Source organism: Hetaerina americana, unplaced genomic scaffold (genome assembly GCF_022747635.1).
Source record: "Hetaerina americana unplaced genomic scaffold, ioHetAmer1.1.p SCAF_5, whole genome shotgun sequence".
Classification (NCBI taxonomy): domain Eukaryota; kingdom Metazoa; phylum Arthropoda; class Insecta; order Odonata; family Calopterygidae; genus Hetaerina; species Hetaerina americana.
The window spans coordinates 68,982,859-69,054,947 of record NW_027287095.1 but is presented as its reverse complement, the minus strand read 5'-3'; the positions used below and the strand labels follow the sequence as shown (position 1 = coordinate 69,054,947).

The 72,089-nt window shown below is 37.9% G+C and overlaps 1 protein-coding gene and 1 long non-coding RNA gene across 2 annotated transcripts; both read right to left on the bottom strand.

Moving 5' to 3' along the window:
* Positions 1 to 35,821: 35,821 nt before the first annotated feature.
* Positions 35,822 to 45,386, bottom strand: Amacr (Alpha-methylacyl-CoA racemase). Its single transcript, XM_071592138.1, has 7 exons — positions 45,043 to 45,386; positions 44,759 to 44,897; positions 44,494 to 44,637; positions 39,242 to 39,506; positions 38,287 to 38,469; positions 37,818 to 37,956; positions 35,822 to 36,248 (listed from the first exon to the last, which is right to left on the bottom strand). The coding sequence occupies exons 1-7, from the start codon at positions 45,148 to 45,150 to the stop codon at positions 36,036 to 36,038; spliced, it is 1,191 nt and encodes a 396-aa protein (XP_071448239.1). The 5' UTR covers positions 45,151 to 45,386; the 3' UTR covers positions 35,822 to 36,035.
* A 16,132-nt stretch (positions 45,387 to 61,518) lies between these two features.
* Positions 61,519 to 70,005, bottom strand: LOC139694219 (uncharacterized). Its single transcript, XR_011702100.1, has 3 exons — positions 69,889 to 70,005; positions 69,583 to 69,771; positions 61,519 to 61,720 (listed from the first exon to the last, which is right to left on the bottom strand). It is a non-coding gene; the product is annotated as an uncharacterized lncRNA (long non-coding RNA).
* Positions 70,006 to 72,089: the final 2,084 nt, after the last annotated feature.

The following is a 72,089-nucleotide window of genomic DNA, read 5'->3' as shown; positions in this document are numbered from 1 at the left end:
GACCATGGCTGTCGGTCGCCTTCCACAAAAACTACTCCTACTAATGAGACTTCAGGATTTGAATCAACTTCCAGGCTATTTAAGGAATTAGTGTTGCTGTACCTAAATGTGTGCCTGACCGTATAATAGTCCAGCCGGCGGTTTCGATTCCTGCCCAGGTGGGTTTTCCTCCACCTAGGGCTTGGGTGTATTTAATTGTATCTCTTGCAATACATAATTGTTGAATGTTCGTTGTAACGGCCAAAAAAGTGCTGTTTTCGGATTAATGCTACATTTATAAATAGCATATTTCTGTCAATCCTCGTTTACAAATGCGAGTATATCCTATTTTGAAACTGAGCACCTATTATGAAACTGAAATCAATCGTTTGTTATGATAAAACCCTTTCTCCTGCGGAACCATTTTGCCGGTCGTCCATTTTTCCAAAAACGAAGTCTCCTACCTCACTACCATCCCTCTCATCGCGTTCCAAACCCCTACCGCTATCAATTATTCATAGTACAAAATATGTAAACAATTTTTTCTTTCAAGGAACACCCACAATTTTCCTCTGATTTCTCATGCACTCTGTTGAATTCCTCCTACCTATTGCTTTTTGGCTTTTATACCTAAATAATCACATTTTATGTAATTCAGTTTTTACTTCTGCAAATAATCTTCTGTTAGTCACCTCTTCTTTGTTTACGATGCTTCTTTCTACAGATTTTTTTCAATATTATTGCCACCCAAACCTAGCTCTCTTCCTCTTCGCTGCATATTACTTTATAATTAATTTTTTAGTAATCCCCGCTTTCCGTCCATCTCACATTGCACAACCCTCAAATATCTAAAAGTATATTTCCTCTCTCCATCTCCCGTTTTATATTTGCTAATTTACCTATCCTCGGCATTCCAAATTTCTTTATAACTAACTACGCCCCCTTCAATGACTTCTGTGCTGCTTCCATCAATTTTAATTTGCAAGCTTTTCCTTTAAAGACCGCCGCGCCAGCCTTGCCTTTCCCTTTGCCGAGTACGGGTTGCAACTCATTTGGCCAAGTCCCGTAGATGTCAAGATTCTTTAAGGAATTTTTCCATCATATTTTCTTAGAATGAATGATTTCCTGTTTCCCTTCTCAAGAGAGAGTGTTTAATGGGACACCATCACTGAAATGGTCCTCCACTGTTATCAGGTGCCTTTGCAGCTGCCTCACTGAAGTATGGACACTGTCAGGACAACCTTTAGTTTGGCTCCTACCCTTTGACCTATCTGGTGGCATGGGCCCACAATGCCTGGGTCTGATATATCTACCACAGGTCTGGTGTATCTACCAGAAGTAATTATTATTGCTCTTGCCTGGACAGCTCTCGGGGTTATTAGAACACCCAAGCCTTTCAACAACATCGTTCATAGTCCGTGGGAAGGGTTTCAGTATACAAAATTTATTCCAGATTTAGTCACAATTAAAAGAAGTGAGTTCAACGATGGTAGTGGCTGAATCTTTCCCTTTGCTAGCACGTTAGATACACTGTCAGTAAAGGTTGTCCAATTCTGCTGGGATCAGGGAAATCATTTTATACTCCAAAAGCCATTCCACCTTCATTGCATTGTACGTATACCATGACTAATGAGTTTAATATAATGATCATCAGTTATGTAGCAATAAACCAGTGCACTGTTGGCCACCATGGGATTTTCCGCGGGTCATCGATACATTTTTCACCTAATTCACGGGGTAGTACTCATCAGGAACGTTATAATTTAAATAATATTGAAAGCCTAAAGCTTCAAGTCATATTTTATTTGAAAAAAAGGACCTATATAATAGCGTAAAGATGGCATATTTTTTATTTTTTCTAGATATTTTACTTCGCGTAGCTGAATACGGGAAATCTTTGAAAATACTTATCAGAAATTTTCGGAAGTAGACTAACCTTTCTAAGTAAGGTAAGAAGTATCAGGATTGATGAAGTGAAAGAAATCCATAACAAGGATATTGCACTTTCCTACAAAATATTCTGTGGAAACGTGGTATATCCTCACCTCATTGCCCTTTTACAGGAGGACCTTTTTTTTCTGCTTATGCCCAGGATAACGTATATTATAATCAGTCATGTTCGAGCGAAGGTATTCACTCCTTGTGGCAAATATTGTGCTCAAAGGGCTCTTCTTGTCAGTCCGTTGTCCACAGTGCATCTAAGTTTTCGAGGGCACCTAAAACTTCTGGCCCTGAAGAACCGCCGTTGATTTGTGGATCCTAAAATGGTGAATGAGCTCGTGTTACCATTCCGATATTCTTCCTCCAGCCCCACATTTCCCTCCTGTTAATTCCCAAATAAACTGAATATGGAACATTAACAGGCGCAGAATTTGTTGGATAAAGTTCGCTCCGAAAAGCTATAAAATCTAATCGCTTGCTTGGAAAAACCGTACATTTTGGGAGAAAATCTTCCAGCCACACTGGTGTTTTCAGGAATATTGTTTGAATGGATCTTGGCCTCAAAAGAGAAAGTATTTACTTAGTGTGAATGCATCGTACAAAATTAATCTCTCGGTCTTTATTAACTCTAGATTTTCGAAATACTGAGAAACGCCTGATAATTACGTCTCTCCTGAATCCTCATCTCATCTGAGCATGAATTTTGAATTAGGCATAGAAAAACGGGCAAATGAGTTTTTGTGGATGATTAAACGTTTTCAAACGAAGTGGAAAATTATTTCTCAATTTTTATTCTCCCTTCCCGAGAGAGTTAAACAAAAGGTGTGCTTCGGCAATGTTCATGCTTGCAAAACGGTTTATTGCAGGAAAACAAGGCGTGTACTTTTCAGACTAAAGATCTTCGCAAGGAAAATCCAGGGAAAGGAACTGACCACCTACCCGAAATGTGTGAATTTCAAACGCCTTTTAGGCTTTGGGGCTTTGTATCCCATGAATTCTACAGGTAGTCTCACCCATCAAACCAAACGGTGCGTTGATTTTTTAATGTATTTATTCACACACTTACGCCAATTACGAGCATTTCGTCCATTGGGCTACTTCAACTAGTCATTTTACAGTCACTAAAAGCAACATACAAAGCTTAGGTCAAACTCATGAACGGTTCGGGGCCAGGAGGAGGCACCTTCATCAGCGGAAGAAGAATGAATTGAAAGTGCTTAGTTCTATTATGGATATTGAGTGGATGGGAGAGTGAAGTTTAGAAGAGATCGGAACGGTGGGGTAGGGAGGAATAAGCTACACGTGTAATGAAATGGGCTCGAGGAAGATTTGATTTGAATATAAGTGAAGGGTATTAAGGATTAGGCCAATGTTTGGGGAAGCAGAGAAAATTTTGTTTATTGAAAATTCTTGAATCATAGTGGTTAGAATGACTTAAACAATCAGATAAAATAATTAAATTACTGATCGAAGAACGAGAAGCAAATGAAATTTTGGGTAAGAGGGCACGTTTTTGGATTGAAAACTTCAAGAAAGATGTTCTGTGGTTATATATGGGGATGAAAAGGGGGGTTGGAAGTTTCCTACAAGTAAAACGAGGGACATGGGTTACACCGTAGTAGGTTTACAGCATTTTCGAAGTGCAGTTTCCGTGGGATGAAATTGAAAGTGGGCCTGGGCTTTTTTGACTGGTTAAAACGGCAAGGGATCGGATTAGAGGGCATGTTTTAAAACGTGGCCGAAGACAGGGATAAGACCCCGTGGCTTCGGGGGAGGGAGTTGTGTTTGGCAGTGACTCAGAATATTGTGAAGGTTGGTGGGTAGCCTGTAAGAGATAGTGGGACATTTTGAAACATACATGTATCTATGAGATATTCCTTATTCTAACTTCAACTTAAATAGATTAGAAAGAGGAGTGCTCAATATGAAAATATCTCGACACCGCAAAAGATGTATAAAATGACATAATTAGTGGAACAAGCTATAGAACAGGCGAAGAAATCAATAGAATAGCATAACACCATCGGGCTGTGTACACATTTTTTCACGTTATCAAATTACATCCCTCTTTCTTCACTGATATCATGATAGTCCGCTCATTGTAAGATACTCTTAATTTATATCTCCGCCTGCATGGTACCCTAAAATATCTCCGAAGAGTGGTGTGAGAGGGAGTGTCCTGACACCAGCCACGAGCAGTATGAGATGTGCTGACATCACGTACTCTGCATGCACCACTGGTAGTTACGGAAAAATTGTCATATTGGAACTACAGTAACCAATCTGGAAGTTGGTTTGATAGATGAGAGTTCACATAATACTTACCATCTGCATGTGAAACCTGCACGTTTCTGGCGTAGGGGCCAGTTCCTTTCCCTGTGATGCCTGAGGTTCCCCGATAAGATTTGGTGCCCGAAAAATCACTCGGCTCGGGTAAAACTGGAGGTGGTCGGAGGCATCATCCTGGATCGAACTCGGGCCCTCCGGTCAGTAGTCTAACGCTGTACCTCCATGCCCTCCACACCCTTTTGTTATATCAGGCAAACGTATCTAATTCTTGGAGAATTGATCATCTCCGTATTCTTTGAGTCATATGAGAAAAAAAGTACAGTGCTTCTCTCCTGATAGCACAAGGTGGGATAGGGTTCCAGCACGCGGCGGAGTGTGTAGCAGAGGGAGAGGAGGGTGCGATGACGATGTGGGCGTGCAGGACGCAGGACCCTCGCCCCACCCCTCGACCCTCCTTTGCCCTAACCCCTCCCACCCTGCCTCGAACGCGCAATTAAATTCGAAAAAGGGAAGAAGAATAAGAGGGATTTGGGCGGGAGAGGGTGGGAGGGCAAGGGAAAGGTCAAGACGGCAGGGAGAGTGGAGTGCCAGACGGTTTTCTTAATGGATGAGGTCGAGATTCTTGAGGCGAGGAATTCGTGAGAGGGGTCTTGCCCAGGGAGGGAAGGGTGAGGTCCTCGGGGTATGGCCGGGATCGGGGTGGGGGAGGAGATTTGCGGGGGAGGGTGGGGAGGAAAGGGAGACCGGGTGTATGGGGCTCCGGCAGACGTAGCGGGGGAAGGAGGATGGAAGTGGAAGACGAAAGTAATAGCGCCTCAACTCTTGGTTGTTATTGAAGTGTTGAGAGGGTTTTCGTGTGATGACCTGTGACACTCCCGAGGAATGCCGATGACTCCGGATGAACGCTTCCGTAAGTGTATGGGTTTCCCTCCCTCGGGAGCCCCTTGCCACTTCCTCTCCTTCCATCCTCCGGCCGTTCCCTCCCTCCCTCCCCACGCCCCTCCCCGCATCCGTGTCGGAGGGGGAGGGCAGATGAGACGGCTTCGCTTTCGTTTCCCACACCCCCTGTGCGTGTGTATAGGAGGGAGTGAAAAATCCTTGACGGGTGTAAGATCCCGAACGTTCTCTGCGATTCTCTCGAGTAGTTAGCCGAGTGACTAATAGGAATCAGAATGGAGAAAATGTCCGGCGCGCCAGAATATCTTCGTGAAGTCCAGTGGAGAGGTTGAGGAATGTTTTGCGAGAGTGCCCAAGGGCGCCATCTCCGTGGATCTCCGTGACGCAAGCGCGTTATCACTCTCGTCATTTTTGTGGTGCACAATGAATTTATGTCTATATTGTTCTAGTTTCACGCAAAGGGATGTTGAAAGTTGAGTTCTTTCGCCACCATGAAACATTAGACCTGAGTCACAATATACTATACACCGTCGCAATAACTGCTGCAGAGGATAGTGGCTTCATGGATAGACGTCAGCGTGTCAAAAAATACATGGTCACGCACCAAGCCAAATAAAATCAAAATAACGTAGAAGTAGTTGTTACTGTTAGTGAATTTTAATACGTAATGGATAGGTGAAATTAAGGTAGCATTGTAGAAGGGGAGGCATCATGCGTGAAAAGATATCTAAGTAAATATTTCTCCGGATATTCGTTTTGATACGTTCAGTTGGTGCTCAACTTGGACAGAGAGCTTTAAGGGTGTTCTGGATAGAATTTAAAATGCGGGTAGATTTTGCATAGATTCTCTGGCTTTCAATTCGAATGATAAAAAATAGAATATCGCTCGGTGAGTGTTTTCAATATTTTTAAAAACAAAATTAATTGATGTAAGATGATGAGGATACCATACGGAAGTTTTTTTATTCCACTTTATGCCCCAAAATGTTCAGTTACAAATGAAAGAAGTAAAATCACGTCATATGGACAGCATATATAACCCGACCTCAATATTCATCCACATCGAATTTGTATTTATTTTAGGATTTCACGCGAACCCGACAAAGTTTTTTTAAACAGTTTTAATTGAATGGAAAAACCCACATCATAAACTTTACTTGCTATAAATTAGGAGGCATGGAGCTTAATTACTTTTTAACTTTGATGCAAAATAAGGTCGTCGAAAAAGTGTTTGGGAGATATGAGTGATCAGTAGAACAAAATTACCACTCCCTTAAAGTCCAAGTGTGTGAAATTCATTACCTCGAGGGACGAGTCCAGTTTCTTTTGCTATACCGCCTGCGGTTTCTCAGATAGTTCTGATACCTAAAAACTTATACAACTTTGTCTACGCTAAAGCTAGTGGTGCCCAAGGCCATTACCAGAATTTGAGACCTATATTCTCTTTTCAATGTGTGAATGGCCATCCAAAAAGCTAAAACACAGTTAAATCCAATTATGGTCATGAAAATCGAATAAATATTACATAACAGAGTTTCATATATAGGGGCCACCATAATGCTTACACCGAAGGTTGGTTTTTTCCCGAGGAATATGCTTCAACAAGCAGTTTTATACACCACCTTCCGCCCGTTTAGTAATTGATTATAGATTAATTTACAAATATTGCATTTCATCAATATTTCTATTCATCACGTGCACGGTGTGAGCAAAACCTAACCTTGGAAAGGAACAAAAATAACTTGACAAAGGAACAGTTCTACGCGTATGCATTGAAAGCATTTGTGTCTTTAAATTAGGGTATTTTCACTTTATGTTCGTAAATTCTATCGCATTATTTCATATTTATCTGAAAATCACTGGAATGTTCCAAAAGTGAAAACAACATCAGCATACATTTTTTCATATTCAAATGAAATTGATTCCTGTTTTATGGTCGAGAGAAATAATCATCTACTTTTAAAATCAGAAAATATTTTATGAATCTGAAGAATGTTTTGCCATCCAAACAAAGCAGTTGGTTCACAATCACGAGGCCAGGAGTAGTTAGCTGCACAACTACTGCTCATTACATCGGGCGACAACGTGCACAATCTGTCAACTTCAATTGTCTTTCGAAGAGTTATCACTAAGAACAAGTTTTCATAGTTACATTCAATCAAGTATATTATGAGTTTTTGAAAGACAAGAAGTGATCATTAAAACTTACTATTAGAGTATAAATTTTTGAATTTCAATAATTGCGATTGCAGCGTACTGATTTAGAATTAGGAATCATTCGTTGATACATCGAAGGTCAAGCCATAAAAGGCATTTGGTCTTAATAAGTGCAAAAGTAGAGCGAAATTGCATTAACTAGCGGTCATTGAAATACCTGTAAAGTGGTTATTTTACTTTCATGCGACAGTATTAACGGTAGCAAACTCTATCCTCATTAATAAAATTAAGTCATCTTAAAAATGTAATTGCTTGCACGTATAGGCAAAGTAATGAATTTAATAGAAAAATAGTTGATCATCGAGGAGACTTGACTGCTCTATAAATTGTGCAGTCTAATATTTATAGGTACTTCGGAATTCAATTAAAGAACTTTTCAAGTCGGTTAAAATCAACTGGGTGTAAAAAAAAAAAATTTCGAAATTTCCAGATGTCGTCCTGCCTCCTTAGCACGTTTAATTTTCCCCGCATCCCTCCGTCCTCCCCGTGAGAAAAATCTTCGCTTTGCCACCATTTTCTCACGCTTTCATTTCCACTCAATGCCAAGAATTCCCTCGAAGAAAAAAGGAATGGATCCCCTCCTATGACGACCGGTGCGCGGTAAGCCGCTTTGCCTTTTGTCCGCGACGTGGGCAGGCCAACACGAATCCTCCCATCAGCCGCCCAACCCACCGCTACCAGTTCGAGTGGGGAGAAAAAAAGGAGGGGCCTTTAAACCCCTCCCCGAAAAATGTATACATGCGTCATCTCATCAGGAGGCTGACGTCTCGCTAATGCACCGTAGCGTAATGAGGCCAATCAAACTCCCTCCTCTTCCATACTTCTTCCCCCCCCCTCCGCCCTCGACCCCACTCTCTTCCCATCAACCTCCCTCCTTCCTTCCTTCCTCCCTCTCTCTCTCCCTCACTCCCTCTGTGTTTACTTTCCTCCCCCCCTTTTCACCTCTACCTCCCCATCCCCCTCGTCCACGATCTCTCTCTAAACCTCCGTCACGCTCCGCGAGACATCGAGCGTGCAAAACAGCAGACGTCACGAAAGCGAATTTGAAAGAGGATCCGAGGATTGGCAGCGGGAGGAAACTCTTCTCTTTGCCAATTATATATCATTAATCAGCAATTGACTGAGCCGCGATCTCGGTCGATAGTCATGAGGAATATGTGGCGGCTACTGGGTGGTTTTTCACATAATTCCATTTGAAACTAAAAGGATCTAAAAACATCGACTTTCAATTGGTTGTATCAATCATTCCATATTGACACTTTCCGTGGTAGTAAACCAGCCCTGGAACAATTATATACATTAAAACAGGAGTAATTAGTGTTGCATTTTCTTCAATACTAGGGTGAGTGGCAGAGGGAGATTACACACCAGACTGCCTTTGACACCAAATGATTTTCCCCTCTAGCGCAGTCGGACGACGAGGCTCTGTTCCCATACCGTTCGTGGGAAAGATGAAATTGTAAATCTATCTGTTGTACACTTAATTCCCCTAATTTTATTTACTTAATCTCTGCTACTGTAATGCGATGTGGCTAATAATGCATTTTTGCAAGAGATTTAATCTGTAATTTAACCTTTTCTCCTTGAATGACTCCCAAACTAGCCAGTCTAATAATTTTGGTACGGTACTCAGTTTGTCATAACAACGTTTTACAAACTTGGCTGCTCTACGCTGCACCCGATCCAATTCGGCAATCAAATAGACTTCATGAGGATCCTATATGTATACTAGCAGCATATTCTAAATGAGACCTGACCAGCGAAAAATTACATTTTATTAAAATATATATATTGTTGTCTTCTCTTACGTACTCTTCCGAATGTCATAATTCAATTCGAGATCCCCTCCACTTACAAAGAGCCCTTTGTCTGAGATTACCTGCACACTCCCTCAGCATTCTGTTCGACCTCTCATTTCCCTGCAACTATTGACAAGCAACTCCTATCCCACCATCACTATTGTTCTGCAACCAATACCCTTGCACAAATATAATTTCCAATAATGTTAATCAGATCAAAGAAAATAGACGAAGCATAATTTTAACATTTCACAGTTCTCGAGCTGGAAAATGCTGAGGTCATTTTACTTTAATCTTCCCCTCTCTATCGCTGTCATCCTTAATTCTGTTATGAGCAGATGTGAATTACTCCATTGTCAAATATATACTTCAAGACATTTTCAGTATATGTTGATTCTTATTTATTTAATTCATAGATTCGTGTGTGACACATTTGGAAAAAATTAATATGCCTGCTACAAGTTCGTATATTGTGGTCACTCATTTATTATTCCACTACTTCCAATTTTATATCAGGAAAATTATATTACACATTATGGAAAAGCCCTCTTTCAATCGACTTCCACACTTTTCTTCTTCGACCTCTAACTGCCCCGTATCCACTGATAGTGCCTAAACCATGTAACTCACCATTCACCGATGGCAAGGAACCGTAATGCAGCTTCCACTCGCTGTAAAGACAGCATAAGCGAAGGCAACACGCCAAAATTATACGCTTCTGCATTTTACGCCAAAACGAATCTGTCTATTTGGCTACCGTGTGTGATTGCTCGTTCAGATGGCACAAAAGCCCCGACCCTTTTTATAACTTTTCACTGCGCTGTTTTTTCAACAGGCTACCAAGCTGGAAACTGATCAGCCACCTCTTGACGAAAATACGATTTTCTGATCGGGGCAATTATCAAAATCGCCCTTTGCAGGAGCTCTCATGGCGGTGGGAGAAAAGCAAAAGTCGTAAAATTATGTTGAAATAAAGAATTTTCACAACAATACACGTAGCGAAAAATTCCATTCTTACGAAGCTATAAAGACTCGATTAGTTTTGTGTCCCTGATTGTTTTTTTCGTAAAGCCAGTACATTGTGTGGTAAACATGAGAACGAAATGAGTTGCAATAAAATATCGAGAAAAAATACACATTGCGTGCAATCTTGATGTAGTAATTTAAATTTATATGAGCCTATTTCCAAAATAATGAGTTGTTTACATTTCATCCATGGGAAGTCAAGGACACAAATATCGTCACCGTTAAGAAATAAAATGGGGAGAATATCGTCGCTTGCTGGATGACAACGATCTTTTCAGGATAAAACTTGTAAAAGGAAAATCACTGCTAAATGCGCTAGTCAGAAAGATGCGCCAAGGTACTCAATTTATTTTGTGCAATATTTGAAGCTATGCAATTAAAAATTGTACTTAGTAAAACAGTCATTCCGAAAAAATTGGGAGCTAAAAGTTCATAACTTCTCGGTGTATCCCAAATCTTTTAGTGAAATCAAATGTTGATAGCATATGCCTGGCGTGAAATGACCATGCACCACTCCCTCTTCTCTTGGTGATAAACATGCACATGTTGATGATACCGTAAAACCTTGAATCGCTGGAATCCGAATTGATGAAGATGGGTGTGGAAGACAAGAGGCAATTTTATTCAGAGAACCCAACTATATGTTTACATAGCATGAAACACTTCTTTTGGGGCTCATACCATAACCCAGTTCCTCCCGAATCATATCTGAAATACAAATTTTCAATTTTCATTGTGATTGATGTATTTTTATTGCGCTTTCATTCATATTTTGGCGCCACAGACTCCCCCATTATTGACTATCACAAATGGATCCTTGTGGATTTCAATACTCCAAGAAGCCAGATGAGCTATAAAAAATCGGCTTTGAATCACAGATGTTTTAGTTATTTGGTACCCTATAACTGTACACAAATACAACATATGAGATAATGAATAACTGATCGTAGTACTTTCCCACTTGATAATATCAAGTGGAAAAGTGCTACGATCGGTAATTCATTATGCTCGACTTCCACCACATCACCCCTGAAGCTATTCAATTTGAACATACGAGATGTCCCTTAAAACTCTCAGTGAAGCGCTTAAGCGCGTAAATTGTCAATCCATTAAATGGTTTGCCTCACCAATTTGAAAAATCATCCCAAAGATATCCAAAGTGGTGAATTAGATCAATTATTTTAAAACTACCAAGAGTCTAAATGTAAGTCAATGGCAAAAAAAAACCTTTCGGTAAGGGTTGTGTAACTTCAAAAGTTAGATTTTAAGGGAATAATTGGAGAAAACGCTGATGGTATCCGAGAAAATTTCTGGTAAATATATCTTTTAAGCGTTCATCAAAAAAAGGAAAAGGTAAAAAAAGTCATCCGGCTAAAAAAATGTAGCATGTTGAACCCCCTTTTTTTAAAGCGTATTTATTATATGCTATATAAAAACTAACGGCAACTCACCTTGTCATGAGTAGACGAGTAATACCCAATGATATCGAAGAATTCAAGGTCTGTGCCAAAAGTAGTAGGACTTATTTTTTCCCGGACGGGCGGCGGTTTACCTGGCTGGCTTTGAGGGAGGGGAGTCTCAGGAAAGACCGAAGGCCTGTGTCAGTTGGCTCCCAGCCTTTGCAGAGTACAGATTGTTCGTTTGCGAAACCTCTATAACGTGACCTGGTTATGCTCCGTCATGAACCGGTTATTGGAACAGCGTCACGCCATCAAATTTTGCGTGAAACTGAGCAAAACTAGGAAAGAGACTCATTGGCATGCTCAAGGCAGCTTATGGTGATAACGCCATGGATATAGCGGGTGTTTTTGAGCGGCACAAATTGTTTGAGGAGGGTAGAGAAGATGTTGAGGGTGCCGAACGTTCTGGGAACCCTTCGACCACAAAAAATGACGAAAATCTTGCACGAGTGAAGGCTTTGTTGGACATGAATCGCAGATTAAGTGTTCGCATGGTTTCTGATGAACTTGCCATCCCTAAAAGTGATGTCCATCGACTTGTGACCAAAAATATGGGCATGCAAAAGTTGTGTGCGAAGTTAGTGCCTTTTAATAGACTCAGTCCAACTACATTTGGGACAGGCCTTGTAGTATTCGTCACCTCTTCGCCACGCACCCTTGCGGTGGCAATTGGGCTATTGTGTGGATGCCGCAATAAAGCGCGCGGCTTTTGTATTCCTCTTTCTGCTGACTAATGATCGATATCGTAAGCTCATTTATCCCACATGTGAATACTCGAAAGAACGTATGCTCCGATGAACCCACGTACTGGAACTTGCATTTATGCGTGCTGGTGTATTAAATGAACATGCTGAGGGGGATGTGGGACGGGGGAACAGCCTGTGCCTCTTGAGAGGAGCAGGTTCACTCCTTGAGTTCAAGTGCCACTCCTTTCGAGGAGGAGATGAGATGACTTTTGGAGGTGGTGAGACAAGTTCTTCCGGAGAATCCATTAGAGGTATTTTCCCATCTCCCTCTCATCACCCATCTTCTCCTCCTCCTTCCATTCCATTGTTGCCCCGATCCTTCCCCTCCATCCCCAACTTAACAGACAAGAGAAGGACGTATTTCTCCCCTCCTCCGTTCTTGACGCACGCTCAATTGTATTTCACCAACGCCATTCTCCTTCGGCCTTTTTGTCTTGCTATTTCAGTTGTCTTCTATTGGGCGCTAATTCAGTTTGGCTCCCCTTAGAAAGATCTCGTCAGAGCCCATACACCAACACCAAATGTAGACGCAAAGTTAGTTTCACTTTCAAAAGCTCTGAAAGAAGAATATTGAACTATGATGGTAAGGTTTTATTCTTGTTGCGAAGACATCAGTAGAAGGGGTTTGCCTTGGATTTCGTAGGCGTAACAAAGTGTACTGAGTGTATGAACGCAGGCAACAACGAATTGGATTAAGGAATATAATTCTCCCTTGAACGAAGTAATTTTAAAATTGTTTTTCTCTCTTGATATTTGTAACCTTCAAGAAAACTGGAGGAAATATATATTGAATTGAAGGGTAAAAACGCCCTATGGTATTCTTTTTCGATGATATTTAGCGACTTCCTTTTGGCTGAAAGATTATATCCCGAAATCCACCCAGCCTTGATATTTTATTCATGCGTGGTTTCCGCTCCATAGCTTGTTTCATCCGTCTTCTCGTGCACAAAGCTGCACTACGATCTGGTGTCCCGTTTGGTCGTTAGCATGTGAGAACTTGTGTGTGCTGCCATAGTACTTAATATCACACGCGTACCTGAGCCATTAATGCCAGCCGAAACCAAATTATAGCGATGAAAGAGGTCAGAGTCGATTTTTAGCAAGTTTCGTTTACTGATCTACGTGTAATTCATATCAGAGGTGAAGTTTCCATGTATTCCAAGGCAACTCCGATACTCGACAAGAATCAATCACGGAAAGATTGTTTTGGGTTATGTTGCAAAGTAATAATCCGACTCCACACGCGAGGATCACCGCTGGCTAACGACTATCCTATCTATTTGGTTCTGAATAGAAATGAAAAATATATGTCTTTTTGTATGAAATGTAGACTCTAATCCGATGAAGTGGTGGCAGAAAAGAAGTTTAGTCATTTATAATGCATTATGAAACAAAACCCAACATCTATTTTTCATTTATGCAATAACCGGATTAATGGATTCCATTGTGGAGTTTTAAATTTTCAATTTGAATTTTATTATATGTTTCATACAAAAACGCGGAGCAATTTTCCCAAAGGAAACTTTCTCTTCACATCAAGATTTTTTAACAGGCATGTCCTTCCCCTTCCTACGTTTAAATAAGCTCAGTTATACGCGAACAATTATTGCTTTTATCTTTCGCAAAATAATCAATCTTAAGAAAGACTGTTTTATGTCCAATGGAAATATAAGAAAACATTCACTGGTGAGCATTTATGAGTTATTGTAGCTTGAAATAAAACCGTAGTTTCTTATTTAGATGTCTTGATCGTATGAAGTCTAATATAAATTAAATATTTTATAAAAGATAAGCTTTCAAATATAATAAAATTATATTCAGCCAAAAAACTTCGGCTATCTTCACTCATATGAAAAAAGGAGGTCTGCTGCCCTCTCCGAATAAATAGTGACAGCCACTCACCACCATTGTAGGATTTCGCTAATTTTTTAGGCCCTTTAATGCAAGGACAAACTCCTGCGTCCTCCAGATTCGGCCACTTAATTCTCACGACTGCTTATTCATCGAATACATTCAAGTATTGAAGTGATAACCTCAATGACCATATGTATGTTCATCCACAATTCGCAATCCTATGGATAGACACAATACTGCGTTTGAAATACGTGGCAAGTACTTGGGATCCATAGGAGAAATTGTTGATTTAGGAGTTGAAAAAGGTACTGAGATAATTTGCAGAATTTGCTTGACATTGTGAAGAGTTGGTATGACGTGCATATTATCAGAATTAGTTTGGGAGTTCCTTGATTCACCGAGAGAGCTGGAAAGACAGTCTTTTAGCCGATGACGCGCGGAAGGTATTGGACCTCGGAGATAAAATAAGAGTGATAGAAACCGTCACTGGTAGTATTCAAGAACTCCTCCTTCCCTCTCATTGTGCAAACCCTCAGCAAACTCGAACCTATGCAAACGTGTATTTTTTAAAGCAAATTTTAATTATTGTTCAAGCAAATTCATATTTGTATCATGTATAAAGGCATGTTTGCATGCATGTTTACGTGTGTTTGTGGGTTTGAGCAAATGAAAGGTCGTGCGTATGTGAGAACTTATGTCAGTGCATTCATGGCTCGTTCTCAAACGCCCCCCGCCATTCGCCCTCGCAATGGCTAGCGAGTTCAATGTCAGGCGCGATCAACTGATCTCAGGTGAAAACAAATCATATTGCGTCAAATAAAGACGTGATGTAAGGTTAAATAATAAAATCTCAATACCCACCGCTCTAATCACAGAATAACGACTTTTAAATTTCATCCAAAAACTAAAATACTACGAATTTTCTTGGTCAAGATTATTTTTCGAATTCCCTTTTCACATTGCCCTTGTGGGAGGCGTGGTAGCCCAATGAGCAAGGTGGGTGGACTACTGACCAGAGGGGTCAGGTTTGACTCCGGGTAACTCCTCTGGGCAACCTCAGCTTGATCCGACTACTAGGTACTTGATACTAGGTATTCTTGGAAAACTACGTGTGGCAGAGGAAGAGGAACTACCCTAAAGAACGAATTAAACTTGCCCTAGGGATTAGTACAAGGCGATCCTAATTCCGTCTGAGAAGTAAACCTTTAGAACGATTACTTCGGTTAGTTCAGGCCAATTAACTCTTAATGTAACGTAGTTAACCGTTCTTTTAGCGTGAAATCCTAATAAATCAGGCATCAGCCACTTTTTTGTCTCACGCAGTCTCCAATTTTCGTTAAATTAATTCTTATTGTAGTTGATACGTATCTATTTGTTTTACGCTGCCGTAGCAATTAAAAAGATAGGATTTCATTATTAACTGACATACCATTTTTTGCAGTAAATATAACTCTAGAAAATCAACTGGATACCATTAGGTTACACATTTTTGACCATAAATAAATCTCTATGCCCCCTGGCTTCGAAGTTTGTACCGTAATCCACTAGATATTCCGATTATGATTCACACGGTCCTCCCGCCCCCATCTCCCGGCACAAATAAGGTGAAAACTTAAGAAACCATTGGAATTTTTCACAAATCCACATATCGAGAAATTTGCGATTCAGCAGCCTTGCGACAGAGGCACGTTCGATTCGGATCGATAACCTTACCAGCCTAAGGCTTAATTCACACCAAAGTTCATATTTACGGTAAAAGTTTGTCTCCAAGTTTGTCAAACGGTTCTAATTCAACCTACTGGTTTCCAACTTCCACCGATAGTGAAAAGACAAATCATTTCGATTTATGAGATTAAGGACTTCCGATTAAATATTAGCATTAATTTCATACATAGGTAGGATATATACCACCTCGGAACATTCACTCTTGGGTGTGAGGCGTGGTCGCATCACTTTGGTCACCTATCAATGAATAAAATAATTAACAAAAGGAATTTAATAGAAATAATAAAATAATAAAGAAGAATGTAGGACTGCGGTAAACATATCTTAGGATAGAAATACCTCTGATGATGATTTGATAAAGAGGTGATAGATATAGATAAATATATACAGAACGCAAACGACAATAGCTATAGTGGATACCATCAGCGATGTCTCAATCTTGGTGCTATAATATTTTCAAAATAAAACGATCAAAATCATCCATCACAAGCGAAGTAGGCGACCGTTTTATAAGTTTATTCAAGGTAAGTGAACGTAGATTTGAGATCAAGATAAGGGCGAGGGAATGGAATATGGAATGTTTTGAATGTTATCGATGGTAAGAATTTGCAACGAAAATTCTTCAGATAATTCAGACCTTCTGGATCGGGAAATGTGACATTGGAAGGAGAATTATATCACCACTTTGGTATATGCATCTCTATTGGAAAAAGGGGATAATATTACTTTTAAAATCTCCCAATACATATTAAATGCTAATTGAAATGAGTTTATGTGGCTTGAATTTTTTAATTACTCAAATAGGATATCTAATATTTCTGTTATATGCACATGAATATGCGTCAATTTTGTTGAATATTTTAATTTTTTTTAGGTTCTTACCAGATGATTGGCGCTTAGCATTAAGACAAGTTTATTCGACCGGCATATGTCATACTTGCAAATTTAAATAGAAGGTATTGTACCATTCTTAAATTTTTTCGAAAAAAACATATATAAACAGAAATTCTAGAAAGAAGAAGGTTAGACTTAGCATTGAAGTGGAAGGGCAGAAACTAGAGCAGGTAGAACAGTTTACGTATCTCGGAAGTGTTTTGAATCAACACGGTCACAGTAGTAAGGACGTAAGAAGAAGAATTGCGCTAGGCAAAGAGGCTTTCACAAGGAGGAGGGAGTTGATGAGAGGAACGTTGAGTAAGGATATTAAGAAAAGACTCGTAAAAACTTTAATTTGGAGCGTAGCTATGTACGGTGCGGAAACGTGGTCATTGAAGCAGGAGGATAGACGTATATTGGAGGCTTTTGAAATGTGGGTGTGGAGAAAAATAGAGAAGGTGAAATGGACAGAGAAGAAAACAAATGAGGAAGTACTTGGTATGGTGGGCGAAGAGAGGGGTTTGTTGGGATAAATCCTGTGGAGGCAAGAAAATTGGATGAAGGGGGTTTTGGTGTGCAGTGGGATGTTGAAGACTGTAATAGAGGGGAGAATGTTAGGCAAACGAGGAAAGGGAAGGAATAGGATAAGGATGTTGGACGAGATGAATGGAGGAAGGAAGTACTCAGAGATGAAGAGGGAGCTGATGTAGACTAGGTATAGTAGGTATAGTATAGAGGTAGACTACTCCGTATATATATATATATATATATATATATATATATATATATATATATATATATATATATACGGAGTTATAGTTACATAATTGTATATATACATACATAATTTTCCAGTTAATGAGTGGGATAATGATATTAAATGTTTTTAGGGTAGTCCTAAACTGGAATTTGCGTTGGAATTATTATTTCCCACACGATATTAATGAATAATCCACATCATGATATCAGAATGGGATATAGCAGAAAATTCACAAAGCGAAATTTGAAAATGGAATTAGAGGGGACCCAAAAGTAACGGGATTTGGGGTACGGTGGGGAGCGCGAGTGGGGGAAACCTTTGTTCGGCCGATCGTACGTCAGGCTTATGCCACCTGCGTCAGTAAGCGCAGCGCCCTCGCTGTGACTGGATCGGTCCATCCGTTAGATAGTGTTTCAGTGGAACAACTTTTTCATTTCGGCGAAAAACGTGATGCCGGATTATCAAGAGCAACGCGCTGCGATGAAATTTTGTTTCCTGTTGGTGAATTCGGCCGTGGAAACTATTGTAATGCTCAAGACTGCTTATGGGGAAGCTGCCCTAAGCAAAATCAGAGTCTGCGAGTGGTGTACACGTTTTAAAAATGGTGAAAGGTCAATTGAAGACCAACCCCGTTCAGGCCGACCTTCAAGTTCAAGAACTGACGAAAACGTGGACAAAATCAATGCCCTCATTCGTGAAGACCGTCGCAGAACCATTGATCAACTCTGTGAGATGTCTGGAGTGTCATGGAGTTCAATTCAGAGGATTCTATCTGAAGATTTGTATATGAAAAGGGTTGCAGCCAAATTTGTCCCTCGCCATCTCACTAACGAGCAAATGGAGCGTCCAGTTTAAGCATGTTTTGAGCATCAAAATCAGCACGAAGAGGACCCTGATTTTTTTTCCAAGGTAATTACTGGTGATGAATCGTTATCAAGAGCAACGCGCTGCGATGAAATTTTGTTTCCTGTTGGTGAATTCGGCCGTGGAAACTATTGTAATGCTCAAGACTGCTTATGGGGAAGCTGCCCTAAGCAAAATCAGAGTCTGCGAGTGGTGTACACGTTTTAAAAATGGTGAAAGGTCAATTGAAGACCAACCCCGTTCAGGCCGACCTTCAAGTTCAAGAACTGACGAAAACGTGGACAAAATCAATGCCCTCATTCGTGAAGACCGTCGCAGAACCATTGATCAACTCTGTGAGATGTCTGGAGTGTCATGGAGTTCAATTCAGAGGATTCTATCTGAAGATTTGTATATGAAAAGGGTTGCAGCCAAATTTGTCCCTCGCCATCTCACTAACGAGCAAATGGAGCGTCCAGTTTAAGCATGTTTTGAGCATCAAAATCAGCACGAAGAGGACCCTGATTTTTTTTCCAAGGTAATTACTGGTGATGAATCGTGGTGCTATGGATACGATCCTGAAAGGAAGCAGCAATCAAGCCAATGGAAGATAGCTGGCTATCCTCGTCCAAAAAAAGCTCGCCAAGTGAAATAAAAAATCAAGACAATGCTCATTTGTTTCTTCGATTGCAGAGGTATTGTGCACTCGGAGTTCATTCGACGGGTCAAAAGGTCAACCAGAAGTTTTACCTGGAGGTTTTGAAGAGATTGAGGGAGAGTATCCGGAAGAAAAGAGCAGATCTTTGGTACACAGGCGACTGGTTCTTCCATCATGACGACGAGCCGGCTCATACCGCCCTCTCCGTGATGCAGTTTTTGAAAAAAAACGGCATAACATCGATTGTCCACTCACCGAATTTAGCTCCCTGTGACATCTTTTTGTCCCCCAGACTCAAAAGGGACATGAAAGGAAAGCGTTTTGACACCGTAGAGGAGGTAAAACAAAAATCGTTAGAAGGCCTAAAGGGCATCCCGATAAATGAATTTCAGAAGTGTTTCCGAAAATGGAAGCATCGTTTGGATAAGTGTGTTGTGGTTGATGGGAAATACTTTGAAGGTGAACAAAATTATATGTGAATATATTGAGAACTAAAGAATCTACAACAACATATGTGTTATTTTTGGGTCTTCCCTCGTACATGAATGGAATGCCCTACCTGAAGAAGCCTTGACTCCTTTGCTGAAAGGTAATAAAGATATTTAAAGGAGGCTTAGACAATATCTGTCGAAGTTTAGGAAGTAAATAAGCTAGTTTAATTTTTGTCTTCGCTAATAGAAATGTTTATATGTTTATATTTACTAATAGAAATGTTTATATAATTATATAATTATCAAAAAAATCTCTTGGGACCATCACCGGGCATTAGCCAAATGTAGTTTAGTTTGCCTAAATAAATAAAAAGTCATAATAATTACACCCATGCTTATACATGATACTTAAATAAAAAATATCTTATATAATTGCTCAGCGGATCATGGGTTTATGATAAGCCAGTTCTGATTCTACGTTTAATAAGATTTTACAGGAACCCTTCTCGGAAATTCTTTCCATATTATTATTCCCAGTGTTAAAAGAATCACTTGAATGAATTAATTTAATCGATGGAACGATAAAACATTGGTGCAGAACAACTTTTTTAAACTCAATCTTTAAATGATTATTTCCTCACGGAATTACGCCGTCATCTAGGTGATATCGTTTTCATCTTGAATCACGCCTTAAAGAGTTTTTAATTTTCTAATTAACCAGAAATATTTTTTTGCTTCGAGTTATCGCAAAAGATCAAGGGACTTAAAGGAAATGGCCAATTAAGAGCAAATTGCTAAAATACTTTTAAAAGCTGTTTAGTGCAATAAGTTTCTTGAATGTTTTTCCCTCTGTTCATATCATAACGGGATTTCACTCAAGAAGTTTGTTAGCTGTTCTGGGCATAATAGGTCAGGATACAAACTTTTAGCCTTTCCAAATTTTATTGCTATGAAGTTTTAAAATTTTTTTCCCGCTCCCGCTCCGTTTTTTTCCAAGCTCTTCGATTTGTTTAAGAGAAAGGTGTGTGAGTTGTATACGTTTATTGCATACAATTATTTATTATTTTAATTAATTTATTATTTAATTAATTTTAATTATTTATTTACTCACATCTTATACGATTATTAAATAATCATTTCATTAAACTGTAAGATTGAAATTTAATATGAATGCAATTAACGTAAGTAATAAAAAAATCAGGAAATAAGAAGTTAACGCAGCTGTTCAAGTTAATATGTATGTCTTCAATAAGAGAGGAAAAAATATCGATGGATTATTAAGAAGAATGCACTCGTACCTAAACTAAAAAGAAATGAATTGACAATATTCAAACACTGAAACTAAGAATAATTTACCGCTCTGTGTACAGGAAAGCAAAGAGAATGCTCGACTGAAATTTTATTTTGATTTTCAAAAAAGGAGAGGAAAAAGAGAAACTCTTTCTGCTCTCAGACTGAAGCCTAGAGGAGAAGATGCAGAAAGATCAACCGGTCTTTATTGCATTCGTGTATCTGGAGAAAGCTATAGCTAACCCGTGCTGAATGATAATACTTGCTACCCTAAAATAATTAGAATGAACCGCAACGTTAGGATTTTGATAAATACTCTATTTAGAAAACGAGCAGTAGTGATTAGTTGTGTGAAAAACAGAGATGGTAAAACTAAGGAAGCCATATTATTATCAATTTTCTATAACAAGAATCATCTTTCATATTTACAAGCCAGGGAACAAGATCAAAGAAAATGTAAAAGACATATTGGAAAAATACACTAGAAAAGAATAAGCATTCTGCGAATAGTGGATGATGAAAATGTAGTTGCTGAGAAGAGAGGAAAAATGACACGGAAGTAGCCTATCGAAAGGGAAACGAGAAATTGGATGTCTCGAGATAAATAAGAAAAATATTATGGTATGCCCTGCAGTAGCATTTGGATAGATACTCTCCGAGTAAGAAAGAGAAATGAATCAATGAAACCAATGAAATTTTGCCATATAGTCAACACTATCATTAGTGATTGGCTATTCACGGCTGGTAGAATCTACAGCCTTTGGCATTAGGGGGTGGTTCATAAAAAATAATGTGCAGAGTTTATTTTAGAGTGGTTTTTTAAGGCATGAGCTGTAGGTGCAGCTGAGAAAAAAAGAATAGGTGCGATGACAATGTGGAAGGATGATGAAAATAAAATTGAACGGCAAAGTGGTAAATGAAGAAGTTCTTGGAAGGCAGGTTTAAGCGAGAAGCTTAAAGAGGTCACTCGCGAGAAGAAGAAGGAAACTAAATGGATAAATTATGTTTCATTATAATTATCAGAGGACTGTAATTGAAGGAAGCACGGAGGAGAGACATTAAAGAGGAAGGCCAAGGATGAATGACGAAAAACAGAGGAGGATGTCAGCGCAAGGAATCATGAAGACTTGTAAAGTTCTTTTCTACGTGGTACCCAGAAAGAAAGCAACACTGCGTGTGGCAGGGGGTTATTCAAAACCAGGCATTAAACAAAAATTAAGTTTTACTCCTTGTTAGTTATTTATAAAATTGTTTAAATATTTCAAATCAAATAATGGAGAAAATATAAAATATTAGTACCTACACTAAGGTATTTAAGTATTCGACACGAGACGAGCAGCCGGTAACAAGAAGAATAAGTAATTTGATAAAATAATGAGAAACATGAGGCTACTTAGAATGAAAAATACTCTTTTTCTTCTCGGTCGTTTCTAGCCGTTCTGATCCCTTATCGCCCACGGGAAAAATGGGTTCACAAATATGCCCTTTCTATAATTTTTATTTGATCTCATTTTATTAACTACTATTTATACATTTTAACATCATCGCTCAAGAAACCTCCTTCCAATTTAATTGCAAGAAATTTGATCAATATTTTAATCTACATGCGTGAATGATTCCCCACCTAGATCCTCTAAAAATCTAGATATGCTACCAAGTTTATCATAAAACGTTTTAAAAATCTAGCTCATGTACGCTGCACACGACATAATTCGTCACTCGATCCAGCTTCATGAGCCCATACAATGGAAACGCATTCTAAATGAGGCCTAACTAGCGAAAGATGGCATCATTCTTCAACCCTCTCGTCACATTTCATCAATATTCTTCCAATAAATCCTCATTTTTTCGCTAGCTTCTCCACATGTTTTCCGTATATTTTTTATCCGGGAGAGGTCATAAGTAAAAGCAACTCGTGAGAATTTAAGGCGGTCTAGTGAAAGAATAAATTAAAGAGCTGCTAAAAACAAATCCTTAGAATGGTAGATCTTAATGGTGATTATAAGTTCAAATTTGTCGGCTGCATGATTCAACTGCAAAACCATTTACCGAACACCCTGGAATTATACCCAGCAGTGCGATAAACAATTGAAAAAAGTAATTGAAAGGCGCGCGGTGATTCAAACTTTCCACCATTAGCTCTCCACTTCCTTCACTCGATATGTGGATTCAATCTCTGGGTTCCCTCGGGAATATAATCATCAAATCTTCGTAAAAATTTCGATCAATAGCTACGTCGTTTACCCTACAGTATTTAATCATTTCTCCGAGTGTGCTCCAGGTTTACGACCGACAAATGTATCGGAGAAGGTAGCACTTGGGTGACGAATAGTGAAATAGGAACGAGAGGAAAAGGACTGCGTGTCGATTAAGCGAAATCGACCGAATGGAGCGAAGGAGGATCGCCTCTCGTCAGATGTGCACACCTACGTATTTCACCTTTTCGCGACAGATCGGTGGGTTTTTGGCTATGTCCTTAACCCTATGGGACTCATTAAGCGTCGCGAAAAATGTCTACGCAACCATACGGACCCCAACTCCCTCGCACTCAAATTCCGTCGTCCCAAGAGCAGTTTCGCACCGCTCGAAAAATAAACAATGTCCCGGAGTGCCGACATGCATCGTCCATCACCTACCTACCTCCCTTCCTGCCTCTCCACCTTGAACCTTCCCGCCCCGCTCACTCCCCAGTTGTGTACCCCCTCCCTCTGCATGGCGCGTACAGGTGGGTGTATCCAATCTGCTGAACCCCCTTCGTTCCTCGACGTGGTTCTCTCTCTCGCCAACCCCTCACCCCGCCCCCGCCTTACTCACCCACCACCCCCAGCCCTCAACCACTGCCATTATTACCCCCTTCAGCCCCCGACGCTCCCTTCTCGCGGCACTCCCCCATTCGTCCCAGCCCTACCCACCTCCACCCTTTCGCTTGTCCCACCTCTCCCATCTCGTCTCCTCCTTCCCCCAACCTCGCCCCCACCGGTCCAGCGTCCTCCCGTGGGAAAGGCTTCCCAGTGGCCATAAGGAACGCCGCCACTGATCGGTTATTCGTGTCTCCCCATGTATATATAGCGAGCGGATCCCTTCCTTGCCCGTCCGCCTCCGCTGGTTCGCCCTTATCCCATCAGACGTCCACGCCACGCTTTAACCAACCGGGGGCTCCCTCTTCACTCCACGTCATCATATCCGCCCACCTCCTACCGCCTTTCATTCTCTCCCTCCCCCTCCTCCTTTCCATTCTCTTCTTAACTCTCTCCCTCTTTCCATCCCGCAACCCCCACCCACCCGACACACCCCCGTGTGTGAGTATGGAAACCGAAGTAGAAGCAGAGCTCGGACGCTAAGCCCGCCGTCCCATTTCTTTCGCCCTTTCAAATGACACGGCGGCCTCATTAACACCATAGACAGCGTTCGAGTCTCCCTCTTCTGTTTCCGATCTCTTTAAATTGAGAATTAAAAATGTCCCTTCATATGCTTAAGAAGGTTTTTATGATGCGATGAAATCACCCCGGGAAAATAGACTTGGGAATGCGATCGTGGAAAAAAGGAATGGATTGCCACTCATGCATTACCATTGCGAAGTAGGGTTTAGAGGGAATCTGTGGAAACAAGCAATTAGCGAAAATCGAAGAAACTAGTGACTTGAAAGGCCCGCTAGGATATGATAAATATGCCATAATAGAGAATTTTGCTTGGTGTACAGCACATATTAAAAATGGCGTCGGCCGGTTGTCCTGCATAGACTTTTATGACTTCAAAGTAAATGCTAGGGAAAGGAAGGTATGAAAGGTCGAACTTACTAATGGACCATAGGTGGACATGTTTTTTGGAATTTTATAAATCTTGGAAGCCCTTGCCTATCCCACGCCCTATTCACCGATTATGATGATGAAAGGCAAAACAATGACTTTTCCTACTCAAGGCTGGCGACATAATACGCGATTTAATTTCAATTATTTTATTGATTTAACTGCAACTAATGGTTAGTTTATTTAATCATGGTTAATTTTTAACTGCGTTTCAAAAACTACGTCATTTTTAGAAATATTCTATGCATCTTCTTCTAATAGGCCCTCTTCCTATGCATCCCTCTAAATGATCTTCCAATGCTAAATTGAGTTTTTGAAATTAAAATGTGTCAAAACCTTTAGAAAAATCATTAGTGTGGAAATTAACAAATACAATTTTTTCATCATGGAGCATTTTTACAGAGCAAGAGTAATTGAAAGCATTATCAAATACTATTAATGTATCCAGTTTCCGGAGAGGAAATTTGAGATTTATAAAAATTAAATCATGTTTTTTATGCTCGCAAAATTAATGATTTTTCATCCCTTTGAATGTATGAATTGTTTTCGCAAACTATAATGCATACATAGCTGTATTAGGCATCAATAATTGGCTCCTCCAAAATAAAATGTTCTACAAAATTTATTTCACATTGTTATTTTCTGAATTAATTTAGTTTATTTCGTCACAACTCATCTCGCAGCTTAACCTATTATGGCGAATCTCATTCTCGTACAAGCGTAATTTCTTCAATCTTTCTTCATATTTTCATCGTCATTAAGAGCCATTGTGATAACGAAAATAGCAAAATCGCATTCAAGTGAATCCATTCATTTAAATTATTGAACTAGGAAATGTAGAAAATCAGTTAAATTAGCTTGAATGCATACAAAAGATATGTGATTGAATTCACGTAACTCGTGTCACAGGATAAAATTTATTTTTATTGAAATAAAGCATCAATAAGTGTGGTTTTTACTGGCAAAACACGCTCCTAAATTTCACCACATCCTCATAGCTGTAGGCGTCGCGAGCTTGTCCTGTTTCACAAGTGATTAAAAAGTGAAACAACGTGAAAACCCATGTACTGCCAAATAACTATATATATAAATAAATAAATATATATATATATATATATATATATATATATATATATATATATATATATATATATATACTTTAAATATATATATACTTATATATACATATATATACCTGTATATAAATATTTATATACATACTTATATAGAAAAAAATATATATACATATATATATTTTATATAATATGTATACAGGTATATATTTATATATATATATATGCATGCATTCATTTATTTATTTATCGTGGTTAACTCAGGAATTTTAAAAAGATTCGTCTTTTGCTACATTTCTGCTGTTGTCCAAATTTATCTTTGGTGCACTCATTGATGCGTTGAATACGCAATAAAATAAGCACATATTTTATATTAATTACATCAGGAAACGGCGACAAAAATTCCGAATTTTCTTCTCCTTATATCTGCAATGTTGGTAAATATGCTGTCTGTTTTTCTCTCTTGCTTCCTCCACCACTTTCCTTCTCTTCTCCTTTCTCGACTCTTCCTTTCTTCCTCTTCACCCTCCCTCCTACGCAACCCTACCTCTCACCCTCTCAATTTCCCCTTTCAGTGCTCCGCGGTCAAGGAATTCAGACTATGCCAGGGCGACCCCATCGAGACGGTAGGGATCGCAGGTAGCGAGAGGGAGAAAGAGAGAAAGATGGAGATGGACCCGAGAATCGGGAGCGGGGTTGGGCGGGCGGGGAGGAGGATGAGAGGAGGTGGGTTGTAAGGTGGGATGAAGGGAAGACGAGGAGGAGGGAGGGTGGAGAGGGAGAAAGGGAGAGAGAGAGAGAAGCGGGGAGGATGGGAAAGGACAGCTCCTCCGAGAGAATGCAAAGTATCCAGAGGACAGCGACGGAAAAAGAAGAAAAGGAGGCGTCTGGATGAGCGGAGCGCGCTGAAAATAAGAGGAAACGAAAACGAAGTGCCGTCCAAGATGTCGGCGTTGACCGATACCAAGACTTCGTTCCCACGGGTCAAGACTTGCCCGTTTCTCCCCTTCCTCCTTCATCTTCATCCTTCCCCCACACTCTTCCATTCTTTTTTTACCATCTCTCTCGTTTTATTTTCATTTAATTCTGCTCCCCCCCCTCTCTCCGCTCCCTCCTACTGCTACTTCCTCCCTCTACCCCCTCCACACCACCAACACACGCCCTAATTACGTGGAAGTGCTCACTTCCCTGCGACTCTGTGGGTACTGTTTTGCTTTCCGCACCCGAGTCGTCCCAGGGCCGCCAGTGTCTCCCGACCGATGGATGGCCTGACGGGTGGATGGATTCCTCCTCCCTTCTTGAAACTTGTGATGGCCGGATTGTTTCTGTCGAACGAAACGATAGGCGTCGCGATGGGAACGGCAGAAAAATCCTAGAGGAATCCATTCCGTTTTGAGCGACGAAAGGGACAGCATATAGGGCAACACAACGGCCGTAGCACCTGGGATAGGCGAAGTTTAGCATCATGAATACTAGATTAGGAGAAGGAAACTTCATTAATGAAGCTGAAGAAACAGAGCGGAAACAAAATCCTGACCGATGTAATACAGGATTAAGGAAAAGGTTGATTGAAGAGGGCTTTTGTGGGGTAATTATCAGAGAGGAGTTTTGTTTGAGAACTTCGTCATAAGAGATTTAATTCCCATCCCAAATAAGAGTAGAGAATAGCATCAGTATGTGAAGATTTTAGGATCATTACTTTTATTTTGCACCTAGAAAAACTAGCCAACAGAGTGATCAGGAAAAAAGTCGATCAAAAAGGCAAATGATTTTATTGGAAAGATCAGTTTCGGTTTTGGAAGGGGCTTGGGGTGCGTGATGTCATACCATTAATCATAGAAACGTGCCCTAGAAACAATGTGAGATTTTTTTTAAAGGGTAATCCACCGGTTTAGGTAGGTTTTTGGATGGACACAACTAACAAATAAATATTTTATTACTCCTAACAAAACAAAACACAATCCAGTAACCTACTCTACATCAGGTCCCTCTTCATCTCCGAGTACTTCCTTCCTCCCTTCATCCCGTCCAATATCCCTATCCTTTTCCTTCCCTTTCCTCGTTTGCCTAACATTCTCCCCTCTATTAGTCTTCAACATCCCACTGCCGGTCAATACCCCCTTCATCCACTTTTCCTGCCTCCATTGGATTTCACCCAACAAACCCCTCTCTTCGCCCACCATACCAAGTACTTCCTCAATTGTTTTCTTCTCGCTCCATTTCACCTTCTCCATTCTTCTCTACACCCACATTTCATAAGCCTCCAATCTACTTCTATCCTCCTGTTTCAACGACCACGTTTCCGTACCGTACATAGCTACGCTCCATATCAAAGTTTCTACGAGTCTTTTCTTAATATCCTTACTCAATGTCCCTGTCATCAAGTCCCATATGAGAATTAATCCTGATGAAACTAAACTAATGAGAATCTCGCGAAAAAAAAGAAGTCAAAGCTAAGCAGAGAATTAGGAGGCCATGGATTGAACAGGTAAAATGCTTCACTGATTCGGGAAGTTATCTAGTCAAAAATGGGCACAGCGGTAAGGATGTTGTACTAGGTAAGGAAGCATTTGCAGAGAGGAGGGAGTTTATTAATGACAGGGATCTTAATAATTTAAAAAAAATGGGCATATTAATAAATAAGTGTGGTACTACAGGGCATAATATTTTATGATACTGAAACTTGGTAGTTGAGGGGAGAGATAAGCGTAGACCTTTGAATATAAGAGACTTTGAAATATAGGTGACAAGAATGGAGAAAATAACTGGATAGAATGGAATACTAGTAAGAAGTGCTGGGAATGGTACGGAAGGGAGAGAGGTTGTCGAGAGAAATGCGGAGCTTCCAGGCAAAATGGATTAGGAAGATATTGAAAGGTAAACGGATGTTAAGAACAGTGATAGAGGGAAGGATGTTGGGTAAGCAAGGTAAGAGGTAGAGGTTGTGGAGGGTTCCTTAATTTAGGATTTTTATTGTAAACAAGTATGAGAGCGCTTGTAGTTGTGAATCATATGCAGTGCGTTGTAAATGGATTCTGTGTTGAGCATAAACGTGGAGGTAACCTTTTTATAAAAAGTACGTTGTTATCATTAACAAAAAGTTGTAGCCATTGAATGCTAAATTTGGAACTTGAGTTCTGAAAAAGTTGGCCATTTTCATATTTATATTTTGGTAGACCGCTGCAGCCGTTCATGCTTTCGAGATTATTGCTGGTCGCATCATGAATCATGATGAAATCAATAGGGATGACTAAAAACTACTGGAAAACTCGATACTAGAAAATAAGTCACTCTACTAGAAAAGTTTTCAGTACTAGAAAACTCTCTGCTCGTGATGATGATTAGTAGCCGTGATGGCGACCTCCAAGGGTCGCAAAAGCAGAAACAGCGACAATGTGGAACGCCTAGCACCAGTCGAAAGCCAACCATTACTCGTTGAATTCTGTTGGATATATCATTCTGCCCTAAAATGTTCAACTGTGTGCACTAAGATTAGTGAATATTTGTATATATCCATTGAACGATAACCAACAGTTGACTCTATTTCTCCGAATGATATTATTCTATTCTTTCAGGGTGCCGGAGAAGTGAGGAAAAGTTCAAAAAACAATTTACTAACTCCAAAATTGCTCTTGTAAATACTTTTCTAGCGCTTTACAAAAAAACTTCACTGATATATTATTCCAATATCGTTTAGATTTTCGGTTGGATTATGGGTTTTTTTTAAATTGTTAACAAAATAAATTATTGGGATAATCCAGTTAGATAGGGATAAAATAAGTAATATACATATAAGCGCTTCCAAATATTTTAGAATGGAAAAGTCAATAGTAGCATCAATTTCAACAGAAATTTGGTAAACTACACATACAGGGACTATCCCAAAAATAAGGAGAATGATTTTCTGCCACCAATGTAGACGGCTGGAGTGGGGTGATTTGTGATTAGAAAGGTAATGGGAGATCTTGGGAAGGCAACGTGACCCACGTCAGTTATCTGTGAGCAATTATAGAGTGCGGATTGCTGCTAGACTGGACACCTGTTCGACGGTCACGTCACGAATTCACGATGCCACATTCCATGGAGCAACGATATGCGATAAAATTGTGCATTAAGCTTGGAAAATTGGGTTCGGGGACCATGACCATGATTAAGGATGCTTATGGAGAAGGATAAATGTCCCAAGTGAAGGTTCTCTGCTTGCACAGGATGTTCTGGGAGAGTAGCGAGGAGGATGAAGATGACAAATGCCATGGACATTCATCAACAACCCAATGTACGCAAATGTGCAAAAAGTGAAACATGCTCAATTCTGATTGAGCCCCCAAGTGTCAAGATGTTAGCAGGAGAGTGCAATATTCAGAAAGCCTTAGTGCATTGCATTCTTACAGATGATTTAGCCATGAGAAAGTTATGCCAAGATGGTACCCAAGGTGCTGTCAGGAAACTTCTTTTATGACAATCTTACCTTGGACCTCTTAGGCCACGGTGAAAAGTGACCCGATTTTTTTAGAATAGGTGGTTACTGATGAAGAGACATGGGTCTTTGAGTACGACCCAAGTATAACCTCTTTGTGGAGCGTTTTGGAAATTATTTAGAGTGATTAGTACCACTGCATTATGTCAAAGAGGCCATTACGAAGTGCCTGAACGTAAGTCCTGTTGATGCCTTACAGTAAGCAGACCACAACTGGCGGAGGCACTAGCATTAGTGGTGGTGATACATAATGGTGCTCTTATGAAGAATTTTAGCAATTTGTACATCGATCTGTAATAAAAAATTTTCCCCAGATTTATTCTACTTATTTTTGGACAGACCCTGTACATATGTAGTACTTTTCGGCCAGAGGCTATTCAGGACATTTTTTACTGACAACCAAAAATGAGATAAGGGCCATTTTTATCCTTTGCGAATGTATAATTTGGCTTTTTAACCTATGTAAATTTATAAATACATGTATAAAAGATTACGAGACCTAAAAATACAGGTACCTGTACGACGAAATACAGTACATGTATGATGCAAACTCACAGACTAGCTTTTTATGTACTGAGAAACGGTAGACACATTCGTCTGCGACACTCATGGTGATTCCTGCAAAACCCTGATGCTTCAAAGGTCAGGTCCTCCTTGAATCCTTCTCACCAACACTCGTGAATTTCTTCTAAACTCTCGGTGCATGAATAAGCGAACGACAGACGTTAGGTACTGCTGGAAACGGGCAATATATCTTCTGGAGAATTGAAACCGCACAAATTTTAAACCAGGTCTTCAATATCACCTCAGGGCGACTTGATCCAGTCCTCGGTCGCTATGATCTGCTGTGAACACGCGTTTACTAGATCCAGGATGAAAGTCGACTTAAAATCAACCTCTAAAATTCAAAAGATTCAAAGCTACTTACATTAGTCGTTTGGCAGATTATTCCATTGAACGCAGCTGTGTGGAAGATTTCAAAGACTGAGTGATTAAGAAATGGTTTCCTTCCGGCCTATAATGTCTGGAGCCCTAAAAAAATTGCACCTAGCGTCGAAAGCATTGATTCCCTAAAAACATGAGCTTGTATGACCTTGTTCTAACTGCGCCTGCTACCCATTATTTCTTTACTAAGTTACAAGTACGACTGTATCTGACTTATTCTCATTGATATAATGGTGATATATAGACACATGGCGAATTGTCTAAACTCACTCTCCTTATATCATTACCATATACTTCTGTGTATTATCTCAAACTTATATGGATCGCTTCTTGTTTCATTGATATTTTTCCCATGGCATACTGTACATGAATTTTCCATTTTTAATTCCTCGCCATTTGTTCACCTTCCTGAAATTTCTCTCTGGTTATATAAGCTCTCCATATTGTTGTACTGCTCTTTCTATCATGTTTCTTTTGCCCTGATATTTTCTTGACATTTATATTTTTCTATTATGTACCTCTTCCCGGATTTTGTTATATTTTCTGAACTCATTCTTCTTCCTGATCATCTCTTTTATAATCCATAGCCTCCTAATCCTTTTCCCAGTCACTGTTTCTGTTGTTTCATTTGCAGAGTTTGTTATCTCTTTATTAAGTTATTCACACCTTTTTCCCACTATACATTTTAAATCCATTTCTCTTGAGGAGGTATTCCTTTTTTAATATTACTTTTCTTTCATCCCAGTTAAAGAATCTTGATTTCATTTTCCTAACATTTTTCCTCTTTTATACTCTTGTATTTAATGCTACACTTCATGAGTACTAAATTATGATCAAAAACTACAAATCGTTGAAGCTAATGCAAACACCCTGTGTCTCATACCATTTACACTTTGTGTGTATGTCTACCTATATCTGTTGACTTTTTTCAACCAGGTGTTAGTTATAATTCATCCATGTACCATTTCTACCACTTAAACTGATTGCTCTATCACTGCAGCCAACATTTGTCCCTAAGCAGTGCTCTCCTCCTTCCCTTTCTTTGCCCATCAATGAAATCCAGTCCATCACTATCAAGTGTTTCTCCCAGGAACACCAACATTCATATTGTCTAGTTGATCATATAATTACAATCTCCCACACTAGCATCTCCCACATTAAATGGTCAATAGTGTTCAATTCGAACCAATTTTTATTGAAGATAAATACTATGTATTCTTTCACTTGCCCACTCTGTTTTCAACTTTTCCACCTTTTCATTCAATACTCCTCCAATTCCACATTAGCTCTCTCCCTGTCTGCTGTATATGACTCTCATACTATAGCTCCAAAGATTTTTGGTTAATTAATATTCTTTCCATCTCACATAGCACAACCCTTGCTTATCAAATACCTAATAAGTATAAAAATATTTCACTTATCCGGATGTCAAATTTGAAATATTGTAGGTCATGCATCATATGTGAGGCACTACTAAAAACATTAAAAACAACCTTTTGAATCACTGATTGTTACAGTGCTTTTGAATTTTATTGAGAAATAATTCTAAAATAAATATGATTACAAACTTTTCATAGAGGTACTAGTTGATGATTTAATGACACTGATTAATTTTTTTAAGAGTTATAGAGATAGAATTATAAGTGGGTAGTATATTATGAATCATAGGTAGGAAGAAGTCGGTAGAGTATAATATGATCAATGAGATGATATATTAGGGTTTGTTCCAGCTGGGAAACATTTAACAGTGATGGGAGATTGGAATGCAACGGTAGACAAAGGAAGAGATGGTGATGAGGTGATAGATTGCAGTTTAGGTGCAAGGATTGACCAAGGAGAGAAAGTGATTGAGTTCTCTGGAAGACATGGGTTAATCTTCACCAATACTTGGTTTATGCACCACAAAATGTGTAGGTATACATACATGGAAAATACCAGGAGACTCAGAAAAGTATCAGTTAGATTATATTATAGTTAGGCATAGATTTAGGAATAGCGTGATCAATTTGCATAGTTTCCCATGAGTGGAATTTGCACTCTGATCACAGTTTAGAAGTTGTGAAGTATATATCCATTTGAAGTAAGATCCATTTGAAAATAATAAGATGGGAAGCAGATTAGGAAATTGAACGTAGCATTAATACGATTGATTAGGAAGGAGTATCAGTAGGCTGTAGAGGAAACCATGAGTGAGGGAAAGGAGCATAGAACTATTGAGGAAAAATGGGAATATATCAAAAAAGCGATATCGAAAGCCGCAAAAGAAAGGGTAGGAATTGTTCATAGAAAAATGACAAGGAAACCATGGATTACAGATGACAAGATTGGGCAGATATATGAGAGAAGGCAATTGAAGAATTTAAATACAGGGGTAGAAGGAAGTACAAATAGTTAAATAATAAATGGAGACAGGTAACAAATAGAGCAAAAGAACCAAGGAAGGGTGATTGGTGCCCTATACAAAAAGGCTCAAAAGCTATCAGGAAGTAAGGTGGAAAAATCTGAGTTAACAATTAGAGATAAGTCAGGGAAAATACTAGTTGAACCAGAAAAGATCCAGCAGAGATAGAAGAACTCTATGGAACAACAATCCTGCGGAACTTCTTAAAGGTTTACGTAAATGTGGGAGGAAGAGCTTTTATGGACTCATTCATAGCATTCTGAGAGAGGAATCTGGCTGGAAGACTTTATATGATCAGTGCTAGTCCCTATTCCAAAAAAGGTAAAGGCTATCTCATGTGAGGACTACAGAACAATAAGTTTGATTTTGCATGCAGCTAAAGTGATTCTCAGGATCATCAACAAGAGGATGTAGAGCAGGGCAAATGATTACTTGGGGATGACCAGTTTGGGATCAGGAAGGGGAGAGACACATGTGATGCTGTAGCAGTAATGAAATCACTAATAGAGAGGAGCATATCAGCATTAGCACTAGCATGCAATCAGCATGTATTTGTCTGTTACTGATAGATTAACTGTAATAATAATATCATTATTTAGAGAATATATGTAACTTTCAGAAGCAGCAATTGATGGGGTCTAAGTATTTTTTTTCATACAGCATACTTTCGCAATAATGTAATAGCACAACCATGCATAATGAATAGGCAACACTAGTTCTAGGTAAATCATATTTGTTCAATATAAAAAATTGTATATTTTAGTGCTTTTTAGCTAATGTTAAAACTATTAAGGAAATAATTGAGGTAGTATCAATGTTCTTCTTAGAATTAAATCCTACTAAAAAATCTGTTATTTTACACATGCGTGAATTTACATTAGAAGAGCATCTTTATTTTATCAGTTTATGGAAGTTGTTCTTAATTTTTTTTAAATATTTAACTGTTTGACTAATATATTCAATTTATTAAATCAACCTTTTTGGCCTTCTTTATTTAAGGAGGGGCTGCCAATTGCCATTTGATTGTGAAAATATTTTGGCCATTTTTTAATTTAAAATTTGGAAATTAAATGGTTATTGCCAACTCATTTTGCTTCTAAAAATATTGTTAGCAATTACACCCTATGGTTGTATCTAAGGTATGGCAGTCAAGGGGTTAGAGTACTTAACAAAGGGCCTGGATTCAATTTAGGGTGACACCTCTTGGCACCCTCAGGTTCAACCAAGTGGTGAGGTTTTCTGGGTACCAGGCTTTCCTGGGAAGTCAAAAGTGATGCAGGGAAAGGAACTGTGGCATCCCCTCCCTGATATGTGATTTTACATGTCATATAAGGCTTAGTATTAGTGAAGCTCTACTCTTACTTCCCAAAACAACCTCAGGGCTGATTACCATGATTTTTTCAAATATTTTATCACGCTATATACATTTAGTCCCCTTCTATCCATAATAGTTCTTTTCACCGGCATTTCCTATAACCTGTTTCTTGTAAGTCACCTTCAGCCTTGCCCTGCCTTTCTTTTCTCATCGAGTATGGCTGATTTTTGACATTAATTTAGAGAGGAAGGGATGGTTTGAGTGTTAATGATGATGAATACATCTCTTCACTCGCATCACTTCAAACAGAAGGTTTTAGGTGAGAAAATTTACGAACCAGAACTAGTCAAAATAAAATTTTCTCCCTGACTCACAAACCTTAATACTTTTTCTTGACCCTTGCACTCCACTGACTTCTTATTATATTACTTTAAACATTAATCAATCCTTAACATGCACCCTCTCCTCTCACTAGTCATCTGGGCCTCACCCCCTTTGCAACTCCTCCCTCCATACAGGTCACTTTATACATTCCTCTGATGAGCATACCATCATTTTCTAACATGTGTAGATTTTATGTGACTCAAAATGACAGCTCAACATTGTGAATTAGTGCCTTCTCTGAGGGCTACATCATGCAGTTTGTACATGCAAACAAAAAATATGATCTAATAAAATCCTATTCTAATATAATGTGTAGCCCTTTCAGAAGCCTGAAATCTAGTCAAATAGTTCATGTAACTCAAAACATGTTTAACATGCATGTTGAAACTTGTTTCCTGTAGTTGTATAAGAAGGAATGTGAATCTTAATAGAACATATGAAAGTAATTTCAAGGTGCAAAAAAGGCAACAGCACTAAAGTTAACAGCCACATTTGAAGTTGGTGCTTTACATATAGTAATTAGCATGATTATGCAGTATGGGAGTAAACTTACAATTAACAATTTTTCTATCTGATTCTGTGATGATGAAATAATACAGAAATGTAAATAAACAATATGCATTAACATTAATAAATTGCTATTTATTGTAAAACATTTTAGGAAAATATATCAGTGGCTACAAATTTAATAACAATACACCCATTCTTCATAAACAGTTCAATAATGCCATATCACCAACAACCTCAAGCCAAATGCTGCAAATGGCAATTGAATTGTAACACATTACAAACCCCTGAATCACAATTGGTTATAACATGTGCATGCAACAAAGCACCCCACCGTTATAGTTTTGATTTAGTTCTTTTTAAAACATCCACAACACCAGTATCTTCCAGTCTTCTAATATCCTCTCCACTGTACCCCAGTTCCTGCAGTATGATGGAAGTGTGTTCGCCTGGCTTTACAGGTTTATGGTACAAGGATGCCTGAGATACACCAGGTGTTTCACTTAGATATGGGGATGGCTTGGGGATCCATTCATTTGTCTCTGAATCCTAGGAGAGAAATATACATATATTCTAGTAAGACTAAATCATAAAAAATAAATTGGAAATTCCATTACAAATTGATTGATGAGACATTTTTGTCACAAGTGATGAGTAGAAAGGTAAAAAACATTAGCAGTACTTCTGCCTTAAAAGTCTAAAATGCATGCGAGTAGAAGATTCCTAGCCATAAAATAAAAATGCTATAACATCATGCAATATTCTTCATTTGTTGAAAAAAAATCTGGAAGTACTGAATTCAGAATTTGGTATTTTCACACAATGATCAGAGATTATATAAAATAAAAACCATAAAAACAGTTATCAACCCGAAGGTCGCTTTGATAGGTGATGGTAGACCTTGCCCATTACTAAGTCCAACAGCATGTGAAATTCATATATCAGGATAGGAGGACAAGTTCCTTTCCCTGTACCGCTTATGGTTTCCCAGGAAATCATAAGCGGTACAGGGTAATCTGGTACCCAAAAAATCACACTGCTTGGGTGAAGCTGAGGTTGCCCAGAGGTGAGACCGGTCCATCCAGTCAGTCCTATGCTCTACTCCAAGGCTACCATGTTCCACAATATAATATAGCGAATGCAATTTTCGATTCTAAAAAATCAATTACAAGGAATGTTAAATATTGTTTGTGAAATCATTGTATTCATAGGATTATGCTCTACATAATTGATTGTTTTTGTAAATCTCTTCCACTGTATGATAACCTTAAGGATTCTGATATTTTTACCTTACCCATCATCATAGGTGATCTACCTACTGAGGGTAGGTTTTGGATAGTCCCTGGTTAATGTTACATATTATTGCATCACATGAACTTCCTCTGGTTTGCTTTACATTGTTCTCTTCTTCAATTCTTTGTGGGTCCTACCTGCCTTCATGCCATCCAAAAAGCTCATTTTCTTTCTTGTTCAGATTCAGTTTCAATTCACTATTGTGTTATAGTTGGTAGAGATAAAAGCAGATTTGATCAATCTTGTGGGAATCCATATGTGCATGCTAGTAGTCATAGGGAGGCTGAAGTTGACAGTTTGTTACAATCAATGAGATAGCATAATTGTGAGTGCTCCAGGAAGAAAATACCTGTCAGAGGTGCGGTATCCGAATGTTGAATGCTATAATATAATGACTTAACTTTCTAATATTAATCCCTGTTTACCTAACTTTCTCCCTTTTATAAACAAAATTGACATCACATCACATCTCAATATATTTCCCGCCCACATTTACTGACTTCTTTACATTTAGCCCAAAAATTTTCCTCTCTTCTGCCTACGTATGCAAAAATCAATCAGTTTTCCTCCCTGTCTAGATATGACCTCAAGGCTTTGAAAGTGCGGAGGTTTGAATTCACATAGTGCGTGAACATTTACTCATTTGCACAATATTTTGAACAAGTTTGAACAATAAATGAACTTCCACCAAGTTGAGGCTGAAACTATTGAGATAAGTTTGAACAATTTAGCCACATAAACGGTTTTCTGTTTATCATGAGTAGAAGCTACCAAAATAAAGACTTTTTATCCAAGTAAATTGACTACATTTAACTGATGTCTTACCTGAGTACACTTGAAAAATGAACCCCTTTCATCATTATGACAATGAGATCCAACCTCTTCTGGCTGAAGAACAGGTGTGACACATGCATCAGTTCCATCAAATGTTTTTGTCCATTCATCTCTCGTCTTCTTCAAAAAGCTAACAAATATTAAAATAATATTTAATACACAATAAAATTATATTAGACAAGAACGGAAATATTTCTTATTGATTTCAAAGTCTGCACTCTCTCGGGCAGCATTTGGGCCACTCTATTTTCAGAAATATAGTTAACACATTTCAAGGCATTTAATGTTCCAATTGAAGTTTATTTTTATGTGCACAAATTGTTTGAATAAATTACTTCATTTTTACCTTTCAACATTTTGTAAAGACCAGTACCTTGTGCTATTTTGAATTCAGCATTCCACTTCCATCCCCCACAGACCTTTAAAAAATAACTCATTCCTAACATATACAACTACTTACACTTGCTTAAATATCCTTCGACAGTCTTCAGGATTTTCGGCACCAACTTGTGGTACATCATCATGAGAAAGGTCAAGACCTTTCAATAACTGTGCATAAAACTGTGGTTCAAGGGCACCCACTGCAACATGACCACCATCTTTTGTCTCATATGTGTCATAGAAATGAGACCCAGTATCTAATCTAGATTAGAAAAATGAAATAGGAGATTCATAGCAAATGTCACCAAAATACAGGCAAACAAACTATATAGAGTAATTTTAACCAGAGGCATCCTTTACTGGTTATCCCTAAAGGATATTTTCTTCATCTCATCAGCCAAGAAATTGCATTATTCCCTCGAAAAAAATAAGAATGGTATGTTCTGCTGCAATGGCAGCAAGTTGGTGAAGTCGATGGCCTCATTTTCCATTACACTCAGGTACTAGATGTTGGCTGCTTGGCTCATTCTTATGCTAGCTGACTTCAAATTCATAGTTTTTTTTGGTTCATTTCTGTTTGGTAAATATGTTGCAAAACCTTGTAACATTTTCTTATTGATGGATAAGCTGGAATTTTACTGAGTGGTTTTTAATACAAAAAAACTGACAGGGAGATAAAACACAAGGTTGAGGCTAAAAACTAGTTCACGAATCAATAGAGAAGAAGGATTTAATCACGAAAACTTCTAAAAGATTTAAGCTCTTAAATCTTACTCGGTAATTTCTACACATTTCAAAGAAAAAACACAAGCTAACATGTTCATGGCAGCAAAGCGCAAGATAACTATTTTTTTATAGATGTACCAACAAAAACATTTATTATTAGTATCGAATACCAATCAACTCTCATTCCGGCCTGCTCCATTACCCAGTAGTATAAACTAAATATAAATCTGAAGGATAAACATGAGGGTATCCTTACTGTAAAGCAGTATTTTTGAAAATAAGCCTTAATGAACAATACACATACATACACATTTTTTCCTCTGTCATTTCCCCATATTGGAAGTCTTCTTCTGGATCTAAATAGCCAGCTAGCAACATAGGCAGATCCTTCAACCATGGATGCATCAATCACTTGCCCCTTTCCAATCCCACCTCCTGCTTCCATTCTATGCCTGTTCAGCAGGGCTAGGACTATCCCAAAAGCACACATCAAACCTCCTCCAGCAAAATCTGCCAGCAGGTTAATGGGTGGGGTTGGATTCTCTGTATGACGCCCAAGCATTGATAAAACACCTAAAAACAATGCAAAATAACATAGAAGATAATCGTAGGCATGAGAAGCAATTCTATCATGTCAAAAACACCTGAAATGAGGATATTACACAAATGCAAACTCATTCTAAGAATAAGTCAACAGACCTGTGACAAATAAGTTTTTAATGTCATTTATACTTAATTGACAATTTGGTATAAATGTTTATACTGTGTCCAATAATTTAAGCTATCCTTGGAAAGGAAATTTGTATTTTATTAAGCTCCAAGTAACCTGCAATATATTAAAATGCCATGCAGGACTATTTTCCAAGTCTAATTTCTTTATTCAAAAACAGTTTTAATGCCGTAAGTGAAACTTTTACTGTTGTAATTACCTCCTTCTCCTGAGCTGGAGAAATTTTTGTATTCCTCAAGGTGCCTTGATCAAGTAATAACAAGAATATAACTGATAGATTAATGGGCATAGGTTTCTACATTGAATCAATTTTACTCAGGATATATAATATGCAATAAATAAAGAAAATTGTAAATGTACATTAAATCTTCAGTACTGTAATAGTTCCCTAGATTTTCTTTGCCTTCCAGATGCTAGCCGTCCACAAGACTCTTAGATTCCAATTAACCTACTTACATAGGCAAGACACATTTGTATTATTAGCAGCAAGCCTCTATATCTCAAGGTAGATTTTTAATGGACCTATGGGCTAAATAAGGCTATATTTTCAAATAAAACCTAGAATGAGATCAAATACTGTAATACTGTAAGTTACAATAAACCATTTTTTTAACTAGACATCCTTCACACTTTAATTAATACCATCAAGCACATCTCATCTTTCCACCCTTTTTTTCCAAACTCTCTCCCCCGGTGGAAGTAGTCATTTCATTTTCTCTCAAAAAACTCCACATATCATTTGCTTCATTTCTTTTTATGTCTATCCATTTCACTTTTTCCATTCTCCTCCTCAACTAAATCTCAAAATCTTTTAATTTATTTTTGCCCTCAAGCCCCTGCTTTGGATCCACCTTCCCTACTTCCTTTGGGTTTCTCCCGACAATCCTTTCTCCTACCCTACCATGCCCAACACTTATTTATTTTGTTCCCTTTCCATCCATTTTGTCTTTCCAATGTTTTCCAAACCCACATCTCAAAAGCCTCCAATCCATACCTGGCATCTTCTTTCAAAGATCATGAATCCATGCCATAAAATACCCCGCTCCATATCAAAGATTTTACGACTCTTATCTTAAGATCCTTACTTCACATCTCTCTTCTCAATTCCCTCTTCCTTGTTGAAGCCTTTGCTAATGCAATTCTTCTTCTTATATCTCCACTACTTTGACTGGCTTCCCCAAAAAACCACCTAGATAGTTCTAACTGCTCTAGTTTTAGCCCTCCTATTTTAATGTTTACCTTAGCCAAACTTTTTCTTGAAAACTACATAACAACATTGACTCTCATACCCATCACACTGATTTCTTAACACTCCAGCAATGATTGAAATTTATTTTTTTATCTGACTAGCAAACTAAGTCTCGATCTTCTCTAAATCTAACTGAGTTCATGAATTCCCTGTCTACCTTCATTCTTATTTCCAGTTTTTCCCCTGCCTCTTTTACCATTTCCTCCACATATTCATTAAAAATCATTGGGTACCCGTTTAACTCTTATTCAACACACTACTCATCCTGACTCTCAAAACTGACCATTCTGAGGCATTTACAGGTTATAGATAAGTCATCTATCCCTCATGTGAGTAGTAGTAGTACTTTTTAGGGGAGGCAACCAACAGCTAAGGTCACTTGCGCCATTAGGGATGGAAGGGTAGAGAGAATCCCGGAGTCGGCATTAGCCTACTCTCAATGAATGGCGCCCAGGGGTCCGCAGCTAAATGTCCCATCCAATGGACACTTTTTTCACTTAAAGGGCTCTCCCCAAAGAACCTCAAGTAGAGATCAGGATATCACTAAAAAATACCTGTCACCTCCAGGGTACCTCTCCCTCATATACATATACATCTTTCTTCCATAGTACATTCATTAATTTGTACCAATTTACTCTATTTAATGGCTTCTTGAAACCTATTAAACAAGAAAATACATCCAGATTGTATTCTATGTTCCTCTCTATTAGTTAACTCATTACATCATGGCTTGGCATAGCACATGTGGTTTCAAGGTACCCCACGCTGTCTTGCGTGTGCCTCTCCCCTTCCTAAAACTGAACTGAAATCATTCCCTAAGTAATCATTTGCCCTCTTCTTCATCCTCTCATTGGTGAACCAATGTACCACCTAAGCTGTATGGAAAATCAAATTTATTGCTTACTCGCATACGGTCGCCTTTCCCATTATTGGGATAGGAACAAACCCTGATCTAAAAAAATCTTCCAGTCAAATTTCTCCCTCATGTTTGCTACAAATTAGACCATAAAAACTCCTCCTTCCATGCTTTCCTAAACCATCAAGTGGTTCTGCATGGATGTTTTCTATCCCTAATGGCCTTATTCGATTACAATTCCCTTAATGCTCTTTCTATCTCACCATCTACTGCTCCTGAACATAACCAATCTCCATCTACACCATATCAACTTTGTAATTCTCAACATGCTGGTCTAATAATTTAATCATAGAGTTTAATTTATTCTTTTTATCTCACTTGAATCTTTTCTGGTTCAATTGATGATTAACATGACGCACATATCTTTACACTTTGCATAGATTTGCCCCCTTTACTCCCAAATAGTGCTTTCACCTTTCTGTACTGTTCATATATTTCTCCCTTTCTCCATAAAATCCATATCCTCTCATTGAATCTTCCACTGTGCTTCTTTCACCATATTAGTTTCCTGCCTCAGTTCATTATTTATACCTTTGTACTATTTTATGCCAAATTCTGTGCATCCAGTTCCTTCTCTTGTCTATTTTACTAGTCATCTTGGCTGAAATCCATGGTTTCCTAAACCCTCAGTGTTCCTATAGTTTCATTTACATCCTTCAATTTCCCTGATTTGACATGAACTCTTCATTCTTCTACAGCACCCATCTCCTTAATTGAGTCAATTGACTCCAATCACTCCTAATTTTATTTTCATTACCTCCTCGCACTTCTTTCTTTTCATCCCAGTAATTGCTCTGAAATTGCAGTTCCTTATCCTTCTTCTGTTTTTCATTCGTTTGCATCTAAATTTACACTTCACTAGCATCAAATTATCATATGAACTTGCATCCACTCCTGGGAAATAGTGTGAATGAATCATTCCATTCCAAAAGTAGTGCCTTACCGTTAAGTAGTCTGATGTCTCTATGAATCCGTAAGCATCTAATGATGAAACCATTTTGCCTGCAGAACACTATCGCTTTCTTTCTACAGTCATTCCTTGTTCATAAATGGTAGTTCCCCACAATCCCTTTGTCCCCCAATGGGAAAGTGAAATTTGCAGGACAAAGAGATAGATGGTAGTGAGATTGGGAGCTACCATTTATGAACAAGAAATGACTGTAGGGAGAGAGCCACAGAGTTTAGCAGGCAAAATGGTTTCATCATAAACTTACCCATCACTATCAAACATATTATGTCATTGCCAAAGTTACATTCATACAATATGTAACAATTTAGCAGAATATACTTCAAATAAAGCTTCCAGCTCCTCTCTTTCTGTAGCTCTATGGGCTACCCTCATAGTAAATGCTTCACCTACAACTAAACTAATCTTGACTACCTACAATAAGGTCTCATGACAAGGGGCATTGGGATATCATCCATGAGAAAAGGAAAGAAGAAGTTTATAAAATCGAAACACAGGGTTTGCCCATAAAGTAATGAGACTGGCTGCCGCACAGTACTCAAGTCTCCAGCAACGCTGTTTTTGACTTTTTGTCACAGCAGGTAACATCAAAAATGGAGCGTTCGCTGGAGCTCCATTCCACACGCCCTACGTTGTGTCCCTACCTTTCACGGATAGGGGTTGCAACCTTGCCGCAGCCAACAGAGTCACTGTCTTTGAAAGAGCAGCTAAGAGCTGACTTCCAGACAGCCTTTGCAGCTTGGGAATGCCGTTGGCAGCGTCGTATCAATTCCCAAAGAAACTATTTTGAAGAATTTTAACAATATGTACCGATCTGATCAATAAATTCTTTTTACCAGACACTGTCTTCCTACTAAACAGAAACCATGTGAGCTTGGCTTTCTCAGGGTTCGTCCTCACGCACATCACCCAAGATTAAAGGAATTCTCTGACACTTTATGCTCTGTAATAACCTTTTTTAATCAGCTGGGTTGTTTTCCTCTGTACATCTTCAGTTGGGGCAGTGCTTATTATTAGTGTTTCATTTCAGTTGAGAATAATGTTTTTATGAGAGGCTCAAAAGATAGCATGCATGCATTAAGTAATGCAAAAACAGCTTGTTTCATAAAAATAATTGTTTTAGGAACGTTTCAACAGAAAGCGAAAGAATTTTATCCCTAGAATAGATTCAGAATTCCTAGAATATTTTAGAATAGTTATTCATATTCTGCAAAGAACAATTTTCAATGTTGTACAGCATAAATTGCATTTGAGCAAGTATGCATTCACCGAAACATTTTGTTCCGGTGAAGAGTAAAGTATAAACCATTCATACCCAAAAGGGGGCTCACAACCCTTGGGTTAGTGAGTAATATTATCTATCCATCTAACCTCTTCCACTTTTTATTTCATGTACATACTCATATATGCTATTGGAATGACAGAGAGGCAACCAAGGGTGGTCATCAAGTTTAGAATGATTCAATATGTGATAATGACAATGGCATGTCATGATTGAACCACATATTTAGGGTGGGTTATGCAACTTCTGTTTCTGTGAAAACCATAGTTTTTATTCAGAAATATCTGGTATGCAATTGGCTCATCAAATAACAAGGGAAGACTCATAGGTACCTAAGAATTAATGTGGAGCACTTGTTGCTTGCTAGGATTAGAGTAAGCAAGAATTAAATGGGATTATCTTTCAGGGTACTACACCTGATACAGCCAAATAGTTTATGTCATGCCCTGCCATTGCTGAATATGGGCCAGTCTGACCAAAACCTGTGAGGCGTGCATAAATGAGCCTTGGGTTATCTTCGATTAGACGGTTTGGTCCCAATCCCAGTTTCTCCATGACGCCTGTTAAAGAAATCGCAGCAAAATGTTTCAAATTACAATATTATAACTTAGTTGCAATGTCATGGTAGACATTTAAAATCACTGAAATTGTCTCATAGGTACAGGCGAATAACAAGGGTACCTTTTCTAAATGGCTCAATTACAACGTCTGATTCTTTGCACATTCTTTTGAAAATTTGTATTCCTTCTGGGTGCTTCAAGTTAAGAGCTATAGATCGTTTTCCATGACCCATGACATCCTCGAATGAACTGCTACCAGCCTAGCATGGGGTTAAAATGTCAATAAAGCAAATATTTGAAGAATTATCCTGTTGCGATAGCCAAATGCAAAAAATGTGGCCACTAGTAATCCTTGACTTTTATGGTATGGACACGTTCAAGTAAGTAGGTATTTGTGCAATTTACCTTGTCTACTCTAGTCACTGTTGCACCAAAATCTGCCAACAACATCCCACAAAATGGAGCGGGGGCCAACCCAGCTAATTCCAGAACACGTATGCCTTTCAGAGCCATTTTTATAGGAACAGAATTCAAATTCTCAAATCTTTAAGACAATATTTTCGATTCTAACTATTAACGAAACCAAAACGTTCGCTCTCGATCCGATCATAAGAAGAATTTCCTCCTCGTATATGCAACGCCAGTGAACATTTTGGACGTTCAATGACAAAGATAAAATTGTGGAGTACTTCTTCACCACTTCGACAGATCTTTATCGCGGGCTCCCTATTTCCCTTTCATTATCTAGATGTACTAGCATTCTCGATTAAGTTACGCTATTATGACCAACCGTTTCTAAAATCTCCATACTTTCTCGGAATATGAGAAATTACGCAGGCAAGTCTTAATTATTTGTTCACCCAATAGGACAATGCCTGCCATCCATGATTCCGAGTTTAAAATAATTAACTCGTCAACATCAGCGCTGAATTCTGCACAGCTCCTTGTATGAAAAAAGCAAATAATTAAATACACACTTTCTTGAAATTTATAAATGCTTTAAATGCAATTAACTGAATACGATTTAATGCTTTGGTGATCTAGCACAAATTTTGCCTAATTTCACCATTCAAGGGGTAAGGACATTTTGATTTACTTGTTGATAATTTTTACACACATTTTCGTGAGAACATAAGTATATCATCAAATTATAAATGTTCAGTCTTTCACATTAGCGTAAATAATCGCTAAATAACAATTTTTAAGTGACTATGACCGATTCCAAACGCAATCATTTTTTTTTAATATTCCGTAACAACTTATAAATAAACTAATTCAATAATTTTTATAAAAATTGTTGGATTGCAACCAATTTTGCTCTTTATAAAATACTATAGCATATTGCTTGAGGCTAAAATAATTTGTTCATGGCTACTTTATTAAGGGTAATGAATGACCTCCGATTTACAAATGAAATTTTAAATCATAAAATGACAACAGCAAAAATATGAATATTTCTAAAGACAGAAAACTTTCCATGTATCGTGCAACACAAAAAAAATTTAAATAACAAAATAAAAGACCGTACAACAACGGCGACAGAATAAAATTTATGTCACATGACTCCACAAATTTCCTTGAAATAAATCAAATTAAGCAAAAAAATATCCTCATATCTTAAAAGCTAATATTTTCGCAAATCTGAACAGGAATGAACGAAAATACGAGCTCTAGAATGTGCGTAACAATTAGAGAAATCGTGCGGTCTGGAGACGGTCCCGCATTATACAGGTATTATTTATAAGGTTTTGAAAACGATCTCGTTTGAAAAAATAAATTAAATAAACTTACCTTTGCATCATAACCCATAGTTTCTATGTTAATTTTAAATAGCTCTGCAAGACGGGGCAATCAAGCAAGATTGATTTGCAAAATTTCCCTCGAAATCCGCTGAGACGATTTTCTTTGAAATAATCACTCAAATTACATGGACAGTTTTCTATTTTGACAATGATTCCTGGCACATTCCTGAACGGAGTCATATGGCCCGGTATACAAGTATGCCAAACATATTGACGTCAGGACTTCCGGAGGCGGTACCAAAGGGAATTCCTTCTAAAATATTATCCCGATAGTCATTTAAGGGGTTACACAAATTTGAGATTATGGTGGGAAACAATCCTAACTTTAATGAGCATGCAGTTAATAGTTTTTGAACAATTTTCGACGAAATAAAGTCGTATTTTGGACGTCGCGAAAGCGGTCAGAAGGCGGTAGACGTTAGTGGATTTTATAAATGCTTCGCAAACCTAATTTTCAAAATGACAAATAGAAACTTAAGATATAGAAAATATAGTTTTTCATATAATTTTCTATGATTACGCCACAATTTTAAACTCGTGTCCGGGATGTTTAAGTCGTGATGAACCATAAAATGCATGTGATATAACCGTGCAGCAATGCAAGGCTATCGGAAATATGATCGTAAGCAGCCATTTCTGACAACAAAACAAATGCGTCAGGAAGCTAGTGTCCAAGTACTTGCTGATGTTTTTGAATGTCTAAGAGGAAATATGATAGCATTTTCTATTATGTTCCATTCATAGCCGTCCAGATCGGTTAACATTCAGTTGTCTTACGATAACTTTCTCGAAGTCAACAATGCAGCATACTTATTACTTTGTGCCTCATTGATGCACAGATCCACAAGAGCCCCTAAGGTGTACAAAAATTGTTCCAAATCCAAAACTGTTCTCCCTGATGTCCTTATTTTAATTCAAATGCCTACCGGAACTATGCAGTGATGAGACATTTATGAAATTCGTTGTAAACCCTCTGACGTATCTCTGTCAAACGGTTAGAAATAAATGCATTTTGAAAAATAAGTAATTACGATCTGAGAAGTAATCAGGTTTTCAAATACATTAGTTCAAAATCCTTTGAGATGTGATTTCATTGGAATTATGCCGGAATTTTATGCACCATCGTCTGGGGAAAAGAATGATTAGCATCCACTCTTCCACTCTTGAGCACCCTGTTAATTTTCTTTTGCCATTTCATTGACTTAAACAGACTACTCAAATGATTGGGCTCGAGAACCCCAATGAAGATGCTTTTGCGTTACGACGATTGTCTACTTCCTCCGTGCTTTTAACGATAATTTATGCCTCGGGAAATGGGCAAACGGTTTAAAATATCAGTGCACTTTTTCCAATCGAAGGCGGAGATGAAAGAAAAATTGCAGGTGCACGATCTTTATGAAATTAATTTAGAATACTAATTTTAAGATGACTAAACCTGCCTCCGCATCAACGGAAACTTATTCCTACATGTTAATGGTACATGCTTACTTTTCGATGATCTCATCCACTCAGATAGCTAGCTCTTGGCTCAGATAACTGGAGCAAGCACGTGATTACATGCATCTACTTCACCGTTTGGAATGCAGACCGACACTAAATCGTTTGAAGAGGAATCCAGTGCTCCCAACAATGTTTAACTTAAATAATTTTCAATAGGGTTTGGTTTCATTTCTTCAAATTCATATCTGTAAAAAAACTGTTGAAATTTTACAGATTTCGACTTCTGTTTTGCTTGGATTGCCATTTCTTGACAACATATTTGCGTCTGTCATAAATTTCAACGGAAACCTTGGGGAAGCTAGCTTTAAAGCTTACAAAAATGTCGAGAGACCGTTCCTGGAACCCCGTCTTTGTTCGTCATGCGAATATTCGTCTTAGGGGGCATTGGTCCGTCGGAAAAGGCTTAGATAATTTGAGAATTTTACGAAAATTCCAGCCATCTTTCTTGCCTCCTTTGGATTTCTCCACCCAACCCTCTCTTCTCACCCACCACACCTCGTTTGTTTTCCTTTCTGGTCCATTTCACCTTTCCCATACTTCTCCACACTCACCAATGAAAAGCCTCAAAATTTTGTGTATCCTTTTGCTTCAATGACCATGTTTCCAAGCCGTTCAAAACCACGCTCCATTTTCGAGCCTTTTATCAACATCCTAACTCAAGGTCCCTATCATCAATTATTTCTTCCTTGTGAAATCTTCTCAGCTAAATGCAATTCTTCGTCTAATGTCCATACTACTTTGACCATTTTAGTTCTAAACACTTTTGAGATAGGAATAAAGTTCCAATTATTCTAGTTTTTGCCCTCATATTTTAACGTTTAACTTAACCTTCCTCTTGCTTAAATAATTCATAGTCTATGTTTTACCACATTGGTTTTCATATAATAACTATTACATTGATTTTTGAAGGGCTCAACCATGAATTTTACCATTAGCTGACTGAATCACCAAATTCTGATCATCCACAAACCTAATGTTATAACTCCCCACCGACTTTCATTCCAATATCCAATCCTTCCCATGCTGCTGTACACTATTTCCTCCACATACGATATGCGTTGAAAAGCACAGGTGATAATGGATTCCTATTCTTCACATTGCCCATCCAGGCTCTCCATCCGACACTTGAACATTAGCAGTCTGAGATGACAAATGACGGAATAGTTGACTATCCCTACAATGCACAACTATTTTGTTTAATAAGTTCATTATTTCTACGCAATTTACTCTATTGAACGGTATTTTGATACCCACGAAACATACAAATGTTTCCCATATTTACTCGTATGTTCCTTTCTATTAGTGATTTCATTACTGATGTAAGCATTGCATCATGCCTGAATCTAAACTGAAGATCCCCTAAATAATAATTTACCCTCTTGTCCATCCTCTCATTGATGAGTCTATGTATCACCTCAGCTGCAGGGAAAATAAAACTTATTGCTTTATAGTCCTCAGGTATGTGTTCCGTTCCCATTATTAGGCTTGAAATGGAACTAATCTAATGAAATCTCCCCGCAAAATTACTCTTTCGTGAATGCATTAGCCCATACAAATCCTTCATTTCACATTTACCATAAATCTTAAGTAGCTCTCTTGATACTCTTATCATTTCATTGAGATGAATGTTTCTACATTCCATTTCATCATCCATTTTCACTTTTTTACCCATTTTAGTATCATGTGACAATGCTAATACTAAATTATAATCTGAACCTGCATCACCTCCCAGAAACTACAAAATAACTAAGGTTCTCCTATTTCTGTGGCTAGCCATCAAATAAGGGTGCTAATTTCACTCTGGATCTCCAGTTATTTTTAATTATTATTTTATTTTGGTATACATTTGCTTATACTCGTATACACAAACACGTACAATACTGCCTGCTCTCTTCGATAATCAAGACGCTCCCAGCTTCCCCAGCCCCGTGATACTGACTCACTTCTCGTAGCAAATATTTGGAGAACCAAAGGGATTTTTATATTAAAGTTTTCCCGCGAATCCATGCCTTGTAATCTAAACGTGGTCAAGCAAAAGCGAGTCAGTGTCTTACTTTTTCATTTCATTTTCCTATGGCCCGGCCAGTGAAACCTAGCTTCTTTAAGTCTAACCGGCATATTCTTCTGATTTTTACCCCATTTAAAGTTGGAAATTAATGTGACACCCAAGTATTTGGCATCTTTTGAAATGCTCAACATGATTATATCTATTTCATAATTTTCTATTATTCCAAAACTTAAATGCTGTGCATTTTCTGATATTTAGTTCTAAGCCATGTTGGCTCCAGGCGTTCTTTAAAAACAATATTTAGAACCTTGACATTATTAACGCTGACAACAATTTTGTAAATTTTTCTCCTTGTATGAGGTCTTTATTGCATGTTCATCATTTTTTATTATTTTTTTAATGGAGTGAATTTATCTTTGTCTTCTCGACGTTGCTCTGACTCCTCCATGGTATCGTCTTCTTTCTTTGTTTTTACGAATTAGTTTGGATAGAATACATTTCTCTATTACTCCAGATGTTGTAGTAAGGGACACTTTTCAAGGCAATTTGTACCGGCACGCAGAGTTTCAAGACCAAATTATTTAAGTTCCTTTTTTAATTTCTTCCTAATTTAATTTCTCCGCATTAAAACCCGTTTATTGAATAGATGAACTTGTAGCTTTTCCTTGGTCTCTCTAACGAACATTGCTTTTATTTGTAAAAATTTATATTTTTACAGCTATTGTTGCCCGCAGTTAAGCCCAACTTTGTGGTAATTTCTCTTACATTAGTTTCAAGTATGTCGAGTGTAGTGTTAACTTCTGTTTGGCGATTGAACTGCTTATGCCAACATGTTCTCGGCGAATATATTGTGAGCTTTTGACATGACTGACGCCTTTGTCCCCCTTTTTCCTGCGAATATCGTAGACTCATTTTTCAAAATGAAATATATCATTGAAAGAATACGATACTTAAATGGCACACCTAAAATTTGTTTTATGGCCAACTACCGGAGGCGAAAGGTCCTCCCGGTGAATTTACTAACCGCATTACATACGATTTTTAGAAAAAAAGAAACAAGTTTTCATGATTGTCCGACCCACCGAACTTACAAGGGTATTATGGCCCTTTTTCCTCGAGAGTACTCATCTCTTTTCCCTCACTCATGGTTTTCTCTACAGCCTGCTGATACTCCTTCCTTCATTTTTATCTGCTGATTGCCATTTTATGATTCGAAACGTCACGTATACCATCATTGAAATGAACAACAATTTAATCCATGATCAATTTTAAGGAATTAATTCACAGTGTGTTTCAAATTCTTGAAGACCTTCAAATAACCCTGGCACGTTCTCGTTCAATAAGGAAAAGAAAAGGTTTTTCACTCCTAATTAAAGGATTTCGTGGGTATGAAGAATGGTTATTGGGGATGAAACACTAATTGGTAGAGTTGAATAAGATGGTCTAAACCTCTGTTTAATGATGAATAGATATGATTTTACTAGTCTTGCACTATCAGCATCTTAATCTGGATTAAACATCAAATTAATTATATCTGGAAAACATTGAAGATTATTCAAAGGTGAGAAGTTTACAGAACGGTCGTGAAATTTCTGTGGTAGCCCTGTAGAATTATATAGGGAACTGTTGAAGTTAATTATACAAAAAATTAATCAATACATTATTTATTTATTTTTAATCTTAATACCTCTGAATTCAATGTCTCCCACTGAAGTGCTGTCTTTTCCACCGCAATTACCAATTTTTTCTATTATCCATTCTCATAGTTTCATGATATCTCGCCGTCTCAGCTTCTTCCTGTTTGCTCCTTCCTGCACTTGCTCCGAGCACGCTTCAGTGTGTGCCCTCACCTGACTTAGAATCATAAGGACAGAATGGTGACCTCCGTTATCGGTGTGAATCTATTAGATTTTTTGAATTGCGTGCAATCGTCACCCGTGCATCGCTTGGAATACAAGGATAATCGAATCCAACCCGCCTCTCTAGAATAAATACTCCTACCGCATTTTACCCTCCTCCATAGAATTGTGGAGGGGCAGAGATGTAGGCCTGCAACGCCACCTCTCCCCTGCCACGTGAAACACTCACTCAATCGGTTGATGCGATCACAGTGAGCCGGTGAGAGCAGCAACGGGACTGGGTTCACTTCGCGTAGAAATGAGAAGGTAGGTGGATAACAACTACAGTTATTCAAAAGTTGGAGAACTGGAAATCGTAATTCTGAACGTCTGAGGAAAACCTTTTATCGATGTGTTGGAGAGCTCAATTCTTATTCTGTCTAATTTTTGTTCGTCCTTAGCACAGGTTTTCTCGAAAGAGGCAAACATAACTTCACAAGTGATTTGAATGATAAATTCAGAGGAATGTATTCGGAGATGACTCCGGGGAAGATTGGTGAGTAAATTGTACTCTTTACTAATTGTACTATTTCATCCAAAATGTTGTCCGTGAAACCGATGGGAGGTAGACTGTCTTAAATGCGATTACCTTTCCTTAGTACTCAACCTAACATTTTCTCTTCGTTGATTCAACTCTCCCACACTCCCTCTCGTAAAGTTAAGTGATGGTCACTTGTTTCCTAGTAGATCTTGTCGTTGAGACCGTAGCAATAGATTTATCCCTCGAGAGGCATTTATTCAGCAATTCCAGAATACTTTGAAGCTGATCTGCCAATCAGTAAGATGGTTAACGAAACCAGTACCTGCATTTTAAAATTCTAATTATTTTATGTGGGTGGTATGAGTAAAACTATGTTAACATGGTCGAATCAGATTTAAAGAACGCAGGAAGAATGATCCAGGCCAACACGCTTTAGGCTTTTCATCGTGAAAATTAAGGATTATAATTTTACTCATAACTAAAATATGGTAATATGCTATATTGCATAGATATCTCCCTTGAATGATTGGACTCATAGCCCTAACTCCGGATCCAGTTCCACCCCATGCTATGAATGTGCTACCCTAATGCTCCCGGTGTTGAGGTAGTTTTATGTGGTATTTCATCTTCAAACAGTTTCCCACGAGAAGTCCACTTTTTCCTTGCCGGCGCTTCTTTCCGGAATCGACGATTTTTGCCATTGAAGAAAGCGAACATGAATAACCTCTGTATTGTCGCGTTCGGCTCGACGTAACCTCTTTTGTGTTGCCGGCTGCATACATTAGGATTGGTTAAGCTACAGAGGTGGGGGTAGTGTGTTATACGAAGATAGTATCGTTGATGCGAAGAATCGGATAGCAGATTACAGCTTAAAAAGGGGGTGAATAGACGGAAGTAGTTTCGCTCGCAAAGCTCTCCTCCTCGCCTTCGCCATCGCGTTAGGGCTTGGCAGAAGAAAGACCGAACGGGGACGGGTGGGGCGATCCCGCATGCTTTACATCACCTTTCCCTTGTTACCTTACAATAAGGGACGGGTATTTCTTCTCGGTCTCTCCGCTCAATTCTTTCTTTGTAATAACTGTTCACGCTACGATTTTGCCGAGAGGTACAATTTAAGTCCAAGTACGTTTTCACAGAGGTTAAATTGAGACAGCACACTTCCAACAGAATTTACCCTATTCCACGTGAAGCTCGCAGCAGTCGGCATGATCGAACCCCATTCAGACGGCTACGGTGAACGATTTTACGATATCTAAATGTTGAATGGGTTTTGAAGTCCTGCAAATCGTTCGGCTAACTTGCTCCAGGACTAGCCGTTCGGTCAAAATATGCCACCGACCTATCCACGAAATGCCGAAGGGGAGGGAATGGCAACCGCTCCTGGCAAGGGACTCGAACCCCAGTCAAACGGGTCCGACTATACACTCAATGATACCGAGTTGACACTCGACCGTGGCGTATCAGACTGGTGTGTGTACAGATGAAAGCCATCAGAATTACATACATCATAGTGCATGGGATATAGATTCGAGATAGGAAAGAGGGGAGCGCTTTGTTATGGTTGTTACATTTTAAGGTAATCTACCGGTTAAGGTAGATTTTGGATGAACACAACTACCAAACAGTACACAATACAGTATCCTACTCTACAACAAGTCAGTCTTCATCACTCTATGTACTTCCTCCCTTAATCCCGTCCAAAATCCCTATAATATTCCTGCCCTTTCCTTGTTTGCCTAACATTTTCCTCTCTATTACGGTCTTCAACTACCCATTGCCAATCAATATGATTTTCTTCCATTTATTCTGCCGCCCAACAAACCCCTCTCTTCGCCAACCATACCAAATACTTCCTCATTTGTTTTCTTCTCGGTCCAACCCACCTCCATTCTTCTCCACACCCACATTTCAAAAGCCTCCAGTCTACGTCTATCCTCCTGCTTCAATGACCACATTTCCAAGCCGTGCATAGCTACGCTCCATATCAAAGTTTTCATGAGCCTTCTCTTAGCATGCTTACTCAATTTCCCTGTCATTAACTCCCTCCTCCTTGTTAAACCTTCTCCTTACGTCACTACTACTTTGACCATTTTGGTCCAAAACACTTCCGAGATACGTCAAGTGTTCCACTTGCTCTAGTGTTTGGCCTCCTATTTTGTTTAGCTTAGCCTTTGTCTTTCTGGAAAATCGAATAAAATTTTTTAATTATGTTGATTCTCATCCCATATCTATCGCACTGAATTTCCAATTCACTAAGCAATGCTTGCAATCCCTTGGCTGACTGACAAATTACAGCTTGGTCATCAGCAAACCTAACTGATTTTATGAATTCTCTCCAAATTTCTTTCCTACCTCCAGTTCTTCCCATGCCTCTTCGATCATTTCCTGTGCATATACGCGTTAATGGACAACCCTGCCTTACACCTCTTCCTAGCCCTGCCCATCTGGACTCTACGTTACCCATTCGCACTTCAGCAGTCTAAGACAGGTACAGGTTGCGGATTAGCCTCCTGTCCCTTCATTCTATTCCTATTTTCTGCAATATACTCATTAGTTTTTCCCAATACATTCTATCACACGCCTTTTCGAAATCTACGAAAGAGGCAAAATATATCCTGATTGTATTCTATATTCCTCTTGATTAGGGATCTCGTTACTGCAATAGCATCACGCGTGCCTCTCCCCTTCCTAAACCCAAGCTGATCATCCCCAAGTAATCATTTGCCCTACTCTCTAATCTTTTGTTGTTGATCCTGAGAACAACTTTGGCTGAGTGGGAAATATAAACTTACTGTTCTGTAGTCTTCACATGATGTAGCCTTTAACTTTTTTGGAATAGGAACTAGCACTGGCCTCACTAAGTCTTCCGGCCAGATTCCTTAAAGGATACCACCTTACAAGGATAACCTGCGACCTATCTGGTATGGGTCAACCTATCAGGAGCAAATATCATTTATCCCACTAGCACAGCTCTAGGGGTTATTGGAACGCACAAGCCCTTCCACTACGTAAAGATTGTAGACCATGGGAGGGAGTTGTCACTTATTAGATATTATCAGATTTGTCAGGGGAACATATTCTTTTGTGCAAGATATCAAAAAGGAAAAAGGGATTATCTATAAAATTGACTGTGGTATATTTATCCCTTGGATAGGGGATTTAATAATATTGATCGTGGAATATTTATTACCGGGTAAGAGAAATTTGCCTTAGTGATATCTTCAAGTGATTATAGAATGTTACTCTAAGTGTGAGCGTCTTCTTAATTATTCTTTAAGTGTCATTTGTATTTCCGTAGCATAAACCCATGCATTTCCAATATTTGCCTTCAAACGGGAAATGCTAAATAGCTATTGAATAAATTCAAATAAGCATTGTTTCCCATCATTGCAGTTGCATATTACCAATTCAAGTTTATACTTTGTGAAATCTCACTACAAAGAACTTCACTGGTGGGTATTCCATTGCACGTTTTTCATGCCCTAAGGTTGATTCTGTGATTCTTATGTGAGTCTGTGCAGACGCAGTAGGAGTCAGGTCACCTACTGCATCAAGGATATCAGCGAGACCCAGTAGCCTAAACGCTGATACACTTGTATCTGAAGGGACGTCTATGGGTCCTATAGTTTAGGCACCAATCACCCCTTACTACGTGTGGTCTCGATTGAGTCTGAGCTTGGATATTCTTAACCACCACTGTCGTTAGCAAATAATAAAGGTACAAAATTTGCTGTTGGGTGTCTTCCCTCGGATTTGGATTCAGTAAGTATTACCATCACGGTCAGAAATGAATGTGGTTTTACAAAATCGAAAGTTGCAAGTATTTGTCATTTTGCATACCGTATTAGTAGAAGTGCACCCCCTATTACATGATTCATGCCCACTAGTGATCATGTCCCCAAAGTTTATTGGTGCAAATTTCTTATACATCATAATAGATCGAGGTGTCCTAAGGGCACTTGGCGTCTATACTATATATTTTACAACATTTCATTAACCAGAGTAAGACTTTCATGTAAACAAATTCTTAAGTTTTGTACTCAAGAAAATTGAATTTGAATGATTATAATGGCTTGGTCTAAATTAATGAATTACATCCTTTGGAATGCTGTTAACCATAGCATGAGAAATATGTTTCTCCCACAATTCCTTCTCAATTTTTATGTTTTACTCTTTCCAAACCTACCCCCCTTCTGACTTTCAGGGTTGTTCAGACTTCATTACTTCACCCTCTGCCTCCACATGTGGTTTTCTATTATTGGGATGGCAATTGATGTTGATTGCAATAATTTTGGGCCAAATTTCTCCCTTGTAAATATTCAAATGAGCCTATAAAAAACTCTCCCTTTGAAGTTTTCTTAGACCCTCTGCTAGATTATTTTTTTTAATCCCCATCCCTTTTTCTGTTTCAAAACATTTTCTATGGTAATTTTTTTAGAGATTAAATCAAGTGGTACCTATTGGTCCAATGTATTGCGTAATTTTATGTAGCACTATAACCAATTTAAGCTACACGCACTTTTTACAGGGATTTTTTTTATTAACTCAGAATGGTTTTCTAAATGCGAAATGATGAGCCAGCGTTATTTGTATGTTTCAGAAAAAATTGGATTGTTGCAAATTAAATATATAGAAAGTTCCCTCAGCCAATGGATTAGTGTCTCCTGATAAAATGTTTGATAGGTTTGTTTGATTGTTAAAAGTAGGAATTTGACCCACACTGACTATTTTTCCATATATTTTTAATTTCTTCCAGTTGAAAGTGTTGTTTTTCTTGGATTATGTCATTCTGATGCTTTAAATATTTTCTATCAGCCTGTGCACCATCCTAGAGATCCAATATTTTCTTCCTTTCCATTGCTTCTCCAACATTCTCACTGTCCCCCCCCTAGGCACCTTTTGGCATTTGAAACTTTGTTTTTGATCTTCTCTCACTACATAATTTGCAGTACTTGCTTCATTAAGATAATCTTACAATATGCTGTCATTGCCATCCTCAATCATCTAGAGCTAAGTAAAAAGGAACTAATGTTAATGAAGAGGTATACTCTATTGCATATTGGGCCAATTGTTCTTTTTAACAGTAGTCAAGAGGTCAAAGTTAATTGAGAAATTCTATTTTAACTTTATCCCCAAAATCAAAGTTAGACATAATGAGCTGCCCTACTCCAAAACCATACATTACCTAGGTATAATCCTGAATGTAAGCTTGCCATAGGAAAAAGAAATAAGACATATTTCAAATGAAATCAATAAGACATCATACCAAATTAAGGGGAGCAAAATGAGGATCACCTTTAGCTGCAGGAGCTACTAAATATTTGCTTCATATTTATTCTTTGCAATGGTAAGTATCTCACTCAATACTATGTAACAATAGGTTGACGAAGCACCTGCACACATTTGAAACACTTTCTTGGAACATTTGTTTTTATCAACAATTAACCTTGTTACTAAATTGAATTATTTCCAAAAATATTTAAAAATCTTTCTATGATAACTAGAATAGAACCAAGCAATCTTGTATTTATGACTCACTGCACCACCAACCTTCCATAAGTCCTTTATTGGGGCAGCTTTCCAACTAATCTCATCCATTCCAACTTACCTTAGGAAATCTTGTTCAGTAGAAAGTTTGAAATACAAATGGTATAACATTTGATTAAAGAATATTTTGCTAAATAATGAAGCAAATTACATTTTTAATGTCATGGTTCATTCATGTTTTTATTTGCTCTATAGCTCTTGTCCCTGAGCATAATCAATATTTATTTTATTCTTAGTTATTTTCTTTATTTTCTATTTGTTATCATATCCACATCTTTAAGGCCACTGATCAGTGTTTATAGACTTCCCCTCAAAGGTCATTAAAAAAGAAGAGCTTTTTAAAATGAAAATAATTAATTCTTCTTCTTCTCTTTCTACTTTGTGTGTGCATATTCTTGGAGTTATGGAGGATTGGACATCATGGAGTGGAGGGAAGGATCCTGTAAAATTTGCTGTATGTCCACTGATCAACCTTCATCAATGTGATGCATCAAAATTCTTTTTCCACAGTGTAAGTCCCTATTTTGTTAATTGATCGTACATCTAGTTTCAATTTAATGATTCTTGGCATGGTTGAAATGGTAGTTGGCTGAAGTGATTTTAAATTTTCCTTAACAAGTCGCTATGGCTTTGATGATGTCTTGGCGGCAATAGCTTCCTACAGATTAACTATAAACAAAATTAATGCAAGTACATTCCCATAAAGCCAGATTGTACAAAAAACATATAATTGTTTTTTCAGTTCCTTCAGCTTCATTTATCGAAATGAAAGTAACTGAGATAAGTTGAAAAACAGAGGCTGTTTACGAAAATTTTCAAGAACTAGCATTCGTATTTCACAAAACCTTAAAGTAAAGGCCTTACACATACATGTTACAGTTTTTGTCAAATGCCAAGGATACATTCATTTGCTCCTGAAGTCTTCTCTCCCTGGTCAATTATAGCATGCTAATGTAATGGTACTTTTAAAGTGTACAACTTCAAAGAAATTTTATTTTAAATGAGTACATGCATTGTAATGTGTCCAAATAAGTAAGACTGTTTTTAAGAACGTTACATGCTAGTCTTGGGCCATTCAATAGTTAAGACAAAATTTTAGTTTTTGGAGACATGTAAATGAGAAGTAAATCCTTGAGTTATCATCCCAATTTTGTAAATATCCAATTGACTCTCATAAATTTTGATGAGCCAATAAATACTAGGTATCTGTAATCTGCTCATTAATGACAACCATTTAATCATTTTAAGTAGTCTTTGTTCCAGCAAAAATCATGCTAAATGACTTCAGCCATCTACGCTCAACTTATAACAGGGTACATAAGATTCCACTTTCTGTGATCACATAGGGGTCGGCATCAAAATTAAGCATATGAGAATGAAGGACGCGAGTTTTTACAAAATTTGCTGGGATTATGATAATCCTGATGGGAAGCTTTAATCTTATTTTACTTGCATTGAATTCAAATAATATAACTTGAGCATCTATATTTAAGCAATTCAAAAATTGCTAATTAAATCTTAATATCAACATTGGCATCAATTATAATGAATCATAATCATTATCACACTTACAGAGATTGGTTTGTAGCAGCTCTCCAGATTATATCTTGTTCCCTGCCAATCTCTACATTCCCTTACAGCTCCTTGCACTGACCTTTTACATCACCTGCTTCTCAATGTTCATCCTAGACCTACCTCTGCTATTCTTCCCAATTCTATACTTCCTTCAATTATGGTCTTCAGTAAACTATTTTGCCTCTGGTTATGTACTATCAATTTCCCTCCCTGGAAATGTCCTCTATAAGCTTTCTCTTCACCCACAGTTCAAAGTACTTCATTTGTTATTTGAACCATTTTATTTTCTCTGTTCTTCTATAGTATCACATATTCAAATCCCACAGTCTTCTTTTCTCTGCTCCTTTCTTTGTCCATAGATTCTACTTATACCGTTCAACAAATCACTTCCTCGTGTCTGTAATTGGATGCTTTACCATAGATATGTCTCTTCTGATAGAATACTTCTTTAATCACATGCAATCTTATCTATCTAATTAGTAAAATACTTCCACTTCTTCCATTGTGTCTATCCCGACTCTCATTCAAATATCATCCTCCTTGAGATAACTACAAACCATTGATTTCCACATTTTTCGGGCTGCGTCCGCGTATGTCGTTTAAATGTACAACAGTTTCGCCAGCTATCCTGCTGGCGTCCTCAGGTCAGGGATGAAAAGAAGCTTGTTGTCCCGTCTTATATAGGAAAAATCCGGCGCCAATACCGGGAAATTTCTTGGCCAATCAGGGAACGTCCTCATATTTGCGCGGGATTATTCGTTTCCACGCACTGTGGAGTGGATATCCATCCTCTCTGTTAAAATTTTTTGGCCTTTTAACGATTTCAATGGCCTCTCTGATTATTCTCTGGAAGTATTTTCCTTCTTTCGCTATTATTTTAGCGTCGTCGAAGAGAATAGAGTGTCCAGGTTCACTCCAGGCGTGCTCAGCGATGGCCGATGCTCTAAACTGTTTGGCCTTGGTTGCCCTCTGGTGTTCACTCATGCGTGTTTTCAGCGCTCTGCACGTTTCACCGATGTACCATTTGCCACAGGAGCATGGCACTTGGCTTACGTCACCATCCCCTTCATCGCAGGGACTTCGGAAAGAATCGCGAGGGCTTTAAGGAAACATGATGTGGTGACCAGATTCAACTGCGTCACCAAGATAGCTGACACCCTACCCGGACCCAAGGATGGAATTTCACCGTTAATATCAGAAGGCGTGTACCAAGTGCCATGCTGTGCAAGTGTTTGTTTTCATGGTGATTAGTGAAAGAAACTGTTTTAATCACAGTTTAATAAGCTTACAGATTTTCACCATGATTCAATGCAAAGATTAGGATTAAACTATGCTCATATTTACCATGGTCATACATTATAATGTGTAATCTAACTCCTATGAAGAAATGAGTTATTGTGGTTGTCTCATGTAGGTTTCTTTTTTCTTCCTTTTGTTACAGGTCCTCTTTGCCAGAGTTGGTGAGACAACCCAGATCCAATCGAACATCAGTTGAGCCTTGTACTCAGTGCCCTTGGGATTAAATCAAAGAACAGCTTTAATACTTCGTGCATTCCAGGATGTCTGGCAGTGGAAGTTAACTGCCCTCAGTTTAAAACAGTTGTTCAGCAATTTTGTGTATATCAAGGTCATACTCATGTTGATGGATGTTAAATGAGGGAACTTAATTATTTTTTCTTGACAAATCTTGTACATTGAACATTATCATTTCAGGTGCAATAAAGTGTTTTCAATAGACCCTATCCAAATTTTAATTACGAAAATCTCGACGCTGGACAGAAGCTGCTTTCAATTAAATAGGACTTAAGAGATATTTTAAGGCAATATTTGACCCAAAAATGCTATTATTTTACGAACAAGCGACGAAGTTAGCTAATTTGTTTTAAAAGAGTATGAAAAACATGTTGAAAAATGAATTTTTAAATAGTTTTTTTGACTAAATATCTTTTATAATAATTTTTCATTGGAATGACAAAAAAAATGACTAAGTCCAGAGCAAAAAATTCTATGGCCAGGGTTTAAAGAATAATTTTAGTTAAGATACAATGCATATTTTATTTGCATATTGAATGTGTACAAAAATTTAAACAGGAAATGCTGGAAAGTACAATATTAAATAACAATTGGTCACAACAAGTTATGCCCCCACGCTAAAGTACTTTATTGGCGCGGGAGCATAGAGTACAACAGTGCTTTTAACAATATTGTCGCATGACGAACGGTCGGCTTGTTCGAAACAGCTTACTTTGGGCGGCATCATCCGGTAGGATTCCTGGAAATATAAAATTTCATTTGAAGTAGGATTGTTTCAGGTCTTAACTTAATTTAACTTTGCTTAAAATAGTATTTCATAAGGTATACTTCACCTGGGAAAATAGAGTATTTGGGGGTTTACAGTATGCAGTTGCTATTTTATCAGCTTTTCCTAAATCGCCATACTTTTTATTCTCTGCCAGTTTGGCCAAAATATTAAGTCTAATTCCGTACCACGGTTTTCCATTGTACGGAAATGTTTACTTATGCAAGCCTGCGTTATTATCTACGTAATATTCCCTTTAAGTTTCAGTCCGATACTATTTTTTTAAATTTCTAATAACTTGGCCATTATTGCAGATGCCGCCCACGATAAAGAATTTGGTTGAAGTTTAAAATATGAATTTCATGATTAAATAATGATTGAGGAAATCTAAACATTCCGACAAAAATACTAAGTGCGCAGGGTTGAGCTTTGATATGTGTCTCCCTTTTCTTTCTTTGGAAAAAAAATACTTTGCTTATCTATTCAATGCCGAAATAAAGATTCTTAACTCTTTTTCTCTTTACATTCCTTCATAAAAAATACTGCATTTCGAATAAAGTTTTTCTCATGATTTTAGGTGAATACCAATGATTTCCATAGTCAAAAATACATAAGAGGAGAAAACTAATTTGACAAAAAACTATTAAAATCCAACCTTTAAGAAAAGGGCTAAAGCTAGACAAAATATTTACCCCATTAAAAATGCATTCAACTACCATCGCGACAAGCCGAATATTCGCCCTCAAGCAACACAATCCCGGCAGTTTTCCTTCTGTTTTACTAAGTTCTTTACTAAGTTCCTTAGAGTTTTTCCTTAGAGGTTCCTTAGAGTTTCCTAAGTTCCTTAAATTTACTAAGTTCCTTAGAGTACCTAGCAATAAACGATAATTTTATTTTTACTTTCAAGTGATTAAACAGCGATGATGAAATAAGCTTTTCTAGTTATAACGGAAAAAGTTTAACTAGCCAAGTGTTTCCCCGATTAATTGGTGAAAACTCGTGAACTGGCCGGCCCGGTGGCGGCGGGGTAACATCCTCTCCTACCAGAGGTCGCGGGTGCGAATCCCGCCTAAGTGGATATTTCTCCATCTAAGGTTTGGTTGTATGTGATGGTCTCGAATGTAATGTCCGTAATGTAAGGGTTAGGTGTAAGAAGGGGCTATAGGTCTCAACATCGCCCAATTAAGTCGATAAATCAATAAATGAAAACCTATTCACCACAGCACAGGGAATCGGTATTGAACTTTATCCAGAGGAAATTACTAAAAAAAATGGTATATCTCTGCTTTGGAGCTGATAAATTTATAAGTCTTATCAATAATTAGGGGTTAGGTGGTAAAAAGACAAGTGTCCATCTCGCCCTAAAATAAAGACGACTGCCCATACTTCCACATGTCAAAACTGATCTCTACATGCTGCGTGCATGTGATTATGCAGTGTGATAGCCAAGGTCGACTAAACATGCACGACGGCTACCAAACAATCTAATTTATCTAAGTGACCTCACGAATTAACTCGAGCCAGAATTACTAGTAAATAGTACTGGGGCTGGATGGGTAAATTACAGAAAGACTGCGATTAAAAAATTACACAAATTTATTACTTAAAATAAATACCTTACATAGAAAATACAAAAACACGTACAGAAAGAATGTGTCGGTTGACAAATTGTAAAACAAAAGTTAATAAAATAGCTTATCTAAACAATTCAGCAAAATACACAATGCAGAGTAAAATTCAAAGACAATTGCTGCTAATTACACCGAGAGCAACGAGTAAAAACGTTAAATATACCCAAATTAGTTTTAATACGTAGATTTAATAAGGTGTTTTAACCTCACGTCGACGCGACTAATTGCAACGTTTAATTTTACGCAATTAAGTACCTCGATTTTAATCAAACAACGCCCTTGCTTCTTCGGCTTTGACCAACTGAGCATCCGGTGGCTAATATAGTTGAGTACCGAAATGAATGATTAAGCAAAAGCAACAGTTAATTGACTCTCTTATTTCGTGCGAATCACATTCAAAATTAAGCTATCTCAGAAGAACTGAAGAGAATGTTAAATTAATTTTATTATATATTTAACTTTATATGCTATGAATTTAATATTTACATAGCCTTAGATGCTCTAATTTCACAAAGATGACCGGTGTCACAATTAACTATTTATAGATGCTGGATTAGAATATTTTAACCAAAATCTTCCAGATATAATAAATGTAAGTTGAATGCACTTTTACAAAAGTTTGGAGAAATTCTTCGTATTTACTTATTTTCAGGTTAAGCAAAACCTTCAACATATCATAAAATAGGTATAAATACTGCAGTTTTGTGATTAATGCCTAACCTATTATGTGACGCAAGCGACAAAATTATAATTATAAAATGCATTTAAAGTTGGGACTTCTCAGTAATTATGTACTTTAATAGATTTCAAATTAATATTCGCATAATTGGATGGTTCGTCTCGAGTATCCAACAAATTTCTTATTTAGCCTGGAATAAGTTCTTTAAACATTTCGTCATATTTCGTTATTATTAAAGGCAGTTACTCCATGGCATAAGAATGGTAATCCCCAACCTGCATGTTACAATGAAGTTTAAGACTCTTCCTAAATTCACTGAACCAAGGGCAACATGACCCTGAAATTTACTTTTCACCAAGCTCTCAACGGTTTCCTGTTCCCAAGGGTGATTAAACCACTTTCAATCTCAATACTGTAGTTTAATCTCAATTTTATTCCGTTGCATGATTTAACCCTGCACGCACTTTTGAGGAGAACAATTTAATGTTTTAAGCTTCAGTTATCCTGTCTAGTAAAACGTGGTCGAAAATATCACAGGGAGGAAGGTAAATCAGCAATATCTGACCTGTATATATTTTATCCAAATCTAACTAATGTAAATGTATTTTAAATGTTCTCCTAAATGATTCTTATCAAGTACTTTCCAATTGACTATTTTGAAAATATAGCTTCAATGAGCATTAGAAAGTTTAAAAGTAACATGAATAGGCAGTAAATGATTTTGTTAAAAGTAAAATGATGGATTTAAAACTTTGAAATTAAAAGGTACCAAGTCTAAAAAATTACCTAGGTGGAAGAAATTAAAGTTATGTCGCCGTAAATACATAAGCGCAACTATAACTAAAGGCTTAACTATATGTGATTCAGAGAAAAATATATTTTCGGAGTTGGGACTAGCATCCTCGGCCAAAAAATGCTCTTTCCGATCGGAATGAATTGACTAATTAGGTAAAAGAGAGATAACTAAATAAATAACGGGTAAAAACATTTGATACCAACAGAAAAGTTAAGAAATTGAACATATTAGATGAACAAGAAGTGCGAAATGAATCCGGAAAAAATACAGGTACAATGTAAAACAAATTGTAATTAAACACAAAGAAGAATCAATGACACTATTCATCAAATCAAACCAAAATTTAGAGAGAGATATAATATAGATGAAAGTCCAAAGAGTTTATTAATGCTTGAACAAATGCCCTCGAACGATACAAACCCTTTCGATTGTAGAATAATTCATCAAATTTAACTAAATGCCATGGCATCTTCTAGTTTAAAGGATGGAGCATGCATGCATCTTGAATTGTTTTAAGTCCTAATTCTCAGTTAATCAGGTTCTCGATTAATGGTCCTAAATGGCACACACATGTAAATGAATTCTTTTAAAACATGTCAGTAACTAAGTATATAAGGAAAAAGATTTTGCGCCCCTGAAATGTAATCATTCGAACAGAATGACTTCTTAAAATAAATGCTTAAAACGGCGATTAAAGCAAGGAAGGCTTTAAATAGCAGCTGTGCCTACATAAAAAGCATCCCATTTCCTCTAGATCAAACTTTTCTGGATCACTTGTTAATGAAGAAAATAATAGAAAAATGCTGCGGAATAACCTTCAAACAGAACACCAATTGCATTGTTTTTTGATAGACGAAATGGAAAACAGAAGAATTTTCGCCTCTGTAGATTAACATTAGCAGTCAATTGGTCCTAAGATTTTTTTACACTCTTATCTACTGTCTTTGAAGTTATCTGGAATTAACGGGCATAGCACGGCTCAAGTAATTAAGTTTCATTCAAAATTCTTTAAAACGCCATGAAAAAACTTAACCGCCGTCGCTCAAGGAGGTACCTCACCCCTTTCTTTCTGAAGTATACCTCCAATAGAAAGCCTAAACTCACACGAGAACATGTTCTCAAAAACATATTCCAATCATTTAAAAGAACTCTTAGATACGTTGTATTTTAACATGAAGTTATAATTCAAAATACACGAACCCTTGAAACAAGTCAAATCTGTAGTCAAAATATTTTGTATAATCCACTTTAAAATAATTTCGTTTTTTAATGCATACGGCGGAAGAAACATTTCATTCCAAACTCCATGTGATGGAAATATGACAAAAGCATATGAGAATGTTTCACGATTTTAAATTACTCTCACTGAAATATAGTCTTAAAATATTTTTAAGTTAACCTTTCAACAATATCAAATCAATCTTTCATTCTCTATTTTCACTCCTATAACAATCTTAACTGGCTGTAAAATCCATCATTTAAAAGTATATTCAGTTGCGGGGTCTAAATTAAAACTGACGTACATCAACAGTAAATAATGTGAATATTGTGGATAGAATAGGGGGAATTCTGAGGGGAACTTTGTAATCTCCCCTATTCTCTGCATTCTATTTTAGTTTTGAGGAACTGTATCGCGTATTTATTGGCGTATTCTTTTAAATGCATTCGGCCTTATAAAAAAAGTCTATACGAAAAACGATTAAAATATTCCGAAAACTTTTTCTAAAAATTGAACGTTTTAATAATACCAACTGTTCTGCAAACTACTTTGAGCCGGAGGTATGGGCTGCAATTCGACAAATAACTTGCAATCAAGCAATATAAAAATAATTACAGACTTTCCGTTCATCAATGGCAAATACATTTAACGATTGAAAAATTCGCACACAAAAGTGTGCCAGTGCATTTAAAATATTATACGACATGGAAAAGTTAATTGAACGACATCAACAAAATGAAACTGTTTACAATGAAGTTTTAAGTTACGCAATTTTTTGAAGGTAATCTACAGGTTAAGGTAGGTTTTTAAATGGATAACCACCACAAATATTTTATTACTCCTAACAAAACAAAATCCCGCCTTCTACTCTAAATCAGGTCCCTCTTCATCTCCGAGTACTTCCTCCCTTCATCCCGTCCAACATCCCTATCCTATTCCTTCCCTTTCCTCGTTTGCCTAACATTCTCCCTCCTATTACAGTCTTCAACATCCCACTGCCGGCCAATACGCCCCTCATCCACTTTTCCTGCCTCAATAGGATTTCTCCCAACAAACCCCTCGCTTCGCCCACCATACCAAGTACTTCCTCATTTGTGTTCTTCTCGGTTCATTTCACCTCCATTCTTCTCCACACCCACATTAGTGCAATCTAGCGCAATTCTTCTCCTTACGTCTCTACTACTTTGACCGTGTTGGTCCAAAACACTACCGAGATACGTAAACTGTTCTACCTGCTCTAGTTTTTGCCCTCTTACTTTAATGTTAAGATTAGCCTTTTTCTTTCTATAAAATCGCATAACCTTTGTTTTATTAATGTTGATTCTCATCCCATACCTGTCGCACTGAATTTCCAATTCACTCAGCAATGCCTGCAGCCCCTTGGCTGACTGACAAACTAAAGCTTGGTCATCAGCAAACCTAACTGATTTTACGAATTCCCCGCCCACTTTCATTCCTACCTCCTGTTCTTCCCATGCCCCCTTAATCATTTCCTCTACATACAGATTGAAAAGCAACGGTGATAATGGGCAACCCTGCCTTACCCCTTTTCCTAACACGACCATCCGGACTCCCCGTTCCCCACTCGCACCTGAGCAGTCTGAGACTTGTACAGGTTGCGTATTAGCCTCCTTTCCCTCCAATCTATTCCTATTTTCTGCAATATACCCATTAGTTTTCCCAATTCACTCTATCAAACGCTTTTTCGAAATCCACGAAACAGGCAAATACCTCCTGGTTGTGTTTTATATTCCTCTCGATTAATAATCTCATTGCTGCAATGGCATCACGCGTACCTCTCCACTTCCTAAACCGAAACTGATCATCCCCTAAGTAATCATTTGCCCTACTCTCCATCCTTTTGTTTATGATTCTGAGAACAACTTTAGCTGCGTGGTATATCAAACTTTTTGTCCTGTAGTCATCACATGATGTAGCCTTTACCTTTTTCTGAATAGGAACAAACACTGATCTCACAAAGTCCCAGCCAGATTCCTTCCTCATAAATACTACGAATCAGCCCATAGTGCCTCTTCCTCCCACATTTTCCTAAACATTCGAGTAGTACCACAGGAATGTTATCCACCCCCACGGCCTTATTTAGTTCCATCTCCCCTAATGCCCTTCCTGCAACCGAAGGCGATTAATAGAAAAATTTATAGCGTATGTGGTAAGTGACAGAATGGAAAAATTACGTTATTGGTCAAAGTTGATTTTAAAAATGGAACTAAAATCGTGCTAGCGTTTAAGAAGCATTTAAGTAAGACAAAAGGTGAATTCTTTTAATTGGGTAAAAATTGCTTGAAGATTTGATATCAAATTGTTGCAGCAACAAGTTTTCAAGCACTTTTAAAATCTAGCACCGCTTCAGCAGGGAAACTGCCTTCTCAGAACAGAAAAAATTGTGACTCCGTATGCGCCAAGAAAACGAAGCTAAATTATCATTGCAAAAAGACCAATGAGCACGGAAAAATATTTAAGATTTCAATAATTACGAAAGATTTCTTACAACTATTTATTTAGGTACAACATTGTAATTAGTGGAATATCGATATGAAATACCTAAAAACTTCGCGTTTCACGCTGAAACTATTTTAAAAGAATTAATCATTAAATCTAATTAATTAACTTCGTTTCTTTACTCGGCATTCTTAAAACTCCACTGAAGGATAGAGAACAGTTAATATTTATAAATTGAGCATGGCGTGTCTGCTTTCATAGCGGGGCATAATACTGATAAATACAAAACTGGATTGGAAGGAATAAATCGAAAAATTCGAAACTTCATTATTTGCTGAATGTTAAGCCAGGAAGTTCATCGAAAGAGTGGATAATTTCAATCGTCGTGGAAATTACATTGAAAAATTCGGAAGGTCAATAACGACAATTTAAGCATTGAATAATTTCACGATTCAGTTATAAGAAACTTCTAATGAAATCTAAGGATAATAATTAGGACACAAAGCATTGCCATTAGTTTTAAAAACTTTATTAATTTGCAAGCATAATTGAAATAAACACACGCAGTAACGCAGTCGACCATGAAGTAGGTACGCACAAAGCACAAAAATTCAACCCTTTATGTGATAATATGATATATTCATTACTACATAAATAGCACGGAAATTTCAAGGTGAAAATCAATGATTCATCGATTGATTGTTTACTAAAAAGTGTGAGGAAAAATGTTAATAAAGAAGAAAAGTAATGCCTAATAGGGCTTGCAAACATTCCGAACTGATTTTAGTATTACAAGAAAGCTATCAGATAGACAAGCGGAAATTACAATCATCAATCGATGCAGTTAATTAGTATATCAAAGAAGTTAAATCAAGTTAATTTCTGAGGTGGAATCGATCCCATAATCTCTCTCAGTGAGCACGCGATACCAATCATCCTCCGAATAGAGGCTGCACCCGGGGCTAAAAACTACAATTAATATAGCTACATGAATATTCAAAGTTGATAAATTCACAGAATGCTAAAACTAAAGCGAAGAAATAGTGTTACCTTTCCGGAGTCTTGTTTAAACAGCATCGGGGCAATATCGCCGATCAGCTGATCATGAGAGCAAACTTCGCCTTCCCTCTCCGAAGCGTGCCTCTTCATTCGATGAAATGGCGATGCGATGCATTCTTCTGCAGTGGAAGTGTTCAGGAGTTCTCAATTAACACGATCGGCAGGTTGAAGTAGAAGCGTCTGCAAGGCATGAGTGCAGAAAGGATAAGCTTTTTCGGAAAAAATAGTTGATTGTACCTAAGATTTAGCTACTAATGTCGAAAATTTAGCAAGTTCACTAAGTGATATGGAACTGACTTATTAAAATCAGGTAGGCTAATTCTTAAAACTAATAACTTGACGCTTGATACTCAGCCAAAGAAGAACCGATACTCTTGGGCAAGGAAAATAGCACAAGGCGGGAAATCAACTTGCGTCGTCTCACACCTTTGAGCGAACTGAAAAAAAGCAATTCACACCGAAATTAAATATCATCACGTATCCTTATCATAAGACGCAATTGATATTTGACCCGTTTTCGTTTACAACATTCATGTTAGACACGTGAAATTTGACTGCAGAAGAAAATTCCAGAGTGAAAAGTTATCAGATTCGCTTATTACTATGGATTTCCACGAATCTCAAACATACCTTTAAGGAATACTCAGGGAACCTAGTTCTCCCCACTAAAATATAAGGCCTGGACAGTCCACTTGTTCAAAAAGGGAGTCCACTGGCTCCTTGGTAACGTGGCGTCAAATTTCGCCCTTCCCAAATTACGAGTGTTAAGTGCCGCGATGCATAAATTCAGTAACAGCATAATGCATATACGAAGTTAGTCTTTCAAACGTGAACCGGCATTATTAAGACAATTATACAAGGAAAGACATCGATGTAAATTTTCAAGGTAAATTCAACGATCACAGTAAATTTATTTTAACACTATAATTCGCGTAATACAGTAAGTTTCTCAGGAAAATAATTAACAATACATGGCCACTTACTTGAATTGTTCGATACACCAGCGATTCTCCGTCGCTCTCGCTACGTCGTTAATGCCGTTCAGTTATTCCCTAACACTATGTCATACCTGCAACGGCCCGAGATTAAAGACAGACTGAGCGCCGTCGGAGAAGTTAGTTCCAGCCAGTTCAAAAAGAGGGAAGGGGGATGAATGGTTATACGGCCACAGTCGATTGGTGGGCGCAGATAAAAGAAGGGTGTGAAGGATGAGGTTTGAGCTGCCGGAATTGAGGGAGGGGGAGAGTGAGGGAGGGATTGAGAAATGGCCAGGGGGGGAGGATGATGGGTGGGGGGTTAATGGAATATCCATTACACGGTAGAAAGAGGGAGAGGAGGGGGTGCCGAAAGAATGTCGTAGGCTTTAAGGTGGGCCGAATGATTCAATTTACTGACTCGAGTCAATTAGATTGCCTCACCTCAATGATTCGTTCACTTGAGTGATTCCTTTGAGTCACCTTGGAGTACTGGGGGTTGAACATTAAACGAAAAGTACCGATTAATATGTAATAAGCCAGACAGCGAATAGATTAAGTAGGAATTACATCAAAACAAAAACTTAAGGTGTCAAAACACAATATTAATTTATTACTTGAAAACTTCTTTAACACTAATTTCTTTGTTGATTTATCATATGTCACGCCCTAATCGTTTTAAATCAAGAGGAGCTATTAAATATAAACCTCACACATCCTATTTCGTGAGGCCTTAGAATTACCGACACAATTTAAACCAGTTAGTATGCCCTAATCAGTAGCTTCAGTAACAGTCATTAATTAGTTTTGCAATCATTGGAGTGCATGAAATAGTTGGTATCCATTAAATTTTTTTAATTCACAAAATTATTTGAGTACTATAATAGGTGAATCTCGTGTGGCACCCTTTCGAAATTCGTAGGAATTAGGAAAGGTGGTCACGATATAATTACGCATGATTATAATTTCTGATATATTTATAGAGTACAGATGCCCGGCAGTTCTGTCAGCTAAATAATTTAAATTCTGACTTTTGGAGACTTTGGAGGCTTTTCGGACAATCGTTTTCAGTGGGAAAATTCGACATGCCCATTAGGAACACCCTAATCACATTATTGTTTAAATTTTGCCCTAAGAGAGGCCGTCCTGATATTCGTCTAGACACTAACATTTTACCCAAGACCCCTCGTTATTACTCATCTGCATTTCGGAAACTATGAGTGGTCGTTTTGATCAGTCTACCTCGAAAACTCGGGATAGCGAAGAAAACAATGAGGGCATACATAGCATGATAATGTTAATGATAAGAAGGATGAGCTTGGCCGGGGCGCATTTCCCGAATGCGGGAAAGAATTATTTTGGAGGGAACAAATAATTGGCACCGGCTGCATCATTGAAGATGTTTTTCCTCTTAAAAAGATATAGTCGTAGGCAATATGAAAGCATATTTTATTTGAAATGTGCATAAATGTTTAACAAGCTAATTTCATGGGCCAGTTTCGTGGAAGTTTGTCTCCCACGATC

Bases quoted from the DNA above. Each gene is read 5' to 3' on its own strand.
- Amacr (XM_071592138.1), bottom strand. From the start codon at position 45,150: ATGGCTCTGAAAGGCATACGTGTTCTGGAATTAGCTGGGTTGGCCCCC. The intron at 39,507-44,493 runs GTGTAGTACCCT...CATTGTTTTTAG, and splicing joins AAACTATTTGGCTGTATCAG to GTGTTTTATCAATGCTTGGG. The intron at 36,249-37,817 runs GTAAGACATCAG...TTTCTCTCCTAG, and splicing joins CATTTTTCAAGTGTACTCAG to GATTCAGAGACAAATGAATG.